This window comes from Bos grunniens, chromosome 29 (genome assembly GCF_055505025.1).
Source record: "Bos grunniens cultivar Pamir isolate PY7600 chromosome 29, Bosgru_T2T1.0, whole genome shotgun sequence".
Taxonomy (NCBI): domain Eukaryota; kingdom Metazoa; phylum Chordata; class Mammalia; order Artiodactyla; family Bovidae; genus Bos; species Bos grunniens.
The window spans coordinates 14,086,949-14,158,364 of NC_141193.1; the positions used below are offsets into that span (position 1 = coordinate 14,086,949).

General features: G+C 45.7%; 1 protein-coding gene, 1 long non-coding RNA gene and 1 pseudogene across 7 annotated transcripts in view; 1 reads left to right on the forward strand and 2 right to left on the reverse strand.

The window, feature by feature from the left end:
- Positions 1-21,516: 21,516 nt before the first annotated feature.
- On the reverse strand, positions 21,517-26,684 carry LOC147342168 (6-pyruvoyl tetrahydrobiopterin synthase pseudogene; annotated as a pseudogene). Its single transcript, XR_015157374.1, has one exon. The product of XR_015157374.1 is annotated as a 6-pyruvoyl tetrahydrobiopterin synthase pseudogene (transcript).
- Positions 26,685-37,302: 10,618 nt separating this feature from the next.
- LOC147342169 (uncharacterized) lies at positions 37,303-40,702 on the reverse strand. The gene is made up of 3 exons (XR_015157378.1): positions 40,567-40,702; positions 39,866-39,981; positions 37,303-39,172 (listed from the first exon to the last, which is right to left on the reverse strand). It is a non-coding gene; the product is annotated as an uncharacterized LOC147342169 (long non-coding RNA).
- Positions 40,703-45,372: 4,670 nt separating this feature from the next.
- Positions 45,373-71,416, forward strand: part of SNX19 (sorting nexin 19) — a 32,712-nt gene continuing 6,668 nt past the window's right edge. For 2 of the 5 annotated variants that reach the window (XM_086383107.1, XM_086383106.1), the window contains exons 1-8: positions 45,373-47,520; positions 49,573-49,711; positions 50,983-51,083; positions 51,186-51,305; positions 53,208-53,338; positions 54,499-54,595; positions 55,080-55,260; positions 57,958-58,087. In XM_086383107.1, coding sequence (XP_086239233.1) covers positions 45,847-47,520; positions 49,573-49,711; positions 50,983-51,083; positions 51,186-51,305; positions 53,208-53,338; positions 54,499-54,595; positions 55,080-55,260; positions 57,958-58,087 — 2,573 coding nt within the window. In that variant the 5' untranslated portion in view covers positions 45,373-45,846. Of the gene's footprint in view, positions 47,521-49,572; positions 49,712-50,982; positions 51,084-51,185; positions 51,306-53,207; positions 53,339-54,498; positions 54,596-55,079; positions 55,261-57,957; positions 58,088-58,423; positions 58,949-59,221; positions 59,909-71,416 lie in introns of those variants that run through there. The other 3 variants (XM_086383108.1, XM_086383109.1, XR_015157375.1) reach the window with 3 other exon arrangements.

Here is a 71,416-nt window from a genome sequence, read left to right on the forward strand (position 1 = left end):
GTCAGGCGCCAGCCTCCAAAAAGCATTGGAGGAAGTTGCATTCCTATAGGGCAAAGGTGAGGTGGGCTCAATCAAGAAAAGAATTAACTCAAGGGTCCAAGATTACAAACATTGAGGCAACTGATTACATTTCTATACACCCATTATATCAATCAGTACACCGCCAAGGACACAGTAGGTAAGGGATATGGAGACTTAGCAGCAAACATTGGCCCAACAAGTGAAAAACCCTTCACCAATACAATTTCTAATCAATCTTTTAACTACTCAAAGGAATCTATGTTTAGACAGTTTAGAACATCTCCTGCCTCTCACAGTTGGGAGGCTCTGAACAATCACATGTTGCTGGAAAAAACCTATTCAGGCAGGCTAGAGGACTTCCAAAGGAGTTTGTAGGTTGAAACACTGTCACACCCAGGAATTATTAACTGGAGCTGTAAGCTAAATCTTTTTTCAGAGAGAGGTAGTGGGGGACAGCCCCCCGGAAAGCCAGAGGTGTAGGTGAAAGCACAAAGCAGAAAGTAGGCAGACTCTGGTTTTGGAGGTAGATTGCTCGAGAATTTCCAGGGAGACTCCTGAGGCTTGATCCCGCCTTTGCGTATGTCAAGCCTCCTTCCTCAAGACCTTTGCCAGGGGCGGAGCTCGCTCCCCACAAGACCTGACCCTGTCCTGTGCGCTAGGACCTGGAGACCTGGGTAGAGACCTGGCCTGCCTCTGTCCTGGAAATCTCCATGCCTGTGTCTGAACGTCAGCGCTCAGATATCTGGGGTCTGGAGCTAAGGTGGCTGCTCTGGGCAGCGTGCTCTTCTCTGAGGGGATCCGTGGCCCTCCCGGGGTCGGGGCTGCGGTGGGCTCTGAGTCTCTTCCCCCTGCCAGGTTGCCCCTCCCTGGGGCATGGAGGCTCCTCAGGTGGGCTACTTGGCAATCATTCCAATTTTCTTTTTTTTTTCTGTTTCAAATCATTTTTTTTTAAATATAAATTTATTTATTTTAATTGGAGGTTAATCACTTTACAATATTGTATTGGTTTTGCCATACATCAACATGAATCCGCCACAGGTATACACATGTTCCCCATCCCGAACCCCCCTCCCTCCTCCCTTCCCGTACCATCCCTCTGGGTCATCCCAGTGCACCAGCCCCAAGCAACCAGTATCGTGCATCGAACTTGGACTGGAGATTCGTTTCATATATGATATTATACATGTTTCAATGCCATTCTCCCAAATCATCCCACCCTCTCCCTCTCCCACAGAGTCCAAAAGACTGTTCTATACATCTGTATCTCTTTTGCTGTCTCACATACAGGGTTATCATTACCATCTCTCTAAATTCCATATATATGCATTAGTATACCGTATTGGTGTTTTTCTTTCTGGCTTACTTCACTCTGTATAATAGGCTCCAGTTTCATCCACCTCATTAGAACTGATTCAAATGTATTCTTTTTAATGGCTAATACTCCATTGTGTATATGTACCACAGCTTTCTTATCCATTCATCTACTGATGGACATCTAGGTTGCTTCCATGTCCTGGCTATTATAAACAGTGCTGCGATGAACATTGGGTACACGTGTCTCTTTCCCTTCTGGTTTCCTCAGTGTGTATGCCCAGCAGTGGGATTGCTGGGTCATAAGGCAGTTCTATTTCCAATTTTTTAAGGAATCTCCACACTGTTCCCATAGTGGCTGTACTAGTTTGCATTCCCACCAACAGTGTAAGAGGGTTCCCTTTTCTCCACACCCTCTCCAGCATTTATTGCTTGTAGACTTCTGGATCACAGCCATTCTGACTGGAGTGAAATGGTACCTCATTGTGGTTTTGATTTGCATTTCTCTGATAATGAGTGATGTTGAGCATCTTTTCATGTATTTGTTAGCCATCTGTATGTCTTCTTTGGAGAAATGTCTATTTAGTTCTTTGGCTCATTTTTTGATTGGGTCATTTATTTTTCTGGAATTGAGCTGCAGGAGTTGCTTGTATATTTTTGAGATTAGTTATTTGTCAGTTGCTTCATTTGCTATTATTTTCTCCCATTCTGAAGGCTGTCTTTTCACCTTGCTTATAGTTTCCTTTGTTGTGCAGAAGCTTTTAAGTTTAATTAGGTCCCATTTGTTTATTTTTGCTTTTATTTCCAATATTCTGGGAGGTGGGTCATAGAGGATCCTGATGTGATTTATGTCGGAGAGTGTTTTGCCTATGTTCTCCTCTGGGAGTTTTATAGTTTCTGGTCTTACGTTTAGATCTTTAATCCATTTTGAGTTTATTTTTGTGTATGGTGTTAGAAAGTGTTCTGCTGCTGCTGCTGCTAAGTCGCTTCAGTTGTGTCCGACTCTGTGCGACCCCATAGACGGTGGCCCACCAGGCCCCCCCATCCCTGGGATTCTCCAGGCAAGAACACTGGAGTGGGTTGCCATTTCCTTCTCCAATGCATGAAAGGGAAAAGTGAAAGTGAAGTCGCTCAGTCGTGTCTGACTCTTCTCGATCCCATGGTCTGCAGCCTATCAAGCTCCTCCGTCCATGGGATTTTCCAGGCAAGAGTACTGGAGTGGGGTGCCATTGCCTTCTCCATGAAAGTGTTCTAGTTTCATTCTTTTACAAGTGGTTGACCAGTTTTCCCAGCACCACTTGTTAAAGAGATTGTCTTTAATCCATTGTGTTTTCTTGCCTCCTTTGTCAAAGATAATGTGTCCATAGGTGCGTGGATTTACCCCTGGGCTTTCTATTTTGTTCCATTGATCTATATTTCTGTCTTTGTGCCAGTACCATACTGTCTTGATGACTGTGGCTTTGTAGTAGGGCCTGAAGTCAGGCAGGTTGATTCCTCCAGTTCCATTCTTCTTTCTCAAGACTGCTTTGGCTATTCGAGGTTTTTTGTATTTCCATACAAATTGTGAATTTTCCAGCACATTCAGGTTGAGTAGGGAGGCAGGTTCACCTGCTGAGCTGATTCCAGGGATCGGGCAAGAAGTCAATGGGCAGCAGGTGAGTTGCCGCTGTGATCTCCTTCCGGTCGACTCTCCTCAGAAGAGAACAGGGTTGCCCCCTGTCCTTCAGCCCAGCTCTCCTGTTTCCTCATTACCTCAGCAGGACAGGAAAGACAGAGCCTGCCAGAACCAAGGTAGTGTGTTCAACTCTAGCACGAGCTTTCAAACCAGCAAAAGATCACACAGAACCAAGTGAAGACAGGAGGGGCCTGACTTCTCAGGGACCACTGTGGGGAGAGGAGAGGACCCTTCACTTCTTTCTTGGGTCCCAGGAGGCCCCAGGGGCCTGGCTGGTTTACACACTGGGGGCCCGCTGACCACAGCCATGGTGTCCTGACTGAGGGGACGTGTGACCCCAGGTGGGGGGTCTGGGGACTGTGTGAGTCTCACCCCCTCTGCATGGTCAGGATCGTGTGCGGGGAGACCCCACACACAAAGCTAAGAAAGAGGGAAGAGCACGTGAGAGCTTCACTTGTGTTTAGGAATGAATGCTTTAGTGTATTCACTTTACACAGGCCTGTACCTGTTTGCCTCTTTACCCCTGCGAGGTTCCCCCTCCCTGGGGCTCCTGGGGACTCCTCAGGTGGGCTACCTGGTAATTATTCCAGCATGAGCATGGGGAGAAGGGGGGCAGGCATCTGGTGGATTGACTGCAGGGCATGTGGATCAGGCAAAAGGCCAGTGGGATCAGGTGAGGTTGCTGCCATGACCTCCTTCAGGTCGACCGTCCTACTCAGCAGAGACCAGACCTGCCCCTCGTCTTCCAGCCCTGCGTCTGGTGTGTTTTCTCAGCTCCTCAGCGGGACAAGAAAGGACCGAGCCTGCCAGAACCAAAGTGGTGCCTTCAACATGATCATGACAGCCATAGAAACAGTTAATATCACAGAACCAAAGGGAAAGGGGAGGACTTCTGTGGGACAATGTGGGGAGAGGAGACCGACCCTACCCTTCTTTCTACCATCCCAGGAGGTTACGGGAACCCCCTCGTTTCCACCTTAGGGGTCCAACCAGCAGAGACCTGGTGTCCTAACCAAGGGTCGCGGGGCCCCAGGTGCAGGGACTGGGGAGGAGGTGTCGCCTTGGAGACTGAGGACGTGTGTCCCCGGTTCAGTCCTGGGGATTGTGTGGGTCTCACCCCACCCGCACGGGTCAGGATCCTGTACCTGGAGACCTGCTGTCTGCTCTTTACCTGCAGCGTGTCTCATCTCCTCCGAGATTCTCATCCTCTGAATTAAGAGTATTGCCCTGATTGACCTGTGGTCCCTTTTCTTCTCTTCCTCTTGTCACATTCATTTGAAGTCAGGCAGCTTCCAGTGGGTTCCTGCTCTGTGTTCTGCTGAGTGAGGACATCTTGGGGTGTCATTTACTATCGTAATGCATCACACATCTAATCACTGGGGCCACCCCTGTCTGGTTTCCCTACACCAAGCTGAGGTGATTTAATTTTTATTTTTTGTTGGAGCAGAGTTAATTTCCATTGTTTTGTTAGTTTTAGGTGTACAGGAACTCGATTTGATTTTACCTGGGGGTGTATCTATTCTTTCTCTGTTTTTTCCTTCATATAGGTTATTACAGCTTGTTCAGGAGAGTTCCCTGTTCTATTCTGTAGGTCCTAGCTGATTATCAATTTGATGTTAGTGTGTATGTTTTAATTCAAAACTCTTAATTTATCTCTCCCTTTTAACTTTTCTTTTGATAACCATATTTTGGTTTTCTCAGTGTGAGAGGCTTTTTCTGGTTTGTAAATTAGTTCATTGGTGTGAAATGATGATTCCACTTGTGTGTGATACTTATGATATTTACCATTTACTTTCCCACCAAGATTGTGCGAGGATTCCCTTTCCTGTACATCCTCTGCAGTATTTATTTTCTGTAGATCTTTTTCCATGATGATGGCCATTGGGACTAGTGTGAGGTGATACCTCATTATGGTTTGATTGGCATTGATTTGATCATTATCAATGTAGAGTATCTTTCCATGTGCTTTTATTATTTTACACCTTCTGAACACAATTTACCTCTTGAATCTGGCTTCTTGGAACTTGGCCCTTTTTGGAATTTGGAATTCTTTTCTGATGATTTGCCCCGGGACATTTCTTGAGGGCAGGTGTCATTACAGCCCTGTCGGACTTGTTACTATTAGAAGCCCTTCAGCACCTGTTTTAAGATATGTATATAAATATGACACAGCCAATTGCCCCCCTGCTCCCTCTCAACTTTCCTTTTTGGTAACCATGAGATTCTTTTCCAAGTCTGTGAGACCATTCTTCTTTTGTAATGACGTTCTTTGTATCCATTTTTAGATTCCACTAGAAAAGAGATCCTACGATGCTTTCCCTTTCTCACTTACTTCACTTAGTATGATCACATCTAGTTTCTTCCCAGGAACTGGATACGGCATGTTTTATTCTTGCTTATTTCTGAGTAATATTGTATTGTGTATAACTCCATCTTCTGTATCCATTCATCTGTCCTTGTACACTTAAGTTGCTTCCTTGTCTTGGCTATTGAACCTAGTGCTACCATGGATTGTTGGGGTGAAAATATCTTTTAAACGTTTGTTTTTTTTCTCGATCTATGCCTAGATATGTATGGGATTGCTGGGTCACTTGCTACTTCAATGCTCAGTTTTTTAAAGAACCTCCATAATGTCCTCCCTAGTGGATGTATCCATTTACATTCCCACCCACAGTGGGAGGGTTTTCTTCACTCCACACCTTCTGCAGAGTTTATTGCTGTGGATTTTTTGAGATGGTCATTCTGATCGATGTGAGATGATACCTCTTTGGACAACAGATTTGTCTTTCTCTAAGAATTAGTGATGCTAAGCACCGTTTCATGTGCTTTATGGCCATCTCCATGCCTTCTTTGGAGAAAGTGCATATAGATCCTTGGCTGATTTTTTACTGGATTGTTTGTTTTTTGATACTGTTCTGTGGGAGTTGTTCGTATGTGGTGGAGACACATCCCCGTGGGTATCTTCATTTGCAAGCATTTCTTCCATTCTGAGGATTGTCTTTTTCTTTCATTGCACATATCCTTTGTTGTGCAAATACTTTAAACGTTTATTAAGTCCCATTTGTTTATTTCTGTTTTATTTATCCTGATTCTAAGAAATGGATCAAAAAAGAACTTACTGCATTTTATGTCAATGTGTATTCTGCTTTTTTCCTTAAGAGTTTCGTTGCATCTGTCCGTTTATTTAGGCCCTAATCTGTCTGCAGTTTGTCTTGTGTGCGGCGTCAGGAGTGCTCTGATTTTATCCTCGTTTTCTTCTGCCCAGGGTCCTCCACAGTGGCTGCCCCACTTTGCATTCCCAGCATCAGTGTAGGAGGACTCTCTTCTCTTTAATGCCTTTTTCAATAGGCATGAAGCTATGATTTGATCCACAAATTTCCGAACACTGACACCCTCTGCAGCATTTATTGTTTGTAGAGTATCTGCCTGTGGCCATTCTGACCAGTGTGAGGTGATAACGCATTTTCTCTCATATTTAGCAATGTTGACATCTTTTCATGTGATTTTTTGAAACTGTGTGAGTTAAACTTATGTACTGAAAACGGCTTCTTGAAATCCTGCCCTATTTTGAATATCTTTCCAATGACCTCCCCTAAGACATTTCTTGAGGGCAGATCTTTTTTACTTACAGCCCTGCAGGCCCTGTTAATGTAAGTGCCCATTAGCAATGGCTTCAAAGTTGTTGTTACGGGAAATGGGCACAGGGCATCATGTCTTTATGCCCAACCCTGCTTACTGGGGGAACCAGAGCCTTAGGGAAAGGCCTGTTCCTGGATTGTCAGAGTGGAAAGTGCCAGGAGAAACAACCAAGGCTTGTGTCCCATTCCTTCTTCCTTCCCCCATCCCCTGGACAAATACCAGTTCCTGCAACACCACTCTGTGGAGGGTACTTTCATCCATAGGTGGGGCGACCCCAAGGAAGAGGCTAGAGGTGGGAACCCCAACACCAGGAGACATGGAGCCCACGGGATTTTCAAAGCTCTTCCAGCCCAGAGGCTCCACATCCTTTGGGTGCAGTAGGCGTAGTTTCACAGCAGGAAGATCCCGTGGATCTGGAGGTAGTGGGCCCCTGCAGAGGGGAGCAGGCACGCCAGGTCCACGGGGCAGAGCTCATTGGCTGGTACATCCTCCCCAGCTCCCTCAGCCCCATGACTGTCCATCCTTGGGAACCAAGCCTGCCCAGTCTTCAGGGATGTGCCAGCAGCCCAGGGCACCAAGGCCCGAGGGGAATAGAGTTGGCATTCTCTTTTTGTGATTTGTATTTCATATTGGTGTATAAGTGACTTGCAATGTTGTAGGATGTGGTTTTTTTTGGGGTGGGGGGGATCTTTGTTTTGGGTGTACAGCAACATGATTCCCTTTGCATAAATGTGGACATGTCCTTTTTTGGGTTCCCTTATAGCTTATTATGCAGTGTTGATTAAGGGTCCTCACTGACTATTTTATAAAGAGTAGTGTGTGTATGTTCATTTACACCTGCTCATTTCTCACCCCACCACCTTTCCTTGTTGGTAACCGTAAGGTGCTTTGCTATGTCCTGCTGCTGCTGCGGCTAAGTCGCTTCAGTCATGTCCGACTCTGTGTGACCCCATAGGCGGCAGCCCACCAGGCTGCGCCGTCCCTGGGATTCTCCAGGCAAAAACACTAGAGTGGGCTGCCATTTCCTTCTCCAATGCATGAAAGTGAAAAGTGAAAGTGAAGTCGCTCAGTTGTGTCTGACTCCTAGCGACCCCATGGACTGCAGCCTACCAGGCTCCTCCGTCCATGGGATTTTCCAGGCAAGAGGCCCTTTCTATTTGGTAAAGAAGTTCATTTGTATCCATTTTTAGACTCCACCTCTAAGTGATACCATATGATAGTTGCCCTGCTTCCTCTGACTTCGCTTTTTATGATCCTCTCTACTTCCTTGTTGCTGGACATGGCATCATGTCATCCTTTTTATGGCTGAGTGATATTGTCTTGTGTGTGTACCCGATCTTCTGTATCCATTCATCTGTCCTTCTCTGATTAGCCTGCTTTCTTGTCTTGGCTAGTAGAACCAAGATCGACAGTTACCCATGCTTTTAAATTTTAGGTTTTCTCTGGATTTATTCCCAGGTATTGGATTGCTGGGTCCTAAGGTCCTTCTGTGTTATTTTTCAAATGAACATCCATACTCTTCGCCCTATTGGACGTACTGTGTGATTGTGAAGAACGCTGCAGGAGGGCTCCCTTCTCTCCACACCCTCTCTAGCACTGATTGTTTGTAGAGTGTTTGGCCATGGCCATTCTGACCAGTGTGATGTGATATTTTGCTGTAGCTTGGATTTGCATTTCTCTGTTTAGTGATGTTGACATTTTTTCATGTGACTTTTTAAAAGACTGTGAATTAAACTTACATCTTGAAATTGGCTTAATGCCTGCCATCCTTTGGATTCTTTTTTGATGACAACCCCTAGGACATTTTTCAAGGGCAGCTGTTTTTTACTCACAGTCCCTGGATCCTTGTGAATGTTAAATGCCCAGTGGCAAGGCTCTTCCTGGTGTTATTACAGAAAATGGCCACAAGGGGGCAGCACTTCTTCCTGCCGCATGCTTTTTCTTTTTTCTTCCCGTAAATTCCTTGTTATTTTCTGTTGGAATAGGGTCGACTTCTGATGTTGTTTGTTTCAGGTGTGCAGGAACTAGATTCAGTTATACCTAGATGTTTATTCTCTTTAGGGTTCTTTTTTACATATAGGTGATTACAGTATATTCGGTAAACTTCCCTCTGCTGTTCAGCAGGTACTTTTTAATCCTCTATTTGGTATACACATAAATGTGTTTATGTTACTTCCAATCTCTTAAGTTTATTCTGCTGTATCTGGAGGTGGGGTCTCTCCAGAGGGAAACAGGAACTCCAGGTTCATTTTGGGGACGCACCCCCTTCTACGTGCTCCCAGCTCGCTCTGCCCCAGGACCCTCCAGCCTTGGCACGCAAACCAGTCGGGCTGCAGGGATGTGACACCGCAAGTCACTATGCCCTGAGGGGAATAGAGTAGGAATATCCTTTCTGTTTTATCTGTTTTCATCCCATCATTTGAACTGGAGCATACAGGTGAATTACAATCTCATGAGTGTTTTGTTTTTCCTTTTCCTTCTACAACACATTGTTTCACTTCTGCATAGTTGTATATGTGATTTGTTGGGTTTTTTCTTTATAGGTTAATACAGAGTGTGGAGTGTGTTTCCTTCTGTTACATGGTGGGTCCTGGTCACTTGTTTTATCAATAGTAGTGTGCATATATTAGTCTGCAGCAGCTCATTTCTCCATGCCCCACATCTTTATATCTTAGTGACCAGAAGTTTCTTTTCTAAATCTGTGTCTCCAAGCAGTAAGTTCTCTTGCATCCATCCTTAGATTACACCTAGAAGTGATATAATATGGTATTAGTCTCTCCCTGTCTCTCTTACTTCACTTGGAATGATCATCTCTACTTTCTTTCCTGACGCTGGGCTTGGCACTTTTTCCTACTTCTTTATGGTTGAGATGTATCGCATTGTATACACGTACCCTACCCCATTGTGTATCCCTTCACCTGTGCTTCTACAGTTAACTTGCTTTTCTGTCTTGGCTGTTGTACATAGTGGAGCCAAAATTGCAGGGTTGTCCATCTCAATTTTGGTTGTCTCAGCCTGGCTGCCTTGACCCCAGATGAGTCCAGGCATGAGACCCAAGCCTGCTCAGGCTCCCGGAATGGGAGAGCAGCCCAAGTCAGGGAGGTGGGAGGGGGTAAGCTAGGCATTGCTTTTTATTTCTTTTCTCTAGTCTCATGCCTGTGCTACGTTGGAGTATAGTCAATTTGCAGTTTTTTGCTTATATTCAGGGTACAACCACGTGATTCACTAATGATATATAAATAAAGCTTATCTGGTTTTTGGGGAGGTTTTTTTCCCCATAGAGGTTATTGCAGAAGGTTGAGCAAAGTACCCTGTGTTGAATATCAGGTTCTTCCTGAGAATCTATTAGAGATACAGATTTCTGTGTATATGTGGTGGGAAGGAAGGAAATAATGATTTTGGATTATCTATTACAGATAGAGATTTTTCTGTATATGTTAGAGGTACAAATTTCTGTGTCTATTTGGAAGGAAGAAAGGACAGATAGAATCCTTCTCAATTTGCTATTACAGATATGGATTTCTTGGTGTGTGTTAACCCTGACCTACTAATTCATCCTTGTTCTTTCACATTTTCTTGGAACCTTCTGTTTCTGTTTGAATTCTGACAGTCACCTTTGTGGTGTATATTTGTTCCTTTGTTACTCTTTTCTTATTTTGCCTAGAAGGGATATCATATGCTTTTTTTCTTTCTCTGGCTGAGTTCACCTAGGCTGTATTCCTTCAAGGTCCATCCTTGTGATCGTTACCGGCATAACTTCATCATTTCAGTGGCCGTTTTTCATGGCTGAGTAATACTCCATTGTATATATGCACCACATCTTCTTTAACTTTTAATCTGTCCAGAGATACCTTGCAGGTCCTGTGTCTCGGCTATAATAAGTCGTGCTGCAGTGAATGGGGGGGCGGGGGCGGTGCACGTGTCTTTCTGAATGGTGGTTTTCTCGGGATATAGGCCCAGGTGTGGGTATGTCAGATCACGGGCTGCCCTCTCTTGAAATCTTATTTTTCTGGCATGTGGACAAACAAGCTTTCTAGTGCTGTTGCTAATGTCCACTCCAAGACCATGTTAGGGGGGTTCACTCTTCTACCCGTTTCCCGCATTTATTGTTTGTAGAATTGTGAGTTGGCCATTCTGAGGGGAGATTGATCTCTTGCTGTCATTTTGATTAGCACTTACCCTGTCATATTTAGGGATATAGAACATCTTGTTCTCTGGCCATTTGGGGATTTTTATTCTTTTTTTCTTTACCTTAAAGGATATATGGAAAATTTACCTTGTAATTGGCCTCTTCAAAGCCAGTTGTGACTGCAATCCATTTCCGCAGTACTCACCCAGGTCCTTTCCTGAGGGCAGCTGTCGTTAACAGCCCCACAGGCCTTGTGACTTGGAGGTGCCAGTAAGTGCAGGTGCTAAAGTTGTAGTTACAGGAAATGTCCACAAGGCGGCAGCACTTCTTCATGCCCATCTCTGCTTCCACCTGGAACCAGAGCCTTAGGGAAAGTCAGCTTCCTGGGCTGTGAATTGCTGTGGAATGTGCTGAGCAAACTCCCAAGGGCGTGTGTCTCACTATTTCTTCCCCTGAAACTTCACCTCTCCCCTCCAGAATCTTGCGCACCTGGGACACTCCTCCCTGCTGAGGTGCTTAGGAGGCTGCACTCTCAGGAAGGAAGCTTCAGCTGGGGACCCCAGCCCCGTGGATCTGGATACTTGGTGACTTTACCCTGGTCCTCGTGGCCAGACGGTCGTGTCACCGTCATTAGGGTGCACGGGGCAAACCAGAAGGTCAGGTGTGAGAGGGGTCTCAGTCCAGGGCAAAGTGTCGGGCTGTGCCAACACTGCGAGTCCGGCCTTGGGACTCGGATCTACTCTGGATCCAGGGATCGGATAGCATCTCAAGTCAGGGAGGCTGGAGGGAGTAAACCGGGCATTACTTCCTTTTAGTTTCCTCTAATCTCATGCCGATGCTTTGCTGACGTGTAGACCAGTGTGTTTTGTGCTTGTCCTCAGCGTGCAACGGACTGATTCAGTTCTGAAATATACGTCCACAGATCTGTATTCTTTTGCCACAGAGGTTATGGAACAGATGGAGTAAGTTCTCTGTGGTGAACATCAAGTCCCTGGGAAGCAACAGTTAGAGAAGCAAATCTTTTGTACAGGTGCAAGGAAAGAAGGAAGGAGATAGTCCTGTGGGTCATCTGTAACAGCGATAGATTTCCTTGTATAAGTTAGAGATAAATAATCCTGTGTAAATGTGCACGAAAGAAAGGAAGGAAGGAGAAAATCCTTGTGGATGATCTAACAGAGATACAGACTTCAGTGCATATGTCGAGGAAAGAAGGAAATAACCGCTGTGGCTTCTCTGTTACTCACAGACTTCTGTGCACAGATTCGTTCTGACTTAAATTCATGCCTGGTTGTTCCTTTTTATCTTAAGTTTGATCTGTGTTTGAATCTAGAGTCTCTAGAGATTCCCAGGTGGCTCAGTGGTAACAGTTCCGCCTACCAGTGCAGGAGACGTGGGTTTGATCCCTGGGTCAGGACAATCCCCTGGAGGAGGAAATGGCAACCCACTCCAGTATCTGTGCCTGGAGAACCCATGGACAGAGGAGCCTGGCAGGCTATGTAGTCCATGAGGTCACAAAGAGTCGGACATGACCGAGCAGTTAAAAAAAAAAAGAAGAAAAAAAAACCCTCAGAGTCTCTCTTTGTGTTTTAAATTACTGCCATTGTGTCTCTTTGTTTCTTAATGTTGCCTAAAAGGGACATCGATGAAGGGAAGGTTTCAGTGAAAGGCACCTTGCCAGTCTGTGTTGAACCCATCCCTGCCCAGCCCTGGGAATCAGGCCTACTCCGGTTCCAGTGATCGGGTGGCATCGAAAGTCAGGGAGGGTGGAGAGAATACACAGGCATTACTTTTCTTCCCGCTCTGTTCTTTTATCTCATGCTGATGCCCCACTGAAGTATAGTAAATTTGCAGATTTTTTATGTCCTCAGTACAACAGACTGATTCAGTTATTATATATAAAGCATATTTGTACCTTTGGTTTTTTTGCCTTAGAAGTGATTAAACAAGGTGGAGTAAACTTCTCTGTGCCAAGCATCAGGTTCCTGTGGAGTAACTGTTAGAGATCCAGTGTTTTTGAATCGTGGAAGGAACAAAGGATGGTCTTTGTGGATTATGGATTACAGAGACAGAGTTCTATGTGTTTGTTAGTGATAAATATCTGTGTCTATGTGCATGGAAGGAGGAAAGAAGGAAGGAGATAATTCTTTTTTTTTTTATTTTTAGGAAGGAGATAATTCTTGTGGATTCAGTTCAGTCGCTCAGTCATGTCCGATTCTTTGCGACTCCATGAACTGCAGCACGCCAGGCCTCCCTGTCCTTAACCAACAGCCGGAGCTTGTTCAAACTCATGTCCATCAAGCTGGACACAGATACAGAGTTCTTTGTATACATTAGGGCCAACTCCTAATGCATCTGTGGCTATTCCCCACCCTATTTTTTTTTAATTCTTGTTTTGTGTGACAGGGAGTTGGTGATGGACAGGGAAGCCTGGCGTGCTGCAGTCCATGGGGTTGCAGGGTCGGACACGGCCAAGTGACTGAACTGAACTGAACTTTGTGTTTTAACCTAAGAGCCTAATTTTGTGGTTTTAATTACTTCCCATGCATCTCTTTAAAATAATGCCTAAAAGAGACATCATCTGCTTTTTCTTCCTCTGTTGCTGAGTTCACATTTTGTATAATCCTCCAAGGTCCAATCTTTTGGGAACCAGTGTCATAATTTCATAAATTCAGTGGTGATTTTCCATGTCTGAGTAATAGCCCATTGTATATATGTACCACATTTCTTGAACACTTAGACCTCTTGGTGAACCTTTTCTTGGGTCTGTGTTCTGGTTTTTGCAAGTAGCGGTGTAGTGAGTGTTGGGGTGCATGTGTCCTTTACAATGATGGTTTTTTGTAGCAGTAGCCCAGGTGTTGTATTAAAAACCTAGGCTTGGATCTCTTGAAATTTTTCCTGTCCAGTGGAGGCTGTTCTTTCAGGGGCTTTTGCTAATGTACGTTCCCCCAGCACTTTCAGGGGTGTTGGATCATCTCCCAGTTCTCTCTCCCTCATTACAGTTTGCAGAAGTCTAGATGGCCTTTTTGTCAGATGGCATGTGATTTCTTGTCGATTTGATGGGTATTCCTCCTGTAACAATTAGTGATGCTGAGCATCTTGTCCTGTGACTATTTGGGGTTGTTTGTTTACTTTTTTTTTCCGTTAAAGGGTGTGGGGAAAATTTATCTTTACAATTGGCTTCCTGAAAGTCTGTTGTGTTTGGAATCGATTTCTGCAGCATTCACCCAGGTCCTTTTCTGAGGGCAGCTGTCATTAACAGCCCCACAGGCCTTGTGACTTGGAGGTGCAAGTAAGAGCAGGTGCTAAAGTTGTAGTTACAGGAAATGTCCACAAGGCGGCAGCACTTCTTCGTGCCCATCTCTGCTTCCACCTGGAACCAGAGCCTTAGGGAAAGTCAGCTTCCTGGGCTGTGAATTAGTGTGGAATGTGCTGAGCAAACTCCCAAGGCCTTGTGTCTCACTACTTCTCCCCCCCGCCCCGCAGCTTCACTTCTCCCCTCCAGAATCATGCATACCTGGGACACCGCTCCTTACTGAGGTGCTTAGGAGGCTGCACTCTCAGGAAGGAAGCTTCAGCTGGGGACCCCAGCCCTATGGATCTGGATACTTGGTGACTTTACCCTGGTCCTCGTGGCCAGACGGTCGTGTCACCATTGATTGGGCTCCCAGGGAAAATTGGTGCAAGTTTAAAAGGGGTCTCAATACAGAGCACCTTGCCAGGCTGTTTCTACCCCTCCCCAATCCAGCCTTGGAACTCAAACCTACTCTGGTTCCAGGGATCAGACAGCATCCCAGGTCAGGGAGGTCAGAGGTAATAAACTAGGCATAAGGTTTCTTTCCTTTTGTTTTTCTTTAATCTCATGCCGATGCTATGTTGATGTATGGTCCGGTGTGTTTTGTGCTTGTCCTCAGTATACAATGGTCTGATTCAGTTATGAAGTATGTACCCGCAGATTTCTATTCCTTTTTATTCTTTTAACATAGAGGTTATTGAACAAGGCAGAGTGACGTTCTCTATGGTGAACATCAAGTCCATGGGAAGGAGAAAATCCTTGTGAATGATCTAATACAGATACAGATTTCAGTGCATATTTAGAAGGAAGGAAGGAAATAATCTATGTGGTTTATTTATTATACATACACACTTCTATGTATAGATTAGTACCAACTTGTAATTTATAGCCTGTTTTTTGTGCTTGTATTTGAGTTGTGTTTGAATCTCAGAGTCTCTAGTGATTCCTGGGTGGCTCAGTAGTAAAGAAACCGCCTAACAATGCAGGAGACATGGGTTCAATCCCTGGGTCAGAAAGACGCCCTGGAGGAGCAAATGGCAACCCTCTCCAGTACATGCCTGGAAAATCCCATGGACAGAGGGCCCTGGCCGACTAAGTCCGTGGGGTCACAAAGGGTCGGACATGACTGAGCACACGTGCAGTAAAAAAACACCTCCGAGTCTTTGTGTTTTAAATTACTGCCCATGTATCTCTTAGTTTTTTAAATTTTTCCTAAAAGGGACAGTGATAAAGGTCTCAATGAAGGGCACCTTGCCAGGCTGTGTCGAACCCACCCCAGTTCAGCCCTGGGAATCAAGCCTTTTCAGAGTTCAGTGATCAGATGGCATCGCAGGTTAAGGTGGTTGGAGAGAATAAACTAGGCATTATTTTTTCCCCTTTCTTTTCTTTAAGCTCATGCCAGTGCTATGCTGAAGTATAGTCAATTTTCAGATTTTGCTCGTCCTCAGAATACAGTGGACTGATTCAGTTAATATTTATACATGAAGCATATTTGTACCCTTTAATTCTTTTGCTTTATAAGTGACTGCACAGGTGGAGTAAAGTTCTTGGTGCTGAACTTCAGGTTCCTGTGGAGTAACTATTAGAGATACTGAATTTTTGTGTACATCGAAGGGACAAAGGCAGGAGATAGTCCCTGTGGATTACAGATTACAGCAACAGATTTCAGTGTATTTTTTAGAGACAAATATTTATGTGTCTATTTACATGGAAGGAAGGAAGGAGATAATCCTTGTGGATTACATAACACAGTTACAGGGTTCTGTGTATGTATTAGGATAGATTTCTAATCCACCCCTGGCCCTTTGCCGCCTCCTTGTAGTTAGAGGAAATGTCCACAAGGGGGCAGCACTTTTTCATGCCATCTCTCATTCCAACATAACCAGAGTCTAAGAGAAAGTCATCTTCCTGGGCTGTGAATTAGTGTGGAATGTGCCTGATCAAACGCCCAAGTGCTTGTTTCTCATTCTTTCTTTCCCCTGAAACTCAATGAAATATGTTTGCACGGACGGAAGAAAGAAAGGAAGGAAGGCAGGCAGGCAGGCGGAAGATAAACCTTTCAGGTTACATAAAACAGATACAGAGTTCTGTTTATACATTACAACGATTCCTAAAGATCCTTGGTCATTTCTCCTTTTTAATAAAAAAAATTATTTGTTTGTGTTTGACTCTCAGAGTCCCTGTTTATACTTTGATTACTTCCAGTGCATCTCTTCTTTACATATTGACTTGAAAGGACAGCATCTGCTTTTTCCTCCTCTGTTGCTGATTTCACTAAGGGTGTAATCTTCCAAGGTCCAATCTTGTGGGGTTGAGTCTCATGATTGTTTAATTTCAGTGTCAATGTTTCATGTCTCAGTATGCATTTGTATATTTTTTAATGAATTAATCTGTTAATGAATGCTCTCTTGAGTCTGTCTCTTGGCAATTGGAAGTAGCACTGAAGTGAGCGTTGGGTGCATGTGTCAATTTCAGAAATAGTTTTTCATAGAATTGGCCCAGGTGTGGATCTGAAAATCCCAGGTTTACCTCTCTTGAAATTTTCTTTCAGGCATATGAAGACTGCCCTTTCTAGGGGTTATGGCCAGTGTCCATAAGACACCGGGATTCTTGGCCCCGGGAGGAGAATTCAATCCGGGGCCAGAGACGAGGTTTGATTGCTCAGAGCTTTTGTGTAATAAAGTTTTATTAAAGTATAAAGGAGATAGAGAAAGCTTCTGACATCGGCATCAGAAGGGGGCAGAAAGAGTACCCACTTGCTAGTGTTAACAATGAAGTTATATACTCTCCAATTAATCCAAAGAATGTCTGGAGGTTGTAAAGACCTCACCAGACCTACTCCCATAATTTACATTTTAAGATAACAGAATTAGCCAGAAGATTTAATCCAAAGATTGTCCTCAGGCAGGATACATCCTTGTAAAGACCAGGTCTACTCCCATAATTTACATTTTAGGATAACAGACTTAGCCAGAAGGTTTAATTCAGAGACTGTCCTCAATCCAGAGACTGTCCTCAGGCAAGATACATTACTGTTATATAATCCTAAGGAATGTGGAGAAGGAAAAAAAGTTTGTCCTTTCTTCCTCCTTGAGAATTCCAGACCCCTCTCTCCTTGGGGACCCCTAGACTCCTTATCAACCTACCTAGGAAATGACTCTCTCATGTTGAAGGGTATTTGATTTGCACTTCCAGGCTTGTCCTCAGTGTGCAACAGGCCGATTCAGTTATGACTATACACAGAGCGTATCTGTACTCTTCTTTTCACGCAGAAGTTATTGAACAAGGTGGAGTCAGTTCTCTGTGGTGAACCTCGCATTCCTGTGGATTAACTATTAAAAATGCAGAATGTATACATGCAAGGAGCAAAGGAGAGGAGATACTCCTCATGGATTACCTATTACAGGGACAGACTTCTGTGTATCTGTTAGAGATCAATAGTTCTGTGTTTATTTGCATGCAAGGAAGGAAGAAAGGAAGGCAGGCAGGAGATGAGCCTTGTGGATTCCATAACAAATACACAGCTCTTGTATATGTTAGGACCGACCCTAATCCATCCCTGGCCGCTTCGCCCCCGTCTCGCCCCAGTTTGTTTGTTTTTCCTAATTCTTGTTTTCTGTCTGAATCTCAGTCTCTGTTTCGTGGTTTTAATTACTTCCCGTGTATCTGTTTTTTAAATATGACCTAGGAGGAACATCATCTGGGCTTTCTTCCTCTGAGACTCACCTCACTTCGCGTACAGTCCTTCACGGTCTGTTCTCGGGGGGACCAGTGTCATCATTTCATCATTTCAGTGGTGGTTGTTCATGTCTGAGGAATAGCCCGTTGTATGTATGTACCACATTTCTTTAAGATTCAATCTGTTGAGGGATATTTTTTTGGTTCTGTGTCATGACTGGCAGAAGTGGCACTGCAGTGAATGTTGGGGTGCATGTGTCATTTTGAATGATAGTTTTTCATGATATAACCCAGGTAAAAGTGTGAAAGTCCTAGGCTTAGCTCTCTTGAAATTTTCTTTCTGGCCAGGGAAGGCGCCCCTTTCTAGGGTTTATGGCCAGTATCCATTCCTGCGGAACACGTAGGGGGCTTGCATAGTGTCCCGGCTCTCTCCCCCGTTTACTGATTGCAGGCAGTCAGGATGGCCGTTCTGTCGGATTGGGTTTGATTTTTTTCTGTTTGTTTTCATTGCCATTCCTCTTGTCATAATTAGGGATGCTGAGCATCTCATCCCGTGGCTGTTTGGGTGTTTCTTAAATAGTTTTTCCTTTTTTTTTTTTTTTCCCTTAAAGTGTGTGAATAAAGTTGACGTGCTGCAGTTGGCTTCTTGAGAGTCTGTTGTGTTTGAAATTTACTTTGGCAAACCCTCCGCTTGACCTTTCCTGATGTCATTTGTCCTTAACAGCACCTCAGGCCTTGTGAATTGGAGGTGCTGGCTTCCCTAGTGGCTCATACAGTAAAGCGTCTGTCTGCAATGCAGGAGACCCGGGTTTGATCTCTGGGTTGGGAATATCCCCTGGAGAAGGAAATGGCAGCCCACTCCAGTATTCTTGCCTGAAAAATCCCACGGACCGCGGAACCTGGCACGCTACCCTCCATGGGGTCGCAAAGAGTCGGACACGACTGAGCGCCAGCGGTCAAGTTGTAGTTACAGATAATGCCCACAAGGGGGCAGCACTTCTTCACGCCCAGCTCTGTTCCCGTCTGCAACCAGAGCCTTTGGAAAGTCATCTTCCTAGGCTGTGAATTCCAGTGGAATGAGCAAACCCCCACGGAGAAGGTAGTGGCAACCCACTCCAGTACTCTTGCCTGGAAAATCCCATGGATGGAGGGGCCTGGTAGGGTGCAGTCCATGGGGTCGCTAGGAGTCGGACACGACTGAGAGACTTCACTTTCACTTTTCACTTTCATGCATTGAAGGAAATGGCAACCCACTCCAGTGTTCTTGCCTGGAGAATCCCAGGGACGGAGAGCCTGGTGGGCTGCCGTCTATGGGGTCGCACAGAGTCGGATACGACTGAAGCGACTTAGCAGCAGCAGCAGCAGAGCAAACCCCCAAGGGCTTATGTCGCACTACCTCTTCCTCTTAAGGCTTCACCCTCCCCTCTGGACTTCAGGGACCTGCAGCCCTGCTCCATGCTGAGGTTCCTAAGAGGCCACACTCTCAGGAAGGAGGCTTCAGCTGGGTACCCCATTAACAGGGACCTAGATACTTGGTGACTTTAACTTGGTCCCGGAAGCCAGAAGGTCGGGCCACCATCATTGGGCTGCTCTAGGGATTCGGGCCCCAGCTAGAGCCAACCAGACGGTACAGGCTGAAGAGACAGCTCAGTGAAGAGCACCCTCCAGGCTGTGTCCATCCCAGCCCAGCCCTGTCTCTCAAGCCCACTCAGTTTCCAGGGTTGGAACATCAGCCCAAGTTAAGGAGGTGGTGGAGCATAAACTAGTAATTCCTTTTCTTTTCTTTTCTTCAGTCTCCTGGGATGCTGTGCTGGCGTATTGTCGAATTTCAGTTTTGTGCTTGGTGTCAGCGTACAGCCACTTGATTGGTAACATCAGATCCTAGGGTTATCTATCTCAAGGCAGCCTCTCCACCCCACCCTAGTCCTTCTTTCTTTATTTACTGTTTATCTTTCTTTCCCAGGTATGCATATCAATCCTTACCAAATTTTAGTGGAGCTATTTGTTATAATTTGAGTGCAGATCAGTTGTCTGATATGTGTTTTGAAAATAGTCTCTTGCAGTTTCTGGTTCATTTTTTAAATTTTTCTTAAAAGATGTTTCATAGAGTGAAGATTTTAATATTAAAAGTAATTTTATAATTTTAATTTTCTGAGGAAGGTTTTAGTTGTATGAAAGTAAGTGAATGTTATTGATTGTATAAAAGTTATTAATTTTATGAGTTATTCAATTTATGGAAGTTTTAATTTTAGAGAAATTTTCCATTTTATGTAAGTTACTAATTTTATGGAATTTATGAATTTTATTGGTGAAATATCTATGTAGAAATAATTATGTAGGACATTTTTAATTCTTTGTTGTTGTTCAGAGGCTAACTCATGTCTGATTCTTTGTGACCCCATGGACTGCAGCATGCCAGGCCTCCCAGTCCTTCACTGTCTCCTGGAATTTGCTCAAACTCATGTCCACTGAGTCACTGATGCCATCCAACCATCTCATCCTCTGTTGCCCCCTTCTACTCCTGCTCTCAGTCTTTCCCAGCATCAGGGTCTTTTCCAGTGAGTCGGCTCTGTGCATCCGGTGCCCAGAGTGTTGGAGCTTCACCTTAGCATCAGTCCTTCCAGTGAATGTTCAGGGTTGATTTCCTTTAGGATGGACTGGTTGAATCTCTTTGCTGTCCAAGGGACTTTCAAGAGTCTTGTCCAACACCACAGTTCAGAAGCATCAATTCTTCGTTGCTCAGTTTTCTTTATAATTCAGCTCTCACATCCATACATGACTACTGGAAAAACCATAGCTTTGACTATGCAGATCTTTGTTGGCAAAGTAATGTCTCTGCTTTTTAATATGCTATCTAGGTTAGTCATAACTTTCCTTCCAAGGAGTAAGCGTCTTTTAATTTCATGGCTACAGTCACCATCTGCAGTGATTTTGGAGCCCCCAAAAATAAAATCTGTCACTGTTTCCATTGTTTCCTCATCTATTTCCCATGAAGTGATAGGACTGGATGCCATGATCTTCATTTTTTGAATGTTGAGTTTTAAGCAAACTTTTTCACTCTCCTCTTTCACTTTCATGAAGAGGCTCTTTAGTTCCTCTTCACTTTCTGCCATAAGGGTGGTGTCATCCATGTATCTAAGGTTATTGATATTTCTCCCAGCAATCTTGATTCCAGCTTATGCTTCATCCAGCCTAGCATTTTGCATGATGTACACTGCATATAAGTTAAATAAGAAGGATGACAATATATTGCCTTGACATATTCCTTTCCCAATTTGGAACCAGTCTGTTGTTCCATGTCTGGTTCTAACTGTTGCTTCTTGACCTTCTCAGGAGGCAGTAAAGTGGTCTGGTATTCCCATCTCTTGAAGAATTTTCTACAGTTTGTTGTGATCCACACAGTCAAAGGTTGTGTAGTTCTAAGTGTCCAAAACGCGCTCTTCAGTTTTAAAGACACATATATCTATTCACATTTGGACTTTCCCTGTATTATTTGCGATATTGTCAGTAGAAATCTTTTGGTATACCTAGGTCCTTAATGATTTTCATCCTTATATGGAATGAATATATTTGTTGCATCTAAGGCTTTGAATTTATTCTTGTACTACTCTATCTTCTTTACTAACAGTAAGTTTGCTTTTTAAGTCTCCAAACCAATTCTCTGTTAGTTTGTTGGTGTGTATATTTAGATTCTAACTGTAAGTGATATGAGATTTTACTTTCTCTGACTGACTTCTTCACTTAGTTAGATTACCCCTAGTTTTGTCTGTGTTCTTCAAATTTCATTATTTCATTCTTTCTTGGCTGAGTCATATTGCATTGTGTACCTGTGTCACATATTCATCATTCACTTCTCTCAAAATCCAACTGCATACTCCATTTGTTGGATATTGTAAATCTAGTCCAGTGCAACTTGACGGCATGGATTTTTTGAACATTTTGCTTTCCCCTCAAGCACTCTGTTGTGGTTCTATGGGATTTTCCGATGGGCCTGTTTTATCTCCTGCAGCCAGTCCTATGCTTCTCTCTATAGTGACCTTTATCATTTATATGCGACGAGGACCTTTGTGTTAGTTGCTCTGTTATGTCCGATTCTTTGCAACTTCATGGATGGTAGCCTGCCAGCCTCCTCTGTCCATGGGATCCTCCAGGCAAGAACACTGGGGTGGGTAGCTATTACTGATCTGATCGAGCCTGGTCTCCAGCATTGCTCTACAGGACACCATTTCTCCATGCCTTTTCCACCATTGATTCTTTGTAGATTTTTCATGACGGCCTTTCAGGTTGACGGGGAATGATCCCTCCTTGTAGTTAGGACTTGCGTGTCTGTCATAAGTCACCAGGTTCAGCAGCTTTTCATGGACTATTTTTTTAAACAGCGTATGAGTTGAAGTTACTTTAGAAATTTTCTTCTTGATTGCTTGCCCAGTTTTTATTATTTTCGATTGGTTTCCCCTAAAAATGTTTCAAGTGCAAGTATCAGTTAATGCGCAGTGGTCCTTGTGAACCATGAACAATAGTTAATGTTGTTTTTTCGGGAAGGACCCCTGGTGGCAGAATTTCTTCTTGCCCTACACTTGTTACTATGGTAACTGGAGACTTAGGCTTCATCCTGGTTCCTGGTTGAAAATCCATTTGGAATGTGACAGCTTGTGTGTCTTTACTTCATCTTTTTTTTTTAAGTAGAGGTAATGTGTATTTTTATTCCAGTAAATTTGACTTACATTGTTATTTTTCCTCTAAAGTTTTGAAATTTTGTTCTTTTATCCCCATGCATGTGTCTATTCATGCACATACAGGTTATTTCACAGTGCTTAATACACCTCCCTTGGTAATGTAGGTCCATGTAGGTTATGTATTTTACATGTTTCTTTGGTATAAGTTGATCTCAGCCTCCTAATTTAACCCTTCCACCACCATTTTTTTTTGGGGGGGGTTAATTATGATTTCCTAAGATGTGTGGTTATATGAAATATAAATGAACTTATTGCGAACGATTTCTCAATCCTACGTGCGAGTGATATCATATGATATTTTTATTTTCCTAGTGAATGACTTCTCTTAACTAAGATTATCTCTCAGCTAGCCTATGTTTCTGCAAATGACATTATTTCCATTTTTTCACGCTTGAGTCATGCTCCACGGTGGAGATGTGTGTCCATTCGCCTGTGCCCGTGCGGTTCTTTCATTTCCGGTCTCTCTGATCATGTGCCTGTTGCAGTGCACTCCTTGGTGCACGTGTTTTTCAGATTCAGGCTCTCTCGGTGTCTGTTCACAGGAGTGGGACTGTAGTGTGTTAATGCACTTTCATTTTTACCTTAAAAGTGCACTTCCATGTTGGTTTTCCTAAGGCTATTACCAATGACATCCCACCAGCATGAAAAATGGGCTCCTCTTATCTTAACCCCACTGCAGCGTTTCTTGAAGGTAGACATTTTGATAGTGGCCTTTTTGCCTTCAATAAGGCGGTACGTCATTGTCATTTAGATTTTCAGTGACTCATGATTTGCCTTATTGGTTAACTTTTCACGTGCTATATTTTAAACATTATAAATTTATTTACCTTTTTATATTTTCTTGTGATAATTTTCCCTATTACGTTTTTTATATTATATTCCTTTTTTTTTTTTTTCTGAGTGTAGGTAGAATTTAAGTTCCCTAAAGGAGAGGAAAGCCTGGCGTGCTGCAGTCCGTGGGATCACAAGAGAGTCAGACAGGACTTAGTGACTGAACAAAAAAGCAATTATTTATAGGTTACTCTGTGGCGGCAGGATTCCCACATGTCCAACTGATGTTACTGATGCTTTGAGAGCCTGAGTGAAATTTTTGGTTTGGGATTGTAAATTAGAATGGAGTATACCAGAACAGACACCCAAAGGCTTGTGTCTCCTTCCCATATTTTTTCATTAAACACAATTTTATTTCTCATTGTAAGTAAGTTAAGTGTTAGCTGCTCAGTCGTGTCCGATCCTTTGCGATCCCATGGACTGTAGCCTGCCAGGTTCCTCTATTCATGGAATTTTCCAGGCAAGAATACTGGAGTGGGTTGCCATTTCCTTCTCCCAGGATCTTCCCGACTCAGGGATTGAACCTGGATTTCCTGCACTGCAGGCAGATTTTTACCATTTGAGCCACCAACATATATATATATATATATATATATATATATATATATGTTCATGTAGGTTGCAGGTATACAAAATCTGCTTTTTAATTTTAAATATATATGTATATATTTACATTGGATTTCTTTCCTGTCTAATTCATTACACAATGTTGATAGAACTCCCTTAGTATACCTAGGCCTTTGTGTAATATCTGTCTCATATGGAATGATTATATTAGTTACGTCTAACCTTTTGAATATATATCTCTTGCCCCTTCATTTTCCTTCTGTAAGCATAAGTGTGTCTTAGTTAATTCGTTGCTGTGTCATTTTACATTCCACCTATACGTGATACCATTTATCCTATGATTATTGTATTTTTTTCATTCTGATCTCTACATAGTTTGATTATCGCGTTTGTATATGTCCCTGAAAATTGCGTTGTTTCCTTTTCTTTTCCTGGCTGAACCACATCGCGGCGTGTCCATGTGTCATTTCCTTACGCATTCATCTCTCCGTAAATGTTTCGAATGCTTCCATTTGTTACATACGGCAAGCTGTAGGCCCGGGCGCACTGGCTGCACGAGCCTTTTCCAAATCTTGATTTTCCTTAATTACTCTATGACATGGTTCTGCAGGATTTAGTGTTAGGTCTATTTTCTCCTCATAAAGCAGTTCCGTACCCCTCTCTGCCGTGACTCTTACCATTCACGTGCCACTAGGCCGTAACACGGTTCCCTTTTCTCCGTCTTTTCTGCCATTACCCTTTCTGAATTTTCCCGATGCCTCTTCACACAGGTCCAGAGTGACCTCCTATTGTTGTTTTGATTTTGTGTCTGTCCTAATTCACCACATTCAGCAAGTTTTACCTAGGCTCTTTATTAAATGCTGTGAGTACAATTTGCTGTAGATATTTTCTTCTTGATAGTCTGTCCTGTTTTTTACTAGTTTTGATTCGTTTCCCATGAAAATGTTTTAACTGCAGGTATCTTTTAGAATCCAGCTATTTGTGGGCTCTGTATGACTATGAGGTGCCCATGAACAATAGATTTAAGGTTGTTGTTTAGGAAATAGCACAGGGCAGTGGAATTACTTTACGACCTTGTCTGGGTGCTACAGTAACCAGTTTTAGGGGTAGTCCTGCTTCCTGATCACAAATTAGAATGGAATGTGAGATTATTAGCCACCAAAGCTCGGGCCTGATTATTTCTTCTTTTCCTAAATAATGTGTTTTTGATTGGAGTAAAGTTGACTTCCAACGCTGTGTTTGCTCTAGTGGTACAGAATCTTGTTTACTTATAGCCAGGCGTGTATCTTCTCATGCTTTTTTTTTTTACAACTAGGTTATTACAGAGTGTTTAGTACAACTCTTGTAGTAATGTCAGCCTATGTTGATAATATGTTTTACATTAATCATTGGTATAATTTTATTACAGTCTCCTAATTTTATCCTTCAACCTGCCTTTTCTTTTTGGTTATTATAACTTTGTTTACTCGGACAATATGGTCATTTCATATGTGAGTGAGTTCATTGAGAACAATTGCTCATTTCCACACACAATGGCTATGATAGGATATTACTTTTCTTGTTCCAATTTACTTCAGTTGCTGTGATTATCTCTAGACTGATCCATATCATTGCAAATGACACTTGTTCATTTCTGTCCTGGCAGAGTCGTATTCTGTAGTGCACATTATGACTTGTTCTTTATCCATTCATGATTTTGTCTCCTTCCTTGTCTTGGCTAACAGACATCCTGTTCCAGTGTACTTTTGGGTGCTTTAGTTATTTAAATTATGATGCCTCTGCATTTATTCTTAGGAATGGACTGCCAGATCATGTGGCAGCTCTATTTTTGACTTTAAAAAAGTCACTTCCCTATTAGTTTGTGTAATGACAGTGACCAGTTACATCCCATGAGTAAAAAAAAAAAAAAAGTTCCCCTTTTTAAACCTGACATCAGCATTTCTTGAATGTAGACTTCTTGATAGTGATCTTTTTGACTTCTCTGAAGTGATACTTTGTCGTCATTTTAATTTTCATATCTCTCTGATTTACCACATTAAGTAATTTTAGTGTACTCTTTCTTTAAGCATTGTAAATTTATTTACTTTTTTTTCTTTTGCTTCCAAATGATTCTACACCAGAACGCTTTGCTGAAGTGATTTTAATCTACAGATGAAAGACTTTAAATGATACTCAGAATACATTACAAACTTGGTTTTAAATTAGATTTGAGTCTAGAACAGGACTCAGTCACAATGATTCAACACAATGTGGAAGTACAGCAGTAAGGTGATGTCTTCTTAATTGCTCAAGGGGATAAAGATCTTCTTCAAATATGGATCGAAACTAATCTCTAAGAGTTGTTCTCCTTTATAGACTACAATATTATTGTCGGTTTCATATACTTTTACTTTATAAAGAACTCCCACAGGAAGAAATTTCTGGAGGTTTTCCCAGATATAAACGGCTACATTTTCTGTTGTGCTTACAATGTCTGCAAAATACGGCACACCTAGATCCAGATTCTTATGATCAAGGGGCTTCATAATCGCCTCCTCTATATACTCTTTGAGGTCAGTCAAATTCATGACCATTCCTGTAACAGGATCAACCTCTCCATGTACTGTCACCACAACTTTGTAATTGTGCCCATGGCCATTTGGGTTGTTGCACTTCCCAAATAATTTCAAGTTTTCTTCATTACTAAGAGATTTGCTGTGGAGGCGGTGGCTCGCGCTGAAGGAGACGAGGCGGGACACTCGCGCCCACCAGCCAGGGCCCGACCCTGCCCCGTTCATGGCTCTACCTATTTACCTTTTGATATTTTGTTCTTTGCCCTGTTTCATGTTTTTTATTAGTTTCCCCTGATTTTTTTTTTTTTTTTGATGGCCGTTAACATTTAGAGCCCATCAAATTTTGCTAATCTTAACTGCCCATAAGGAAGAGTTTTTAGGTGGCTGTTGGAGAGAATGGTCAAGGGCAACAGAGGTTCCTCTTGTCCAACTGTGGTTACTGAGGCAATGAGAGCCTTATCAAAGTACTAAATTGGGGTTTTACATTAGAGGGGAGTCGATCATAACAAACACAAAGTTGTGTGTTTCTGTCTTTTAATAAATATACCTGAAGTCCTTATTGTAATTATCATTAAATATACTTTCTCATTCTCCAATGCAAGGTTCTTTGAATTATAGTTGTTCAAAATGTGGCCTTTAATTTTGAATATACATATATCTATTCACATTCATACTTTCCCCCATATTGGTTATTAGAGATTGTTGATGGAACTCCCTGGATACCCTCAAAAGTGAAAGTCAAAGTGGAGTTGCTCAGTCGTGTCTGACTCTCTGCAAACCCATGGACTGTAGCCCACCAGGCTCCTCCATCCATGGGATTCTCCAGGCAAGAGACTGGAGTGGGGTGCCACTTGCTTCTTCCAGGGGATCTTCCTGACCCAGTGATCGAACCGGGTCTCCTGCATTGCAGGCAGATGCTTTACCATCTGAGCCACCAAGGAAGCCCTTGGTATACCTGCTGCTGCTGCTGCTAAGTTGCTTCAGTCGTGTCCGACTCTGTGCGACCCCATAGATGGCAGCCCATGAGGCTCCCCTGTCCCTGGGATTCTCCAGGCAAGAACACTGGAGTGGGTTGCCATTTCCTTCTCTAGGAGATCTTCCCGACCCAGGGATTGAACCTGCATCTCCTGTGTCTCCTGCGTTGCAGGAGGATTCTTTACCAGCTGAGCCATCAAGGAAGCCCTTGGTTATCCTTTTTTATTATTTTCCATTTGTTTCCCTTAATTTTTTTTTTAAGTGCAGGCATCAGTAAGAGCCCAGCAGTTCTTATGAATATGAGCTGACCATGAGCAATAGATTAAATGGTGCTTTTTTTGAAATGTCCACAGGGTAGCAGAATTTCTTCTTTCCCTACTCTTGTTAACTGTGTTAATGGGAGTCTTAGACTTAGTCCTGGTTCCTGCAACAGATGAGTTTGGAATGTGAGAGTAGAAGCACAGAAAGCTTGTGTCCCCTTCTCCTCCTGCCTTCCGTGTTTCCCAGCATTGGGGTCTTTTCTAATGAGTCAGTTCTTCACATCAGGTGGCCAAAGTATTGGAGTTTCAGCTTCAGCATCCGTCCTTCCCATGAATATTCAGGACTGATTTCCTTTAGGATGGACTGGTTGAATCTCCTTTCAGTCCAAGGGACTCTTAAGAGTCTTCTCCAACACCACAGTTCAAAAGCATCAATTCTTTGGCGCTCAGCTTTCTTTATAGTCTAGCTCTCACATCCATACATGACCACTGGAAAAACCATAGCCTTGACTGGATGGACCTCTGTTGGCAAAGTAATGTCTCTGCTTTTTAATATGCATTGCTTTAATAAGCAGTGTAGAAAAAAAGTTTGTCCTTTGCTTCTCCTTGAGAGCCCCGGACCCCTTTCTCCTTCTCAAGGGCCCCGGATTCCTTATCAACCTTTTAATATGAGTCTCATTATTTCATCTTTTTTTTAAAGAGTTAATCTCTATCTTTTTTATTAAATTTGATTACAATGTTGTTTTTTCCTCTAAATATCCCAAACTTTGTTCACACCTTACCATGCGTGTATGTATTCATTATTGGTATTTTTTTCACAAATAGATTATTTCAGAGTGTTTAATATTCCTCCCTTGGTAATGAAGGTCCGTGTTATATATTTTATATCCTTTGTTGTATACATGAATCCCCATCTCCTACTATAAATTTAAACCCACCATTTCTTTTTGTAATTACAAATTCCTTTCCTACGATGTCTGGTTATTTCAAAAGTAAATGTGCTTCCTGGGAGCCATTGCTCAGTCCCACCTGCGAGTGACAGAGTCGGCATTCCTATCTTCTCTCCGCCTGGTCTTCCACCGTGTCATCTCTGGGTCTGTGCTCCTCACTTTCGCAGCAGAGTCATAGTCCATCGTGTAGGTGTCTGCCTTACTCCTCGTCTCTCCACCTCTGCACGTGTGTTTTCTTTCATGTCTGATGTACATGTACAACCTGCGGCAGCGCCCTTTTGGGTGCATTTATTTATCAAAACCTGTTTCCCTCTGCACCTGTCTGTGTGAGTTAGACCGTCAGATCATAGTGCCCTGTGTTTTCACAGTTACTACACACTTCCACACTGGCCTTTATAATGGATTTGCCAGTTACATCCCACAAGCATCCTAAAGGGACCACTTTAACTATCCCCACTGGATCATTTCCTCGGTGTAGATTTATAGATCCTGGCCTTCTGATTTCTCTGTCTTGATCTTGTTGTTTTTTGATTTTAGTGTCTCTGACGAATCGCATTATGGTGAACTTTTCTATGTGTTATTTTTTTAAACAATGCAGTTGTATTTACTTTTTTATATTTTCTCTGATAGTTTCCCTATTTAAAATTTTTTATTCATTATCCCTTGTATATATTTTTAAGGGTGGGGACATTAGGGCATGAAAAATCTTGTGAATATTAATTGCTCATTACCCGTAATTGTCAGGTTGCAACAGCGGGAAGTGCCACTAGATGGCAGAAGTTCCTCGTGTTAACTGTGGCCACACAGGCTATGAGAGCCTAAGGCAAAGTCCTGATTTGGGCTTATAAATCAGCGTGGAGCACACCAGAGCAATTGCTGAAAACTTGTCTTACTTTTTTTTTTTCAAATTAAATATGCCTTTAGTTACAATTGAAGGCTCCCCTCATAGCTCAGTTGGTAAAGAATCCACCTGCAGTGCGGGAGACCTGGGTTCAATCCCTGGGTTGGGAAGCTCCCCTGGAGAAGGGAAAGGCTATCCACTCCAGTATTCTGGCCTGGAGAATTCCATGGACTGTATAGTCCATGGGGTCTAAGGGAAAGTCCTGATTTGGGGTTAAAATTCAGAGTGGAGCATACCAGAACAATTTCTGAAAACATGTGTCTCCTTTTTTTTTTTTTTAAATTAAATATGCCTTTAGTTATAATTGAAGTAACACTGACAGACAAGGTGATATGGTTTATAGTGTATGTGTTTATTTAATTTTAAATATACATATATAGATTCACATTCAGGTATTTTAATGTAATTTATTACTACAGAATACAGATAGATTATAGATAGTATACCTAGGTGTTATAGGACACTGGACGCAAAGGAGCTGAGAGACTACAAGAGGCTTCATAACATATGCAACTGGAGAGTCACCAAGAGGCTCACAGACCCAGGAGCTGAGTGTCTGCACAGGGCCTCATAGCTACACATAAGGTGAGCGTCTGCCTAGGGGCTTCCTTGGAACACCAGCTGAATGAAAGCCTAGAGGCCCCACAGGCGCACAAAAGATGTCTTACTAGAAGCTGTATAGCTATAAACGAGCTCAGCTTCTGCCTAAAGGCCTCCTAGTAAGACAGGAGCTGAGCATCTGCCTAGAGGACTCAGTTATACAGGAGCTGAGCATTTACTTAGAGGCTCGTAGTTACACACGAGCTGAGCATCTGCCTAGAGCCCTCATGGTCCCACAGAAGCTGAGCATCTGCCTTGAGGACGCCTGACAGACATGAGGTGCACACCTGTCTAGAGGCCTCATAGGAACACAGATGAGCATCTCCCTAGAGGCCTCTGAGTTGTACACCAGCTGAGAATCTGCCCTCAGGCCTCATAGTTATACAGGAGCTGAGCATCTTCCTTGAAGCTCCAGACAGGCACATGAGAGCGTCTGCCTAGAGGCCTCTTTTTATTCACGAGTGAGAGTCTGTCTGAGGCCTCTAGACAGACGTGAGCTGAGCATCAGCCTAAAGCCCTCATAGAAACACAGGAGCTGAGTGTCTGATCTGAGTCCTCATAGTTACACACAAGCTGAGCATCTACTAGAGACCTGATAGTTATACACATGCTGAATGTCTGTCTAGAAGGCTCATTGGCTCACAGGATCTAAGAGTCTGCCTAGAGGCCTCACAGGAACACAGGAGATGAGCTTCTGTGTAGAGGCCTCATAATTACACAGGAGATGAGCGACTCCTTGAGGCCTCTAGACAGAAACAAGCTGAGCGTCTGCACAGAGGCTCTAGGCTTCATAGATCCTCAGTAGCTGAGCGTCTGCCTAGAGGCCTCATAACTGTACACGAGCTGAGTGTCTGCATTGAATAAATATGATTGTATAAATCATATTTATACATGATTATGTGTCTTGAAGCCTCTAGACAGATACTAGTGAGTGTCTGCACAGAGGCCTCATAGACCCAAAAGAGCTGAGTGTCTGCCTGGAAGCCTCACAGTTACACACCAGCTGAGGCTCTTCCTTGGGGCTCATAGTTACACACCAGCTGAGCGTCTTCACAGAGGCCTCATAGTTATACAGGAGCTGAGCACCAGCCTGAGTCCTCATAGTTGTACACAAGCTGAGCATCTGCCGAGAGGTCTCCTAGTTATACACCATCTTAGCATCTTCTCTGTGGCCTCGTATTTATACACGAGCTGAGGATATGCCTAGTGGCCTCATAGTAATACATGAGCTGAAATTCTGCCTAGAAGCCTCATTGGACACATGATCTGAGGGTGTGCCTAGAGGCCTCAAACTTACACATGAGCTGACAGTCTAAATAAAGCATCATTGTTGTCCACGAGCTGAGAGTCTACCTACAGACCTCATAGTTACAAATGAGCTGAACCTCTAAGCAGAGGCCTCATATTTGTTCACAAAGCGAGCATATGCCTGGAAGCTTCAAGGTACAACATGAGCAGTTCTAAATCCCAAGAAAACCACCATTCATAAAGAGACATGCACCCCACTGTTCACTGTAGCACAGCTTCCAATAGGCAAGGCAGGAACCACAAAATTTCCACCTACGGCTAAAGCTTAAACAAGATGTGGTACATATATACAGTGGACTATTACTCAGCCATAAAAAGCATTACTGAAAGTATGGTACTTTCCACTCTTCCCTACAAGGTTGGACCTTGAAGGATCATATGCCAAGTGAAATGTGCTAGACAAAGAAAGAAACTAGCAGATAAAGAACATTCCTGGAAAAATTTAAATGAGATAAAAGGAGCTGAGAAATCAAAGAATTATATATATATAAAAAAAGTAAAAGGCCAGTATGATATGCAGGAGGTTGGGACTAACATATACAAACAAATTCATTACTCCAACATATACACCAAGATCTATATATGTATGGATAATCCACAAGAATAATCTCATTTCCTCCTTCCTTCCACATTCACATAAAATCTGTATCTCTGATAGATACTGCAGAAGATTCTGATGTTCAGCACAGGGAATTTTTCTTGACCTTCTGCAATAAGCTGTATGGAAAAAGATTCCAAAAAGGAAAGATATCCTGTGTGTATATGTCATAACTGATTCAAGCAGCCGTATACTGACGAAAAGTACAAAACTGCAAATCAACTGTATCTAGCATAGCATCTAAATGAGAGAAAATAAAAAGAAATACAAGAAATATCTATTTCATTCCCTGTGACCTCCCTGACTTGGGCTGCTAACCCGTCCCTGGAGCCTGAGGAGGCTTTGTTCCCATGGCTGGACTGTGTTTGGTCATGATGCTAGAAATCTGAAAGTAGAAGTGTTTGTTAGACTCTTTGCAACTCTGAGGACTGCAGTCCGCCAGGCTCCTCTCTCCATGGAATTCTCTAGGCATGAATAATGGATTAAGTAGCCATTCCCTTCTCCAGGGGTTCTTCCCAACCAACATATTGAACCCTGGTATCCTACATTACAGACAGGTTCATTAACATCTGAGCTACCAGGGAAGCCCCCACCAGGGGTGTGGTCGTGATACTGGGAGGGGGGCCCTTAGGTTAGAGCCCTAGCACACCTGCACCGTCCAGCTGGCTCAGTCTGTGACCACACTCCCTCGTGTGACCAAAGGATGGGGGCACATCCTTTGACTTCGAGGACTTCAGAAAACACACCTCGTTGCCAGGGGTCCTGCTGATGGGGTCCCCAGTTCAAGTCTCCACCCTGAGAGGGCAGCCTCCTAGGCAACTCAGCGGGGTTGCATCCCAGGACATGAGTTTCAGCATGTTCATGGTGAACACGGTTCAGCCTTCTGCAATAACCTCTATGGCAAAGAATCCCCCCAAAGAAGAGAGATGCTGTATGGACATGTCATAATGGAATCAGGCGACTGGATGCTGACAAGCACAAAATTGGAGATTCAAGAAAAGTAAAAGAAAAGGAACACCTATTTTGTTCCCTCCAGTCTCCCTGACTTGGGCTGCTAACCCATCCCTGGAGCCCAAGCAGGCTCGGGTCCCGTGGCTGCACGGGATGCAGCAGACAAAGTGGAACAGGCGCCCGTAAGCGAGCCTCCTCTTCAACCTGTCCTGTCTGGTTTGCTTGGCTGGGAACAAAGTCCCTAGTGTACCCAGCCCTCTGACCTCCAGGCCCTTGGTAAAATTCACCTAGCCTCTAGGTCACCTGCTGCTAGGGTTCCCATGTCAAGCCTCCTTCCTGAGAGTGCAGCCTCCTAGGCCCGCTCAGCACGGCTTGTGGTTCAGGTTGGGAGCGGCCCGGAGCGGGTGGTGGTGAAGCTTCAGGGGGAAGAAGCAGTGAGACACAAACCCTTGAGTGTTTCCTCAGGCACATTCCACTCAAATTCACAGCTTGGCAATCCAATCTCCCCCAAGGATCTCACAGCCCCGGGAACGAGAGGTGGGCCTGAAGAAGGACTGTCACGCTGTGCACATTTCCTGGAACTATAACTTGACTACCAGTGCTGACTCACACCTCCGACTCACAAGTCCTGGGGGGCTCTTAATGACAACTGCCCGCAGGAAACACCCCGGGGCTGGTATTTCAAACACAAATGCCAAACACAGCCAACGTTCAAGAAGCCATCTACAACAGGTAAATTGTCCTCGTACCCTTTAATGAAAAAGAAAAAAACAATAACACCAAATGGCCATGGGACAAGAAGCTCAGCATCCTTAAATAGTACAGGAAAATAGAAACATGACAACCAAGGTCAAACCATACCGCTCAGAATGGCCATTACCAAACGTCTACTAGCAATACATGTAGGAGAGAGCTGGGAGGGGTGGGAACCCCCCTACACAGTCGGTGGAAATGGACATTGGCAAGAGTCACTCGAAAGGACACTCTGAATGCTGGGGCCGGGGGGGAACAACTCTCAAGTGACCAGAGCTAGGATCTGACATTCTCACACCTGGGCCTTTAGCCCAAGGAAACCAGTCTTCAAAAAGACAAAGGCACCCCAGCATTCACAGTAGCACTACTTACAGTAGCCAAGACACAGAACCATAGAATTGCCACCGACAGCTGAGAGCTTACACAAGATGTGCTGTATATGTACATGTGTGTGTGTGTGTGTGTGTACACACTCAGCCATGAAAAAGCACCACTGAAATGATGAAATTATTCCACTGGTCCCCAGAAGGGTGGACCTTGGAGGTTCATACCCTAAGCGAAATCAGCCAGATGCACAAAACCGCAGATGATGAACCTTTGAGGCAGAATAAAAAGAAAGAGAGAGAAAAAGAGAACTAATTTACAACACAAAAGGATCCTCTGAGGAGAATTAACCCAGTTCAGTTCAGTCGCTCAGTTGTGTCCAACTCTTTGCGACCCCATGGACTGCAGCAAGCCAGGCCTCCCGTCCATCACCAATTCAATTAACCCAAGCAAGGAATTAAAGAAAATAAAAAACAGTACTGGGTCAGGATGAATTAGGAGATTGGAACCAACAAATACACGGAAAGCCCTTACTCCAGCCTATACACAGAAGTCTGTCTATAATAATCCACAAGGATTTCCTCTTTCCTTCCTTTGACATTCTCACAAAAGTGATATCTCTGATAGATACGGCACAAGGATCTGATGTTCAGCACAGGGAATTTTTCTCTACCTCTACAATCACCTCTGTGGAATAAGAACCCAAAAAAGAACAGCTGTGCTGCATGTATATGTCACAACTGAATCAAGCATCTGTACACTGAAGACAAGCTCAAACTGCAGATCAACTCTACTCAAACATAGGACTGGCATGAGATTCAAGAAAACGAAAAGAAATAACAGCAATATCTATTTCATTCCTTCCTGCCTCCCTGGCTTGGGCTGCTACCCCTTCCCTGGAACCTGAGCAGGCTTGGTTCCCGTGACTGGGATGGGGGCGTGGCACCGGAGAGGGGGCCCTTAATTTAGAGCCCGAGTACACCTGCACTGTCTGGTTGGCTCAGTCTGGACCACACGCCCTCGTGCACCCAAAGGATGGGGGCACACCCTCTGCCTTCGAGGACCTTTGAACGCTCACCTAGTCGCCAGGGGTCCTGGTGATGGGGTCCCCAATTCCAAGTCTCCATCCTGAGAGTGCAGCCTCCTAGGCACCTCAGCAGGGGTTGTGGCCCAGGCTGGAATGAGTCTGGAGAGGAGGGAAGAAACTTTAGGGAGAAGAAGCAGTGACACACAAGCCCTGGAGTGTTGCTCAGGCCCATTCCACTAGAATTGCCAGCCCAGGAAGCTGACTCTCCTTAAGGCTCTATTTGGCAGGAGGCCCAGAGTTGAGAATGAAGAAGTGCTGCCGCTGTGTGGACATTTCCTGTAACTACAGCTTGATCACCTGGGCTGAGGGACACCTTTCAATTCACAAGGCCTGTGGGCCTGCTCTTTTCCAGTAGTCATGTATGGATGTGAGAGTTGGACTATAAAGAAAGCTGAGCGCCAAAGAATCGACGCTTTTGAACTTTGGTGTTGGAGAAGACTCCTGAGAGTCGCTTGAACTTCAAGGACATCCAACCAGTCCATCCTAAAGGAAATCAGTCCTGACTATTCATTGGAAGGACTGATGTTGAAGCTGAAACTCCAATACTTTGCCCACCTGATGCAAAGAACTGACTCATTTGAAAAGACCCTAATGCTGGGAAAGATTGAAGGCAGGAGGGGACAACAGAGGATGAGATGGTTGGATGGCATCACCAACTCAATGGACATGAGTTTGAACAAGCTCTGGGAGATGGTGAAGGACAGGGGGCCTGGCGTGCTGCAGTCCATGGGGTCGCAAAGAGTCGGACACGACTTAGCAACTGAACAACTACAAACAGTATGTGCTGGAGAGGGTGTGCAGACAAGGGAAGCGTCCTCCACGGATGTTTGGGATGAACGTTGGTAACAGCCACTGTGGAGGACACTGGGAGGGTTCCTTCAACCATGAAAACGAAACTAGAAAGCGTCCTAACACCATGCACAAAATAAACTTCAAATTATAAATATCGAAATGTAATGATGGGTATTATGGAAATCTTGAGAAAAATATAAACAGAACCCAATTTGACATAAAATGTAGCATGTTTGTTGAGGATCTGCCTCCTAGGATAATGAAAATAAACCACAAATCAGAAAATGGGACCTCTTTAACCACAAAACCATTTGCATTCCAAAGGAAACTCTAAACAAGAGACAATCTTCAGAAAAGGAAGAAAGATTTGCAAAGGAAGATACCCACAAGGGATTCATCTCTAAAACATACAGCCAGCTCGTGCAACTCAATAGCAAAAATAAATACAACCCAAGAACAAAATGGACCAAAGATTGAAATGGATATTTCTCTGAGGAAGGCCTGCAGATTGCACTTAGGCACGTGAAAAGATGCTCAGCATCACTAAGTGTTAGAAAGACGCAAATCAAATGAGTCCAATGAGGCAATCACTCACATTGGTCGGAATGGCCATCTCAAAACATCTTTAAGAATAAATGCTAGGACTTCCCTGGTGGTGCAGTGGTTAAGAATCTGTCTGCAAATGCAAGAGTCACAATTTCAGTCCCTGGTCTGGGAAGATTCCACATCTGTGGGACAACCAAGCCCTTGAACCACAACCACTGAGTCTTTGTGCCAGAACTACTGAAGCCTGGCACTCGAGAGCCTGTGTTCTGCAACCAGAAGCCACCACAGTGAGAAGCCTGTGCAGTGAAACTAGAGAGCAGCCTCTGCTTGCCGCAGATAGAGAAAGTCTGCACTCAGCAACCAAGCCCCAGTGCAACCAAAGACAAATGAATAAATAAAATTATTTAAGAAAGAATAAATGCTGGAGAGGGTATGGAGACAAGGGAACCCTCCTGAACTGTTGGGCACAATCCACATATGAACATCCAGCAGGGAGAACAGTATGGAGGTTCATTTAAAAAATACCATAGAAATACTTTAGGACTCAGCAATCCCACGCCTAGGCATAAACCTGGAGAAAATAAAAAATTTAAAAGACACAGGAACCCCAGAAATCTCAGCCCCACAAGTTGTACAATAGACAAGGCTGGGAAGCAAGCTAACTAGAAATCACAGCTGAATGGATACATGATAGGATACATGTACACAATGCAATATTTCTCAACCACAAAGAAGCAGGAAATACTGCCAAGTCCAGCTTCAGGGAAGAAGCTTGAGATGATCATTCCAAGTGAAGTAAGGAAGACAGGGACAGACACGTGTCATATGATATCACTTCTAGGTGTAATCGAAAAATGCATACAAATGAACTTCTTTACAAAGGAGAAACAGCTTCACAGACTTAGAAAAAGAAACTTACAGTTACCAAAACAGAAATGTGGAGGGTGTGCAGGGAGTAAATAGCTGGTTCAGAACAATAATACACCTTAAAACAGGAGCTGCTGCTGTTGTTTAGTCACTCAGTCCTGTCTGACTCTTGCAGCCCCATGGACTATAGCCGCTCAGGCTCCTCTGTCCATGGGATTTCCCAGGCAAGCCTATTGGAGTGGGTTACCATTTCCTACTCCAGGGGATCCTCCCGACCCAGCGGTTGAACCCGTATCTCCTGCTACTCTCCTGCATTGCAGGCAGATTCTTTACCATTGAGCCAGCAGGGAAGCCATTAAACAGATGCTGAAGGGCTCCTAATGGTCACAAGTCCAACGGGGTTTTAAATGACACCTGCCCTCAAGAAATGTCCTGGGATAAATCATCAGAAAAGAATTCCAAACAGGGCCACGTTTCAGGAAGCTAGTTTCAAGAGGCAAATTGTACTCACAAGGCATAAAATATTAAAAGCACATGGAAAGATACTCCACATCAATAATTATTAAGTCAATGCCAATCAAAACTACAATTGGTATCACCTCACAATGGCCATCATCAAAAAGATCTTCAAAGAATAAATACCGCATAGGATGTACAGAAAGTGGAATCCTCCTACAACCTTGGTGGGAACGCAAATGGTGAAGCCACTGTGGAAAACAGCATGGAGGTTCCTCAAAACGCTAAACACGGAGATATCATATGATCCTGCAATCCCATTCCTCTGCTTAGGTCCAGAGGAAAATCACCTTTGAAAGTGACACATGCATCTTGATTTTCAGGACAGCACTATTTACAATAGTCAAGACACAGAGTCCACTGAAATGTCCACTGACAGAAAATGAAGACTAGGTGGTACATCTATACCCTGGAATACTACTCAGCCAGAGAACAGATAATCATACTGACAGCAGCGTGGATGAACCAAGAAATTATTCTATGCGAGGTAAGTCAGAGAGACAGACAATACCCTAAGATATCACGTAGAGGTGGAATCTGTAAATTCATACCAATGAACGAATGTGCAACAGAAACAGACTCACAGCCTGAGAAAACCAGATTAGGATTATATCATCAAAAGAGAGCTTGAAGGGAGGGATGAATTAAGAGTTTGGGATTAAAATATACATACTCAGTTCAGTTCAGTTCAGTCAGGTCCGACTCTTTACGTCCCCATGAATCGCAGCACGCCAGGCCTCCCTGTCCATCACCAACTCCCGGAGTTCACTCAGACTCACGTCCATTGAGTCAGTGATGCCATCCAGCCATCTCATCCTCTGTCGTCCCCTTCTCCTCCTGCCCCCAATCCCTCCCAGCATCAGAGTCTTTTTCCAATGAGTCAACTCTTCGCATGACGTGGCCAAAGTACTGGAGTTTCAGCTTCAGCATCATTCCCTCCAAAGAAATCCCAGGGTTGATCTCCTTCAGAATGGACTGGTTGGATTCCTTGCAGTCCAACGGACTCTCAAGAGTCTTCTCCAACACCACACTTCAAAAGCATCAATTCTTCGGCACTCAGTCTTCTTCACAGTCCAACTCTCACATCCATACATGACCACAGGAAAAACCATAGCCTTGACTAGATGGACCTTTGTTGGCAAAGTAACGTCTCTGCTTTTGAATATGCTATCTAGGTTGGTCATAACTTTCCTTCCAAGGAGTAAGCGTCTTTTAATTTCATGGCTGTAGTCACCATCTGCATATATCAAGTCGATAATGAAAAAGGACCTACTGGATAGAACAGGGAACTCTCCTGAACAAACTGTAATAACCTACATGAAAAAACAGAAGAACAGATATATGTCTATGTATAACTGAATCAAATTCATGTACACCTAAAACTACACATCAGAAATCAAACTTTATTCCAATATAAAATAACAATTCAATTATAAATTAAATTACCTGGGCTCGGTCTAGGGGAAACCAGACTGTGGTGACCCCTATGAATTGGATCTGTGATGTGCTGTGATATTAATATGACCCATGCGAAGCTGCCTGACCTCATGTGAATGCAACAAGATGAAGAGAAGAAAAAGTATCACAGGTAAATCAGGGCAACACCCTCAATTCAGAGGATGGGAATCTCAGAGGGGACAATTCACACTGCAGGTAAAGAGCAGATGGGGGGTCTCCAGGTACAGGATCCTGACCCGTGTGGGTGGGGTGAACCCACACAATCCCCAGGACTGAACCGGGGACACACGTCCTCAGTCTCCAAGGTGACACCTCCTCCCCAGTCCCTGCACCTGGGGCCCCTCGACCCTTGGTTAAAACACCAGGTCTCTGCTGGTTGGACCCCTAAGGCAGAAACCAGTGGGTTCCCGTAACCTCCTGAAACGGTAGAAAGAAGGGTAGGGTCGGTCTCCTCTCCCCACATTGTCCCACAGAAGTCCTCCCCTTTCCCTTTGGTTCTGTGATATTAACTGTTTCTATGGCTGTCATGATCATGTTGAGTGCACCACCTTGGTTCTGGCAGGCTCGGTCCTTTCTTGTCCCGCTGAGGAGCTGAGAAAACACACCAGACGCAGGGCTGGAAGACGAGGGGCCGGTCTGGTCTCTGCTGAGTAGGACGGTCGACCTGAAGGAGGTCACAGCAGCAACCTCACCTGATCCCACTGGCTTTTTGCCTGATCCACATGCCCTGCAGTCAATCCACCAGATGCCTGCCCCCCTTCTCCCCATGCTCATGCTGGAATAATTACCAGGTAGCCCACCTGAGGAGTCCCCAGGAGCCCCAGGGAGGGGGAACCTCGCAGGGGTAAAGAGGCAAACAGGTACAGGCCTGTGTAAAGTGAATACACTAAAGCATTCATTCCTAAACACAAGTGAAGCTCTCACGTGCTCTTCCCTCTTTCTTAGCTTTGTGTGTGGGGTCTCCCCGCACACGATCCTGACCATGCAGAGGGGGTGAGACTCACACAGTCCCCAGACCCCCCACCTGGGGTCACACGTCCCCTCAGTCAGGACACCATGGCTGTGGTCAGCGGGCCCCCAGTGTGTAAACCAGCCAGGCCCCTGGGGCCTCCTGGGACCCAAGAAAGAAGTGAAGGGTCCTCTCCTCTCCCCACAGTGGTCCCTGAGAAGTCAGGCCCCTCCTGTCTTCACTTGGTTCTGTGTGATCTTTTGCTGGTTTGAAAGCTCGTGCTAGAGTTGAACACACTACCTTGGTTCTGGCGGGCTCTGTCTTTCCTGTCCTGCTGAGATGATGAGGAAACAGGAGAGCTGGGCTGAAGGACAGGGGGCAACCCTGTTCTCTTCTGAGGAGAGTCGACCGGAAGGAGATCACAGCGGCAACTCACCTGCTGCCCATTGACTTCTTGCCCGATCCCTGGAATCAGCTCAGCAGGTGAACCTGCCTCCCTACTCAACCTGAATGTGCTGGAAAATTGGAATAATTACCAGGTAGCCCACCTGAGGCGCCTCCATGCCCCAGGGCGGGGGAACCTGGCAGGTAGAGAGACTCAGAGCCCACTGAAGCCCCGACCCCGGGAGGGCCACGGAACCCCCTCAGAGAAGAGCACGTTGCCCAGAGAAGCCACCTCAGCTCCAGACCCCAGACATCTGAGCGCTGACATTCAGACGCAGGCGCGGAGTTTTCCAGGACAGAGGCAGGCCAGGTCCTACCCAGGTCTCTAGTCCTAGTGTAGACCGAACAGGGTCAGGTCTAAATGTTCTCATTGTAGAAGCACATGGTCACATGTAAACATCGTCAGTGTAGACAGGACTTGGAGAGGTCTAAATGTCTCATGTAGACAGACCTTGGTCAGGCTTAGACCATCTTAAAGCTGCTCTCCCCAGAGGCGCAGGTCACACACAGGCAGGGTGTCTCACTGTTGGAAGAGGCTCACCCTCGTGTGGACTAGGATGTGGGTTTCTTGAATAAGAAATCATTGCTGGGCTCCACACTTCACCCACATCAGGAAACTGAAGGAATCTGTGTCATTAAGCATTTCAACTGGCAAAACAAAAATGTTACCATTTCTGTAGCCACGTGATGGTCAGGATCCAGGGGAGAGCCAGGAATTTCTTAGAGTGCAGCCCAGTGTCCTGTAAAGACAGACAGGAAGTGGCCCGATTCCAGCATCCAAGGCTTAACAGCAGGAGACTACCACACTGGAAGACTTCTGGAAAAGTATGTTCTTTATCAGAGAAAAATGTATTGTTGAGATTACAAGCATATTATTATTTGTGAACCTAAACTATTCTTAAAACCTTGGCACCCTGATCTTTGTGGTTCCCGTTGGTTCCTTTGTATTCAGATTTTCTAGGTAGAAACAAGCCATCATTTCTAATTAGTTTCTTCTAATTCTGTATTTCTTATTATATGTATGAAAGGTCACACTTGAGAAAAAATTCCTGCAAACAATTAGTGACTCATGGAGCCCATTAACTGCACACACTTTGTCTTCTAAGTTTCATTTTTCTCCCTGAAGAAACCTGAAAAAATAGTCCCCCTGATGTTTTTGCCTCTCTGTTTAAACTGAGCTAAAATAAAAATGATATTCATAGCAACAGATAAGAGTTTTTGAGGTTTGATATGTTATACCAGGGTAACAGGGGCTGGAGAAGATGGAACCCATCTATGCTGTTGGTAGGCAGACAGCATCCTTAAAGTTTTGGGGTGTTGGTTCAAGTATGTGCCAGAATATTGTACAGACCCAAATTAAAACTGTTATAAAGTTTTCATTGGCAGGGTCGCCACCTTTGGGCATGAGGGTGTCCTGCAGTCCTGTGGCAGTTCCCCACAACAGCAACTTTTAAGGTTTTCCTTCTAGTACTTAATAGTCACAAAAATTGCTGGGCTCCTCATGACACTCACTCTCATGAAATCTCCAGAGATAAAGAATGAAAATGCAAAGTAGGTCAAACTATCAGAAGAAAATAGCATGAGGTAAATACAATCTATAATTTTTTTTTAAGAAAGTGTAAGAAAAGGTTCTTTTGAGAACCTCTTCTCTTTCAATTGAGAAAAGGTTCTCAATTAGGTGAATAATTAGACACAAGACAATCAAAATGACAATCTATCACCATAGAGAAGTCCAAAGACCACTCTAAAAAAAGTCTAGAGACAAAAATGCTACAGTGGGGTGAAGAAAAAAGACTCTTATATAGTGCTGGTGAAATTTTATTGGTGATTGTTGCTAGTGAGGACGTATCTAGCTGTGCATTTTAATGGTTGAAACAGATGAACCATATGATCTGGCAGTCCAACTTCTGGGAGCACATGTGGAGAAAATCAGATTTTGGAAAACTCATGCACACAATTATGCACCACAGCAATTGACAAAATAGCCCCGATATGGAAATAAGCAAATGTACATGGACAGGTGAATGGATAAAGAAAAAGTAATACATTCATACAACGAAATATGACTCTGACTTTAAACAAATAATGTCAACTGCAGGGACACAGATAAATCAAGAGGTAAAGTTAGACGGAGAGAGAAAATTATTACATGATTTTTTTTCATATGTATTTTCAGGTATATGTATTTTTCAGGTACAGGTAAGAAAGAGTACTCATCATGTGTGTGCGTCCTAAGGGCTTCAGTACTATGGACTGGAGCCTGCCCGGCTTCTCTGTTCACGGGATTCTCCAGGCAAGAAGACTGGAATGGGTTGCCACGCCCTTCTCCAGGGGATCTTCCTGACCCAGGGGATTGAGCCTGCGTCTCCTGCATCTCTTCCATTGGCAGGCGGGTCTTTACCACCAGCACCACCTGGGAAGCCCTATGCAGAGTACATCATGTGAAACGCCGGGCTGGATGAATCACAAACTGGAATCAAGATTGCCAGGAGAAATATCAATAACCTCAGACATGCAGATGACACCACCCTTATGGCAAAAAGTGAAGAGGAACTAAGCCTCTTGATGAAGGTGAAAGAGGAGAGAGGAAAAGCTGGCTTAAAACTCAACATTCAAAAAACTAAGATCATGGCATCTGGTCCCATCAATTCATAGCAAACAGATGGGGAAACGATGACAGATTTTATTTTCTTGGGTTCCAAAATCATTGCAGATGGTGACTGCTGCCATTAAATTAAAAGACGCTTGCTCTTTAGAAGAAAAGCCATGACAAACCTAGACATATTAAAAAACAGAGACATTGCTGACAAAGGTCCATCTAGTCAAAGATGGTTTTTCCAGTACTCATGTATGGATGTGAGAGCTGGACCATAAAGAAGGCCGAGTGCTGAAGAATTGATGCTTTTGAACTGTGGTATTGAAGAAGACTCTTGAGAGTCCCTTGGCCTGAAAGGAGGTCAAACTGCTGCTGCTACTGCTGCTAAGTCACTTCAGTTGTGTCCGACTCTGTGTGACCCCATGGACGGCAGCCTACCAGGCTCCCCCGTCCCTGGGACTCTCCAGGCAAGAACACTGGAGTGGGTTGCCATTTCCTTCTCCAATGCATGAAAGTGAAAAGTGAAAGTGAAGTCGCTCAGTCATGTCCGACCCTCAGCGACCCCATGGACTGCAGCCTACCAGGCTCCTCCATCCATGGGATTTTCCAGGCAAGAGTACTGGAGTGGGGTGCCATTGCCTTCTCCGGGAGATCAAACTAGTCAATCCTAAAGGAAATCAGTCCTGAATATTCATTGGAAGAACTAATGCTGAAACTGAAGCTTCAATACTTTGGTCACCTGATACGAAGAGCTGACTCATTAGAAAAGACCTTGATGCTGGACAAGATTGAAGGCAGGAGGAGAAGGGGATGACAGAGGACGAGATGGTTGCATAGCATCACCGACTCAATGGACAGGAGTTTGAGCAAGCTCTGGGAGATGGTGAAGGACAGGGAAGCCTGGGGTGCTGCAGTCTATGGGGTCGCAGAGAATTGGACAGGACTGTTGTTCAGTTGCTGAATAACAATTCAGGACTGAACAACACCCTTGAAGAGGCAGCAGAAAGGATCCCTTCTCTGTGAGGTTCCCCTTCACTGCTACAAACCACAGTATAATAATTTGCAACCCTCATGCGTATAATAATTTGCATTTCACCATATCCCATACTGAATTGTGTCATTAAATATTCACTTGGGACCCAAGAACTCATCTCCCCAGTTATCTGCAAGGTTTTTGAGGACCCTTTACCACTTCTATTCCTCCACACCACCTATCACAGGGACTGAACAAAGATAATCAAACGATTTGATTGCTCGGGGTAAAGCTACTGACGAATAACCCAAAGCACAAAAATGATTTTGTTATATAGTATTATGGCACCCCACTCCAGTACTCTTGCCTGGAAAATCCCATGGACAGAGGAGCCTGGTAGGCTGCGGTTCATGGGGTCGCTGAGTTGGACACGACTGAGTGACTTCACTTTCACTTTTCACTTTCATGCACTGGAGAAGGAAATGGCAACCCACTCCAGTTTTCTTACCTGGAGAATCCCAGGGATGGGGAAGCCTGGTGGGCTGCCGTCTATGGGGTCGGGCAGAGTCGGACACGACTGAAGCGACTTAGAAGAAGAAGAAATTATGAAATTTTAGGAATACATCTATCTCTGTATTAATGTTTTATGCCTTGTATTCTGCAATTCCTGAGCTCAAGTTTGGTTAGCTGAGCACTGGGAATGAGAGAGGGGCGTTTTGGAATGTGGGGTGAATGTTAAAGTGTATCAGGCCATCGAAAAAAATGCCCATTTGAAATTAAAACAAACTGGATTACTGAGTTTGCCTAAACGGTAGAAGGTGTTTGCAGAGTTCATTTAAACACTGCAGCTCGCACCGAGTCTCGGAGGGGCATTACCTGCAAGACTGCTCCCAGATCCGCACCGCTAGGCACCTGTTTGGCGAGCTAGTGGTCGGCAAGATCTCAGGGCCCATATCTGTTCGCGCTGTGCAGTCACCGCTCCTCCTCACCACCAGGCGGCGCCGTGCAGCGCCGAGCAGAGCCGGGGAACGGATCGCACGGCGCTCTCCCCGCGCGCCCCGCTCCGACTGACGTCGACCCGGAAGTAGTCGCCGGCGCCCGGCCGGCCGGCAGCCTTAACAGCAGCAGGGTTGCGGAGGTTAGGTGCCCAGCTTCCCCAGCAAGGCGAGGGCCCCTCCGAGGCGGCGAAGGAGACACCACCGCTTTCACTGGAGCCGAGGCTCAGGCGGGCGGTGCGCGAGCCGGTTGCGGGCACCTCGATGGTGGACTCAATAAATATTCGGTGGGCCCACGGCCCTGCCGGGTCTCTGAAGCCGCAGGTCGCCGACCCCGCACCATGAAGGACGCAGGGTCTTCCTCGAGGGCAGCGTCCCGGCCGGACGGGGCTGCGGCGAGCCTCCGAGCTGGCCCTGTCGCCCGGCCTTGCCTGTAGGACATCAGGGCCCGCGACCCGGCCCAGGCCTGACCGGCACCCGGCTCTTGTGTCCGCGGCACATTCGGCGCCCCCCTCCCTGGCTTTGACGTGAGGGAGGGAGGCTCTGGTCCCGGGAGCCCTCGCCCGCCCGCCATGAAGACAGAGACGGAGATCCTGGCGCCGGAGCGCCCGGCCGGGCCCGGCGTCAGTCACCTGCTGAGTAGCCGGAAGCTAGTGGCCCTGGGGGCCGTACTCGGCTGGCTCCTGGTCATCCACCTCCTGGTCAACGTGTGGCTTCTGTGCCTTCTGTCTGCGTTGCTGCTGGTGCTGGGAGGATGGCTGGGCTCTGACGCCATCGTGGGGGCTTCAGGGCGGCTGCACCTGGAGCGCTTCATCCCAATGGCCGTCTGCCCCCCAAACCCGGAGGCTGAGAGGCAGCTGGAGCTGGAGATCGACCGCACCATCCGGATGATCATGCGGGACTTCGTGTCGTCCTGGTACCGCACGGTGAGCCAGGAGCCAGCCTTCGAGGAGGAGATGGAGGCAGCCATGCGAGGGCTGGTCCAGGAGCTCCGGAGGAGGATGGCCAGGGTGGACAGCCATGCTCTTGCCCAGAGGGTTCTGACTCTCTGCGGTTGTCACCTGCAGAGCTATATTCAGGCGAAGGAGGCCGCAGGGAAACAGAGTGGCCCAGGGGAGCCCTCCCAGCTCTGGGAGGCTTACTGCCGGGCCAGCGCTCCACACCCTGCAGTGCAGAGCCCCAGCGCTGAGGTCACCTACACACGTGGCATCGTGAATGTGTTGCTTCAAGGACTAGTGCCAAAGCCACACTTGGAGACCCGGACTGGCAGGCACATAGTGGTGGAACTCATCACTTGCAATGTCATCTTACCACTGATCAGCAAGCTCTCGGATCCCGACTGGATCCACCTTGTACTCGTGGGCATCTTCTCCAAGGCCAGAACTAACCCAGCAGGAGTGGCTAATCCACTCTGCCCAGCCAGTGCCCTGGAACAGCCCTCAGTGCCCACATCTCTGCCGCTGATTGTTGAGGTCCAGGGTCTCACAGAAGCCCCTTCTCCAGCAGCAGCCCCAGTGCTCCTAAGCTGTAGTGAACCAGACGGGCCTTCACACCCCTCCCCAGACATTGAAGAAGGCCATGAAGCGCTGGAGGGAGATCTAGGGGGAGTGCTGGAGGAGAGAAAAGTCGAAAACAGCTCTTCTCATTTCCTGCAGCCTCTGTTCTTGTCTGAAGATGCAGAGCTGGAGTCCCCGTTGTCTGAACTGAGCAAAGAAACCATCATGCTCATGACCCCAGGCCCCTTCCTCTCTGCCAGTATTCAGGATGCCCTGTGTGCCCTCGGGGGCTCCCAGCCTCTGGAGCCTAAGGATGGCAAGGGACCCGAAGGAATAGAAGGAGCAGAAGCTGAGGAGGGTCCAGGAACAGAAACAGAGCCGGGCCTGCTTGCCTCCATGCTGAATTCCTGCCCAGAGATCCAGATTGACACAGCGGACAAGGAGGGAGAGCAGGGAAATGACGCCTGTCTCACAACTTTGCTGCCCAGTCCAGAGAGGATATGCCCCCCACGTCCCTCGTGTTTAGAGAAGGATCTCACCAATGGTGGGAGCTCCCTGGACTCCAGTCTGCCACAGGTCCTGCTCTCCTCCTCTCCACCTGGACCCCTCAGCTCAGCCACCTTCAACTTCGAGTCCCTGGGCAGTCCAGACGGCCCCGTGGTCATTCAGAACCTTCGCATCACTGGCACCATTACTGCTCGAGAGCACAGTGGCACCGGTTTCCACCCATACACGCTCTACACGGTGAAGGTAACACAGTGCACGGTCACCACTCTGGTCTGGGAATGGATTTGGAAAGCAGTCAGTGAAGCCAGTGTTTGCAAGGAGGAAGTCTGCTCTTACTTAGTTTGCTCTGGTTAATTCAACCAGTAACCATATGGAGGGTCTGAAGCTCATGAGTGAAGCAGAGTAGGCTTCCATGACACTCACAGACCGTCCTAGAATCTCAGGGCTGTCACTGTGCTGGGAATCCTATTTTTCCAGTGGATACAGCCCAGAAATCCTTTCCAGACTTCTTCCTTGCTAATTTCTTTTTTAAGTACTAATATCCTTTATACTTTGTTTTAGAAAGGAAGGTTGTTTACCTATATATACCTCAAAAGGTGGCGAGTCCCTCTCCCTGGAGGTGTTTAAGTGTGGTAGTAGGAACTGCTTGGCAGAAGCGATAAGAAGGGGGTTCTTGTATCAGGTGGCTGGTTTGATTCAAGCAGCAGCTCCCTAAAGCTGATTTTGATAGAGTGAAAGTCGCTCAGTTGTGTCCGACTCTTTGTGACCCCATACACTATACAGCCCATGGAATTCTCCAGGCCAGAATACCGGAGTGGGTAGCCTTTCCCTTCTCCAGGGGATCTTCCCAACCCAGGGATTGAACCCAGGTCTCCCACATTGCAGGCAGATTCTTTACCAGCTGAGCCACAAAGGAAGCCCAAGAATACTGGAATGGGTAGCCTGTCCTTTCCAGCGGATCTTTCCGCCCCAGGATGGAACTGGGGTTTCTTGCATTGCAGGCGGATTCTTTACCAGCCGAGCTATTGGGTTTTGATATAGGCTACCTCCAAGTTTCCCAGAAAGTTGTATTTTTAAAAAATAAGTAATCCTGGGACCCATTCTTGGGAAATTCTCATTCAGAATCCATTAGCACCTGTCAGAATCCATATTCTGACAGCAGGTTCTGCAGCCCAAGAGATTCTGAGGCCTAGCCAAGTTTGGAGACGTATCATATAGTGTCCCTCACGGAGCAGAATAGCCACAGAGAGCATCCTAGCTCCCAGGGGCTCTGGATGCGAGAGCCCTCACCTAAATTCCACATGCATCTCTTATCTAGGCCTTTCCTTCTCAGTACTGGCCTGAGGGACTGCTTTGCTCATTCCAACTCATAATGAACACCTCTGTCTGCCTCTGGACAAGCTTTCGACACCAGCCTCAGTCTCACCACTCTTGCATTGCTTGCCCACAGAATACCTTAACCAGACAGGAACACTGACCTACTCCTGATGAGAACAAGCATGTGTATTGTTCTCCCACAGCGTTCTTTGTATCTTACACAGTCTCCCTCTGTAGGTTTGAAGTTGCAGCTTTCATGCCATTCGGGGTGTTCTCTCTGGGGGAACATTCAGCACTGCTGTCTTTTCCCACATGCCAGCCCTCCTCACATATGAAGACAGCCGACTGTGACCCCATAAAACATCTCCAGTCTTCACATGTCTTCTCATCATACAGACAGATGATCTGTCCTTGGAAAGAAAGGTTCAGTGTTGGTCCAAGAATAATAATTAATCAGCCCCAAGCAGAACAAAAACATATGTTCCTTTAGTGTAGTCCAGGCAAACAAATGATTGTTGTTCCTCAGCTGTTTTCGATTATTTGTTCTTCCCTCAAGTAATATAGATAATCACTGGTTTGAGGATAATGACAAGATGGTTATCTCCCTATAACATCCAGCCTCATAATTTAGGGGTAAGAGAGCCGGTATCATTATCAGTGTCATACCTTCTGTTTTATCCTCTGTCTTTGGGATTTGAAAGTGGTTATGAGTAAACAGGGTTTGCAGGGAGAACTTTGAAATGGAAGGAGTGAAAGGCAGTGGAACTTCGTTTCTCACCACCTGGGCCGCCTCTGTTGGGAAAGGCATCGCATTGCATACAGCAGCCCCCCTGGGATTTGAGCTGTTCGTTAGAGCTTAGGGCGGCAGTGGGGCCTGAGAGGCTAGGGACAGAACAGGAGCAGCGTGCTCCCTTGACCCTGCTCTGCGCTTACTGTGTGCCAGTGAGCTGGTGCAGCCAACAGACGTTTTCTCGACAGTATGAGACGGCCCTCGACGGCGAGAGCAGCGGCGGCCTGCAGCAGGTGGCCTACCACACCGTGAACCGCCGCTACCGCGAGTTCCTGAACCTGCAGACCCGTCTGGAGGAGAAATCGGATCTCCGAAAGTTCATCAAAAGTCAGGAGTTCCCCAGCCCCGGAATGCCTGCTTGCCTTTCGCATCCAGCCACCCTGATCTGAAAGGCTGGAGGCCTGTTGTCTGTGAAGAGGGTGGAAAGGGAGAACGCGGCCTTGAGGGTCCCGTGCTCCCTCTGTTTGCTCTTAGGTGTTTGGGGTTTTGGTGCTGGGCAGCACTCATGACATGCTTTCCGGGGTACTGCTTTGCCTCTGAATGCTTTGTTCTGGGGCCCCATCTAGTTTAAGCTTAAAAAAGAAACTTCCGTATTTCCACCTGTGCCTCTGAGGAGTTAAACAGGTTCATAGACTGGTTGCTGTTAAATATTAAACTGTTACCCAGAAATCCTTGCTGCCTTTCCTTTAACAAAAGGCTTCTTGGTGTGCCGTTTGGTTCTCATAAGGCACAGGAACAATAAGAAGACATAAAATTTAATTCATACCATAAAAGCTGTTGAGCAGCTACTCTGTTTTTTAAGAAAATGCCAGGTGAAAGTGAAAGTTGCTCAGTCATGTCTGACCCTGACTATACAGTCCATGGAATTCTCCAGGCCAGAATACTAGAGTGGGTAACCGTGTCCTCCTCCAGGGGATCTTCTCAACCCAGGGATCAAACCCAGGTCTCCCACATTGCAGGCGGATTATTTACCAGCTCAGCAACCAGGGAAGCCCATGATCACTCAAATAAACATTTTTAATAAGTTGTGGCATAAATCGTGGATTTCAGTTATAGGTTTTCTTCCTTAATAGCAATAGTTAATACTGAAAATATATGCCCAGTTCTCTACTAAGCTCATTTAGTTCTCATAAAAGTCTACAAGATAGATACTATCATTATCCTCATTCTACAGAAAAAAGCAAAGATTAAGCAGGTTGCCTAAGGCCATTATTATAGCAGAGATTGGAGCCAAATTTAAAGTTGGGCAGTTAGACTTCAGGGCTGTTATACATCCTACTCTAGTGACCTCTTATACCTTAATATTATCATGAATAATGAAAGTAGGCCGTCTGTATTATGTCCTTGGGTTATATCTCTAACTCCTGAAATAAACTCCTGTGGAGGGAAGGCCCCAGGGAAGGGACTCTGAAGGGATGAGGCCCAGGCCTTGGTACCCAGCTCCCACCCCAACCTCAGGTCACTTCTCAGCTCAGTTTGCAGGTGAGGAGAAAAATCCCCAGGAAATACATTTGGCATTTCTGTGTCTTATATATGTGATGGGTAATAAATGGAATAGTTCTTAGTAAATGTTAATCAATTAACTTTTTTTTTTAAAGATGTGAAGGGCCCTAAAAAGCTCTTTCCAGATCTTCCATTTGGAAACATGGACAGTGACAGGGTGGAAGCCCGCAAGAGCCTCTTGGAATCGTTTCTAAAGGTCAGCATCCTCTGCTGTCACTGTAGCCACCAGACACCCAGGCCAAGGTGGGAGACCTGGGGACTGGAGTTTCTCTCTGAAGTCCTTCTTGTGTCTTTTCAGCAACTCTGTGCCATTCCTGAGATCGCGAACAGTGAGGAGATGCAGGAGTTCCTTGCTCTCAACACAGATGCTCGTATTGCCTTTGTCAAGAAGCCGTTTGTGGTCTCCAGAATAGACAAGGTATGAGCGGGACTGGGTTGCTCAGCCTTAGTTTCTTGCAGGGAAGGGGGAGGCATGTTTGAAAGGCAGGGGAGCCGGGGGAAGGGAGAGCAGCACAGAGGAGTAAGTGGAAGATGGACTGGGGTTTTCAAGACCTGTTACCAGTACTGCTGAGGCCATCATTGCTGAATGACAGGAGTGTCAGTACTCCTGACGCTGTAAGCGTGCACAGGTCTCCTGATGGTATCATGACGCTGTGATTTTAGGGGAAGGGTACAAGGGTCGGTCCACATCTCCATGGACAGGTGGGAGCAGGAAGGCCTCTTCTGGTGATGAAGGTCATTCCCAGCGTTGGTCACTCAGGATGGAGCCCTTAGGCAGGACACTGAGCTGGATTTAGATTTGTGTAGTGATTCTCTGCTGGAGAACAAGGTTCCAGATGGTATCTTGGAACCTTTGGAGACAGTAGCAGAGCATTTGAGCACCACGCTGGAGCCTGTGAGCAGTGGTTTCTCACTGATTCTCACATCTCCAGGACAGAAGTCTGAGGTTTGTCCTGATCAAAAATGCATGTGTTGTAAGAGGTTAGAAAGCGCTGACTCTTTGGCAGAAGAGGGGGTCTCCCTCTTCCAATCTAGACTTTAGGGGATAAAATGATAAAGTGGGACTTCAAGTGAGGGATGTTCGGAGACATTCACTGCTATGAGGAGAAGACTGCAAACTAGGAAGGGGTAAATGCGGTGAAACCGCGGAGTTCTTTGCAGGTTTGCTCACCCATGCTGATGTGTTCTTTCACTGATTTTTTTTTTTTAACCTTCACTGATTTTTTTCAACACCTGCCCCCCTGGGTGCCCACTCAAAGCCATGCGCTGTACTCATTGCTCATGACATAAGAGTGAGCACATACGGACTCTCCCGGCAGACTACCATTCTGTGAATCTGGAGAGGGAACTGTATTTTCTCAGCTACGTTCTCCACATCCATGCAGTTCACTATGTTCTTTCCCTGAGTTGCTGTCCCCTGGTCTCTACTGTGGTCCTCCTTGACCGTGTCAGTCTTGCCTTGGCTGTGCCAGCTGTGCTCCCCAAGGAGGACTAACACAGGATAAGACAAAGCCAGCAGCAGTGTTGATTAATAGCGAGAGTTACTAAAGGAACAGTCAATGTTTCCTTCCATCTCGTTGATATTTTAGGGTTTCATTTGTTTGTTCTCTTTAGCAGAAATCTGTATGTTATTTTCTCATTCTGAGAAATAGGGATAGCTCTTACTCTTCAGCAAAGATTGTTTTATTTCATCCGTATAAATAGAGAAGTTTGTATGAATTCCAGATCCTTAACTTTAACCTGAGTGGTTTTTGCCATTCTTTCTGTAGTTAAAGAAGAGGAATTGTTTGAACTAACTGTAAAACCAGTTTTTGTTGTTGTTGTTTTTTACAGTGAATTGCTCTGCACATTTTTATATCATAAATGTTTTTAGACTATTCCTTATTTTGATAATCTTTTTCACTCTTCCTTTTCTTTGTATATTCTTACGTGTATCACTTCCTGTTTGTCACATCTTGGTGAAAGTATTACCAATTTGAAAACTAAAAATCATTCTTCTGTATGAAAAGAAAGAAATTGAAAGTGAAAAGCATTTCACCAGCCCGCAGAACTCCCATATTTTTATTTGTCATGTTGTTTTGGCTTCTTTTCCCATGGAACCCATCGTCTGTCTTAACTCTGTGAGGAAGAAGATTTTCATGGCTGTGGAGGAAAGGGGAGAGAGTTGCCATTGAGTCATTAGCTGGTATCTGACCGTGTGGATGGATAGGGCTCTGCTAGACAGGTCAGCCGGCTTTTCGTCCAGGATGCAGAAAGCACCTTGAGACAGTTGCTGCTGCTCGGTGGTGCCTGTCTAACCCGCCGTCTATGACCCCTGCAGATGGTGGTGAGTGCTATCGTGGACACGTTGAAGACCGCGTTCCCTCGCTCTGAGCCCCAGAGCCCTACAGAGGAGCTGAGTGAGGCCGAGACAGAAAATAAGCCCCAGACAGAAGGCAAGAAGGCTTCCAAGTAAGATACCCTTCCCAATTCTCAGGGGATCCCCAGTTTTCAGTCAAAGCCCATCCCTGCTCTTAGGTCCTAGAATAGAGGGGAGGGGTCATCTGTGCCTGTTTTTATGCAGTCAGACTGTGTACCAAGCCCAAGGTCCTGCAGAGGTAGCCTGGCTTCATGTTGGTCTTGCCCTGGGAAGCCAGGGCCCAAACTGACCAGGGAATTTTAACTAGAAGGAAAACTCTAGAATATGGACGTTCTTTTTTTTTTCCCCCTTGGGAAATTGAAACATTTCTTTTAAGAATTAAGGCTTATCATTGATCTCTGTTTGTCATGGTTTCTGGCTCAGGAGTCCGGTACACTAGCAGTAAACAGGAATGGGCTAGAAGGGACCCCTTCAGGGGGTCAGTGGTTATTGCTGCTGCTCCAGCCTGCACTGGCGGCTCTCACAGCCAGCAGGTGGGGAGGAAGGGCACCACACTTACCTTCTTGGACGCTTGTTGTATGTATCTGGGCCATTACAGAGAGAGAGACAGTGCTGGTGGGAGGGAGGGGGTTGGAGAATGTTTATGTGTGTGTCTCACTGTCTTTTTCTCTGTGTTCATGTCTTATGGGCTGGCAAGAACCCTCGCAATTCTTAGCCTTTTTTTTTCCCCCCTCACTGGGCCCATATTTTGAAGGGTAACCATGTTGCCTGTGCTTATAAGAACCCTATTTCTTGAAACATTGAGGTTAGGCCTTGTGATTCCCTTTCTGGTTTTATCTGGAACACAAGGGGAATAGTGGATGTGCAAAAAGGTGTGAAGAGCAAGGGCAACCTTGGTCTGTGGCACTTGTCTATTTAACTTTCAACAAATTTTTAACAAGTGCACAGTATGTGTTAGCCACTCTTCTAGCCTGTGGGATACAACTGTGATGGGCAAGTCCTTATTTTACATTAGCAAAAGCCCTTTCACAGGTGCATTGTAAGCATAGCTCAGTGCAAGAGCTGCAGTGTGTGTAAGAATATTGTTTGGGGGATTTCAGAGTGAGGCATCTCTTGGCAACTCTGACCACCGTAAGCTTCCAAGAATAAGTGTGGACATGCCTGTTTTGAGGTATTAATACTTGGTCAGCCCTTCGTATGGGGATCAAGACCATGAATTACACACTATTTCTGCTCTTCGTTTCTGTGCCAGATCCAGATTGAGGTTCTCATCCAGTAAAATTGCTCCAGCACTGAATATAACTGAGGCACACGAGAAGGTTCTCTACTGTCTCCAGGACAGCGGTGTGGTGAGAATCCCTAGAGAATTCTTGGGATCATCAGTTAGGAGGTCAATCCTGCCATTATAGGCAGTTGGGATGTTCTCCAGAATCAGAAAGGTCTTTGGTGCCTTCCTAAAGGACTCAACCGACATCTGGGTCTCTGGTTTTTATTCTAGGAGTATTTTCTCAGACTGGTTTGGAATTCCTATGAGTTCTGGGCTGGCCAGTTGGCTTCTCAAGGGTGGTGGGCTTCTCAAGGGTAGTAGCCTTGGGATAATAGGTGATAGAATGAGAAAGCCAGCTCCTAGAAGGAAACACGATTTTTGTAGCAAACGAGACTACAGAGGCATTGTTCTCCTTGCAGTTTAGGTTAAAACAAGCACCTTTTCCTTAAGTGGTCACAGGGTCAGTGGGGTCCTCTCCTCGAGACACGTGCAGGGAAGCAACGGGAGCCATAGGTGCCCCCACTCCCTGCACCCTGCCTGTGATACAGCCCCTGCTCTCTCCTCAGGAGTCAGAGACCCTCTCCGTGTCTGGGATGGAATCCTTTATTGAAAAACAGGCAAAGTTACTAGAAGTGCAGCCAGCAGATGCTCCCGGAAGAGATTCTGAACAGACTGCTGAGGGGTGTGTGGACGGTCATGTGTCAGATGCTGCTGCTCCAGCCCAAGGCCTCAGCAGCAGTGATCCAGGTGAGTGACAGCGGAGAGCCTAGTGTGTCCACTGGATTGTGACCGTTGGGTGGCTCTGTCAGGTGCCAGGGTACAGAATGGCACAGTCCCAGGGCTGAGTGGATCAGAAGAACTCGGGGCATAAGCAGGGCGTCCAGTCCAGCAAGATAAGGTCCATGCTTCTATTAATAGTAGTGTGATTATTTCAGTTGTTCCTAATGTACATTGGCATTATCTTTGGATTGCTCCCTTCGTTTAGAAACTGTCTTCTCTGGTGTCTGTGGTGCCACTTTCTGGTCTTCCTGTCTCTCTTGTGGTCCCTCCTCTGTCCCTTCTGTTGGCTCCTCAGCCGTCCAGAGCTTCATTCTGTCCCTACTCTGCGCACTTGTCCTGTGAGCTCCTCTGTTGATCGGTGTCAACCCTAACGTGTGCTGGTGATGCCTTAGTCCTGGAGGTGTGTTTCCACTTGGCTCCCGAAAGTCTCCACCTCGGTGTACTGTATGCTCAGTCTCTCAGTCGTGTCCGACTCTTTGCAACACCATAGACTGTAGCCTGCCAGGCTCCTCTGTCCATGGGATTTCCCAGTCAGGAATACTGGAATGGGCTTGCCATTTCCTACTCCAGGGGAATCTTCCTGACCCAGGGATTGAACCCACATCTCGTGTGTCTCCTGCATTGGCAGTTGGATTCTTTACCACTACTGCCTCCTGGGAAGCCCAGATGTACTGCAGGGCAGCTGAAATACAGCATGCACAAAATGGAATTTCTCTTTTCCTCTGGATCTTTTCCTTCGGTTGTGTTTACTGCCGTGGCCAACAATGCCGCCTGGTTACCAGGGTGGAGCAGAGGGAGACGAGGTAAGGCCGCTGCTCTGTCTTCAGGAGCTTGAGGCAGGGCAGTTGTGCTTCCTGGAGGTGCGGTGTTCTCTGCAGAGGGAGAATTAGGAGGCCTGGATACTGGTAGATTTGCTGTGCCAGAACTTATAAGAACAAAGTCTTTCAAATCCTGCCAAACAAAGGCTTCCCTTGCAAATAAAAGATCACAAAATCCTGGGCCCAGAAGAGGAAAAAAGGCTGACTTCACTATTGTTCAGGCACCCACAGTCAGTCCGCACTGTGGACCTCAGTTCAATTCTATGAAAAATGGAGTTTACAACCCCAGCTGTTCACACACTTCTCTCTGGTTAAGTAAATGTGTTATGAGAGCAAAAGCGTCAAGAGAACTATGAGAAATTATAGATAAGATGGGATGGGTAAGATAATATAATTCCAGCCAAAATCAAATCTTTAAATGTTGTGCATTATCTCTCTAAAGAGATCATTTATTCCTGTGCCATTGTTTGAGCCCTGAGAGACTCCACGTGCTCGCACGATAGATAATTTACCACTTGCACCGAGAGGACCTGGGCCCTTGTTGCTTTCACTCATTGTCACTGCTATGCTCCTTGTCACCACATGGTGGCAGCTCTGCATGTGTGCATGCTAAGTCTCTTCAGTGGTGTCCGACTCTGCAGCCGCATGGACTGCAGCCCGCCAGGCTCCTCTGGCCATGGGATTCTCCAAGCAAGAATACTGGAGTGGGTTGCTCTAGCATGGACTGCAACTCTAGGTAAATGCTAAACCTGCGAAGAAAAGAGAATTGAAGAGGGAGATTGAGGAATGCTATTTTTCCAAGAAACTGAATATCACATTTTGAGCAAATAACCAGAAAGCAGACACATCAGCTCCTATGCCCCCTTGAATGACAGAAAGAAAAGGAGAATATATACTAGATGGGATTAAGAAGAAAGTAAGCTTCAGTTCCAGCACATTTATCCAAGTTTGACGTCGTTCACGTTCTGTAAGAACCCTTAAGTGAGCTGTGCTTGGGCACGCTTGCACAGAGAAAACCCACTGGTCCTAGACTAATACAGTTACTGTTGATGATTAATTATAACTTTAATCACAGCTGTAGTACCAGATAGAAGAGGATTTTTTCAGGAACATTCTGTAGTTCTGGGGCAGTCTCCTGGAAGGCAAGTCAGAGGCAATGGGGGACCCCATGAACAGAGTTAGAGAACAGACGCTTCCACCCATAAAATACATCTGTTTTAAAAAGTTCTGCTTAGTGTGAGTATGAGCGTGTTTGTGACCCTTTCCGTCTTTGAAACAGGAAAGAAGTGAGTAATCATCATGGCCTTTTACCAAAAGTACAGTGTTCTTCCCAGAACCACATGTTATCTCAAAATCAAACTGAGATCTCCTGGATCCTAACCCTCAGCTCTGAGGGAGCTGAGTTGCTTTCAGAGCCACTTGCTTACGGAAAACAAGTCCCACATCTGCTGGCCCGCACATTTCCCTGCTGCCTGCGGAGGCGAGTGGATGGAAGGGAAAGGGACCGGGCTTTGCCAGTTGCAGTTAGTCACCAGTTGTGAGCACTTACTTGGAGCAAAATGTGTTCAGCTGCCTAGGGGAAATACAGAAGAACCAGAAGGAAAGTAGGCAAAATAGTTATCTATAATAAAAAATTACTCAGTGACTTAGGAACATAAATTGTAAAGAAAGACAGAACCTGCCACTGAACTTTGTAGAGATGCAGTAAACATCTCTTGACTTGAATACAGATAGATTACACAAATGTGAGATGCTTGACATAAAGGTAGAGCAGACCCAGGGCCCTGAAACGTGTCCTCGAGTGCGGGTCTCTTCCGGGTTACTCCAGATGGCCTTTCATCCCCAGGAACAGAGACCGAGTTGGCTGACACAGCCCTGGACCTGCTTGTCTTGCTGCTCATGGAACAGTGGCGATGGCTGTGTACAGAGAGTGTGCAGAAAGTTCTTCATCTTGTCTTTGGGACCCTAATCCAGAGGTAAGCCTGCTGGGTGCCCCTTCAGGTTAGAGTCTCAGGTTAGACGGAGGTTGGAGGTGGTTCCTGATTTCTGCCCTAGAGAGGGAAAGCGTAGAGTCCAGGAGACCTGCAGCCAAAAGAGAAGAGAGAACCTGTGTCCAGGGCTGCGGGGTGACGAGCTGCAGAGCATCACGTGGTTGTCTGAGGTGTGCACAGGCCTGCTCCTGCAGGACCCCTGGCATCACCCCTGAATTCAGGCGCTGAGCTGAGCTCCTCCTCCGCTAGGGTCCGTTCTCCTCCAGTTTACCCCCAGGCCCTGTACCTCTCACTTTAGTGGACGTGTCTCTTCACCAACAGTGTACAGTCACCGTGACTACCAACAACGAGGAAGAAAAGAGAAAACTATCGTGTGCTCTCCTAGTAAAGACTAGTTTCTCCAGGAGGGGCGGACATGGTCACAGCTGAAGAAGCACTGACGCATGGTGGTGGGGAATAGGATACTGAGATTTAAAACTTGGGTTGTATAATTCCAGCACCAGTTGAATTTCCTGAAAAACTGGTACGCAGATGGAGTTTCTAGTGCTGGCTTTCTAACCATGAAACTGATGCAAGCTTTGCTCAGCTGCAGGAGTCCAGGAACCCTGCCTCTGAACCAGGCAGATACACACAACGCTTGAGCTGTGGCCGCTCATGCTTTGACCTCTCCCGTGTGAGACATCCTGGCAGATCCCAAAGTCAGGAGCCAAATCCTGAACCCTTCTGTTAGCGTGTGACTCATGCTAATAGGTCACTCTGAAATTAACAGTTTTATTAAAAAAAAAAGAATTATGTATCTATTCTACAATAAGTAGGAAATCTATTAACATTAACTTTCCTACTGGGCAACTGTCTTGGTCATTTTCCTTTATTCACTGAGAAAATATTAAGGTCTGGTCGTTAGTGAACAAAACAGACACGGTCCCTCCTTTCACGTATTTTATGGTTTAATGAGGGTGAGAACGGAGGGCCTTATCCATGTTCACCAAGTGAGTGCTTGGTGGAGGCGCAAGCCCCCCCGGGTGTTCCACAGCTGCATGCTTATCCACCGCAGCATACTGCTGCTCCGCTGTGTGTCGTCGCTCTGAGCTCTGGAACCATCGTGGTGTCTGTCTGCAGGTGTCTGGGTGCATAGAAAGTGTTCCAGTAAATGTTGGGTCTTCGTACTTGCGCTTCAGAAGAAGGGAAGGATAAGAAGTGGATTCTGTGTCTGATTCCTCCAGCTTGTGGCCCCAAGTTCCCTCCCAGTTCAGGGTGCCCCACCCAGGTCAGTCTTCAGCTGCAGCTTCCGCTACTCCTATCACTCTCTGCTCTCTGAACCACACGGAACCCGTCCTGCTCAGCAATACGACCTTGTGAGGCCTTCCCAGGTGATTTTGTGCCCATGACCAGAGCGTCCGTGTGTCTGACAGCAGGAGGCAGCCCCCAGGCCCCCTGCAGTACAGGTTCTGTCCCGGGGCGGCAGTGTTCTCCAGGCACTCCTGCTTCCCCGCGTGCAGAGCTTCTGGAGTCAGGGCTGCCCTTCCTCACGAGAAGAGCCTGCAGTCAGGCTCAGTTCCTCCCCTGTCCACCCCCGTGCCCCTTGCACGGGAACCACACCTCGGGTTAGCTGGGGGGATGGCTGGCTGGTGAATGTGGCTTATGCCCTAAACATCAGAGAGAGAGCTTGTGCCTGAATCCCCCTTGAGCTGCTTCTCTTTCCACTTAAAAAAAAAAAAATGGATGACACCTTTTGTTGTTGTTAAAAGGGAAAAAATTTTGAATGTGTTAGTGAATTTGAATGAAGGCAAAGTGAGGATTGCAAAAGAACAGAGTTTTGTGTCTAGTTACTTCCAGACAGCTCTCCATGACTGTGGTCTGTTAACCTCTGTTCGCCCTAGATGTTTTCAGGTGATGGCATTTTGTACTTGTTGACTTGCCTCATATCTCTTCCTGTCAGAACTTTATTCTTAAGACCATTTAGTTTTGTATGAGCTGCAGCAGAAATAGGAACCCAGCTGTTGACACCTTCCTCGCCCTGGGCCTCTACAAACTAGAGTTAAATGAAGAGCCTCATCTTCCTCTGTTCACAGTCTTTCATCTTCTCGATAAAGCATTATTCCCAGCTTTTTAATGGTACACTTGACCTTCTTCTCAAGTATCTTGTGCTGGGTCACATTGTTCTCGAAGCTTCCTTAAGACAGCAGTCAGGAGGTCATGGAGAAGGAATCTCTCCCAGCGCCCCCTCCAGAGACTCAGAGGACCTGATGCCTGTGGCCCATGGTCTCTACCAGCAAGCTCTGAGTGCCGGCTCCCCAAGGAAGAGACAGGGCTTATTTCAGGTTCAGAGTGTAGACGTTGATGGTCTTACTAGCTTCAGGATCCACCATCCAGCCAACATCTGTAGAGAGCTGACTTTGTGCAGACACTGTGCCAACATCATTTAATCCCCTCAGAAGCCCTGTGAAAGAGGCCTTATAATCCCTACTTTAAAGGTGAGGCAGCTAAGGCTTGCAAAGAATCATGATTGTTCAGTCAAGATCACAGAGCTAGTAAGTATGTACAGGCTGTTCAAACCCAGGTTTGTCTGATGTTCAGCTGCAGGATCAGACGTTTGCCCTGTGACTTGAAAAGATAAAAGCCAGCCCCCAAGTCTTTGACTCAGAGCAGTCCATATTCCCCAGGAGGAGACTGCCAGTCAGCTTGTACGATGAAAACTGCATTTGAATGTGCACCCACTCACATACGACACAGAATCCCCTGCGGCACACCAAAGCCAGTCTGTGTCACTTGTCCCCTGGACAGCTTGCGTTTTTATTTTTAAAGAGGCCGGCGCAGCGCTGCATTCCTGGGCTCTCTTTGCTTTGGTAAGCACATACTCTGGAATGTGATACCTCCCCAAAGCTGCAGCACCCCTTCCACCTGTCCTCACTACCCTCAGAGAGGTGTGGTTGGTCCCCGCCGGGTCAGGGTGGACCTCTCCCAGGCTGTCCCCAGGACTGAGGCCCAGGAGGCAGCATAGTTGCTCACTCTCTGAAACCGCACGCCGATGAGCTGCATCCTTTTGCAGAGCACCTGGATTCTCTAAGTTCTAAAGCGAAGGAGAGTCGATGTTGATGCCACGAGTACCTGCCACAACTTTTCTGGTTGACCTGGACGCACTGCCATCATGGATGGCGTCTAAAGTTAGACGCTTCTCCTTTTAAAAATGTCATCATTGTCCAACCTCCAGCATTATCATCTCCAACAAGACAAGTTCATTTCTTCTGCTTCCAGCTTTCTGTATTCTCCTTGATCCCTCTAAAGACCCATATACGTAACTGCCTAGGATGCCAGGGACTGCTCCCAGGTCCAAAGCATGCATACTGTCACTTTTTCCCTCTCTTGCACATATTTAGTCTTCACGCCACCCTCCCCCCACACCCCCGCCCAATCCCTCTGTCCCTGGCCTGCGAGGGAAAAGAGTAAATTCAACCTCATGACCCCTCCTTCCAAGCCAAGGTTGGAAGAGTTTGAGCCAACTGCGTAAATCTCCCTTGATTGTTGATACTGTGGAGAGAGTGGGGGAAGGGAGCTGGGGAGAAGTTAGATGCCCAAAAAAGGCATTGTTAAGTCAAAGGCAAGTCTGCACGCATGCGCGCCTGACCTCGTGTGTCAGCTTCTGTGCTGGGAACATCCAATTATGTAAGAGGGAGTGCTCCTTATTTGGAGTTAGAGTCAAAAGGAGGGGAGAAGGGTGGGGGAGCAGTCTAAGCCAAGGCGTGAATCCAGCTTTTGCAGACCACTCATTCAGAAAGCAGGAGAAGCTGACAGTGTCTCTGAGTGCATCTGACTCAGGTTTAGGGACTGGAACACTCAGACGCTGGGTGGGAGGGAGGGAGAGAGAGGAGAGACAACTGTGCTCCATTGACGGGAGAAGGTGTGGGGCAGGAGCATCCAGCCACGGTCAAGGGTGAGATTATTCTGGAGTCCTGATGTAGAGCGAAGGAATGAGAAGAAGCTGGCCCAGATCCCCGCCTGGGTGCCCAGAGCAAAGCCATGATAAAAATACAAGCCAGGCTAGCAGGAGAGTACACGAGGGCCACCTCCCGTGGCCCTGCCCTCCCCATGGCCCCAGAGATGGCAGCAGACACATTCCTGGTGTCTGTGTCTGCGTCAGGGTTTCTTAAAGAGTGTGACTGAATGAGTGAGTGAGCGAATGAGCATGTGTGTGTATTGAGGGCACGTGGGAACAGCAGTGTGGCAGAAGGGTGGGAAGAAAAGAAAGTTGTGTGACCTGTGGATGTAGGCGAGTAGAAAAGTACAGGAAGTCAGGAAGTAGATAGAGAAGAAGAAGAAAAAGAATATGTCGGGTTATGTTGTGGAGCATGCTGTGGGTCCCGGAGAAAATTCAGTGGCAAGCTCCGAACCCTGCACCAGGGCATGGAATTCTCTTCTGAGGGGAGAGGTCTCTACGAGTCATCTCCCAGGGAGGGTCAGGAGAAGGCGTATGGGTGGCGTATGCGCCCGTTGGAGAGGGCGGTGCTGGCAGCGGCAGTTACAAGTTGGATGACCAAGAATTCTCTTGTCATCCATTCTCTCTGGTCACTCCACAACTTCAAGTGTTCTCTGAGTGTAATCTGTTCAGGGGCCTGTTTCCCGGTGGGCCTCTCTAAATAGCAGATAGATAAACGGTCTTCCTGACGTTGATTATGTCTAACGGGCAGCTCCAGGCCCACCACTGAAAGGGCATGAGCAGCTGCAACCAAAAAGAAACTGACATTGACTAAATACTACATCAGGTAAGCAGGCGTGGATTTTATATACTAAGGAGCAATTCAGTTCTCTGAGGTAGACGTGTATTTTTTAAGTGAGCAAAGTGTTATTTAGATTAAGTAACCTTCTCAGAATTATAATAAGGGCCACACCCAGGATTCCACCCAAGTCACCCTGGCCTTCAAGCCCATCCCCTTCCCGCCACCGCCTGCGGCCTCCCCACTGAGCAAGCTTCCCCGTGAGGCAGTGGCCACAGGACTGACCTCACCTGAAAGTGCCATGTCCTACTTCTGTCCAAGAGACACACGTATTTGATGGTAGCATATAAATTCATTTCCATCCGTGTTTTATTCTTAAACACTCCTGGATCAGAAATTATGTAGTCTCCCTTTAGTATCTCTGTTCTACGTCCTATTCCCAGTCAGAAAAAGGTTATCATAGTTCTGATTCAGAGTTTCTCAAGACACAGATGCTGGGTTTTTTCCTTTGCTCCATAAATTTCTCTTTCAGTTCAGCTCTGGTGCCTTGTGTTGCCTTACACCTGACCTCTTTCTGTGCACAGCTTCTATTGAAAAATGCGTTTGTTTGCAAGAGCTACAAAATGATCTCAAACCAAGTCTAGTTTTCCTGTCTGATCACATCCTTGCCCCTTCTAGTTCCAGCGCTGGCCTGGCTTTTAGGGGCTGACGTCTGTGTTCTGCAGCAGTGGCTTTGCTCAGGTTGTATCCTGCTTCCTTAGGGAGAGGAACACTACTTGTCCCCCGCCTTTTCCACTAGACCTTGAAAAAGGGGAGCTCTGACTTCGTAGACTGGATCAGGATAGGCTTCATTGTCTCCAGTTATATGAGCGCCCTCCCTGCCGTATTTCTTAGGCGTCTCTTATTCTACCCATCATAGGACCAAAGCACCCAGCCTTTCCTGTTGTGTGCTGAGAGCTTCTGCCTGAATCCGTCCTTACGGTTGTAACAGCTCAGTGTGCATTTGCACTTCCGTGTGTGGGATACGCTCTTACAGTCTCGTACACTCACAGGTGCAGACTTGGCAGCAGTTAAAACCAGAGCATCATGACATATGTAAGCATCAAAACCTTTTTTCCAAGTCAAATTATTGCCATCTCTTGCCTATCTATAACTACAAAGAGGAGCCTGACACAGGTTTTAGGACAGGTTCAGACTGCAAGCATCTGGTGGGCAGGCACTCGTCTCTCTCACCATCCTGCTGTAGGCATTTAGCTGTGTACATGGAGGGTGCTTCGTAAGTTTTTGTCAAATGAATGAACATCACTTGCCCTTCTGGTTGAATCGGTCTCTCTTCTCATCACTAGTGAGAATCTTGGGAGTTCCCCAGCACTGCTGGGATGAGAAACACAGATGTAAGAGAAACCCCCTTGCCTGCCTCCCCCACAGCTCTTTAGTTGGGCAGCTGCTCCCCATCCCCCAGAGTCATGGCTGGGCCTCGGGCTATCTCCCACCCCAGCGGCCTTCTCTTTCTTCTCCAGAGGAACGAAGTGCCCTCTGCCATCGTGGGCCTCCTGCCTAAGCTTGGACCTTCTGGAAGCTTCTCCTGCTGCTTTGCCTTCTCAGCCTCTGTCCTTCCATGTGTGAAACTAAGGATATGGGCTTTGAAGTCACACAGATCTGAATTCACATCTTCCCTTGAGGCTTGCTGTCTCTGACTCACCTTTGCTTCAGTTACTCTGAGTGGGAGTAACAGTGCCTTGCTCGTGAACTGATGAAGACTTTCGTTGCATGCCTGCCATCCGGTGGCATCAGTAAATGTGAGTTCTTGTCCGTCTCTACAAGCCCCACGTCCTGTTTCCTTGGGGACTCTTGTTCCCTAGGGCGGTCACACATTTGCTGTAGGATAGAGAATCTGTTTACATTGCGATGGTTTTTTGGTGAGGTGTTTGTAGTGAGCTCGCTTTGTGATCTCTTAGGAGCAAACACCTTGTGAGACACATGGCCTTTTCTGCATCCTTCAAATTAGGGTGTCTTCCTCCGTTTTAGCTGTCTATGAACTCTGTCCTGTTCTCACATTCCTACTTAACATCTCCCCAAGTCGTATCCAGTGTTTCAGAACCAGGGAACTACCTTTTAACCCAGGTACTCCCAACACTTTACTTTCTAGGAAACTAACTTTATTTAGTTCTTGTTGTGGTGACCTCTTTATGAATAATTTTTGAAAAGTCTTTGTGAGATTTGATACTATGTCGACTTGCTGACTGCTAGCTCTTCAGGCCTTTTCTCCATCAAGGTCCTTTCAGCCTAAGAAAATAAATAACCCATAAAAATCCATTAGAAATACTGAACAGTGTAAGGTCAAAGAACACAGTATAGACCATAAACACAGTTTTAAAAAGTCATAAGGATTCTTGAGGGTAATTGTTAGGTAGGGTTTAGAGAGGAAAGTTTTTAATAAAGTTAGACCTTGCAAGACAAATCCCTTAGAATGGTTTAGGGTAAAGAATGTTCCAGACACTGGAACATTTTTAAAGAGGGAAACGGACATTATTTCTACTTTTAATAGTTGCCTTTAAACATGTTTTGCGTATTTTCAGCCAGCCCCTTTCTGAGTGTGTGTGTGTATGTGTGTGTGTGAGTGTGAGTGTAGAGAGTATGGAAAGCCTGCTGGACTCCTACTGCTTGGGGCAGTTAGGTATGAATTCTCCATCTGGACTCCAGGTGGCACCACAGGATAAACAATCCCTGTTTGCAAGGCTTGGAGGGAGCTGCAGTTGTAGTCGTCACCCTGGTAGGGGTAGTGATGCAGCGTTTGCTGTCTCGCCCCATGGCCCGGAGGTGGCTTATGCGCCCTTTCCTTTGTGCCCCTGACTCTGTCAGCCAGCTGCTTTCTTCCTTCACCCCCGCCCCTTCAGGTGGTTCAGTTCTGACACATCCCTGAGCCCGCCAGGAGAGTCAGTCTTACAGAGGGGAAACTAAAGCATGAAATGCAGAGCTCACGCCTTAGCCCCTTCGTTTAGTTCCCTAGACCTGGTAGAGCTTTGTAAGAGGATCCAGAGAACCCTTTCTCTGACACACGCACAAACACATAAGCACTTTCACGTTTTCTCCTTTGATCTCAGCAGCTTTGTACAGAAGGCAGGGCCAGAGTCAGTCCGTTAAGAAGAATTCAGAGCTCGGTTCTTTCCGCTTCTCTGTGGCCCAGCCAGCCTCCAGCCTGCGCGGCTCTGCAGTGTTGCTGTCACTGGCTGCAGCGCACTGCGGGAAGCTTCGTGGCTCTTCTGGCCACTGGGCTTTGCTTCCCCGGAAGGGTATGGATCAGTTTTATGTGTGGTATTGGGGTGGAAACTCTGATGGCCTCTTCCAGACAGGAGACTCTGGACTAGGAGAGATTCCAAGAAACATGGAGGGAGTAACTTACTGTGCAGAACGTGTCATGCTGTTGCTCTTACTGGGGCCACATGAAAAATAGGCAGGTATCAAAAATGTGTGGCTGATTTTTCTGTTAGCCCTGATCTCAGAGCTGGTTTATGGTGCATTGATGACAGCCTAGTGTGAGGCTGAGAACAGTTGTCCTGAAGGCCTTCAGAGGGACATAGGTTTGTGTAATCACCTTTGAAACTGGAATCCTGAGTGTCATGATGCTCGGTCTAGAACAGATTTCTAAAGATCTCCATATGCGATCAGACTCTCTTTATCCCATGAACACAGAGCCCCCAAGTGACTCCTTGTTCCATATTTTTTGAAAGGTAGCGAGATCTTTGCTGTTGGCCATTTTTTACCCAAATATCCTGCTACGTTATTCTCACTAGCTTCAAGTGATGAGTTGGATTCAGATCAATGCTGTTCCATCCATCGGGGGCACTTCCCAAAATACACACATGACTCACAGTCCTCAACAAAACCCTTTTGCTTCCGTTTGACTTTCCGCCTCTTCTCTCCTCTGGGCCTATTTGCCAGGAAAACTGACAAAAACCTAGACTGCTGGCAGCTGCCTGTCTTTTCTAGGATTTATGGAGCGTGGCTGACCCCCTTCTTTGCCCTCCACCTCTCTTTTCTTGCAGTGAGTGCAGAACCAGGTGTGATTGTGTGGGTTCTTCATGGTGAGTTCTGAGTTCTAGCACAGCTGACTTATTACCCAGTATTCTTCATTTAATATCCACCCTACAGCTGCTGTATTGGCACACAGCTTAATTTTAATATTAGCCTGAATAGAAAGTTCTTAGGAAGATAAATCTGCCAAACATTTATGTAGATGCATATAAAATGCCAAATACAAAGGATTTCTAAATTGTCTACCTTTATTATTGTCCTCCATCAGCACAAATAACTAAGAGCTCCATATTGTTTTGCTGCTTTGAGTACTGGGACGTTTGCCTTCTGCACAGCTTAGTGTGAGCTGTGTGCCTTGCATTAAGGCCAGTGTTTGTCCCACTTACAGCAGTGATTCACTTAGTAACTAATACTTATTGATCACCTACTATGTGCTAGACGCTGAGTTAAATGATCAAAATTTAAAAGACCCCTGGTTCCTACCCTAGGAAGTTTAATATCCAGTCAGAGATGCAATCTTATATATAAGGAGTTACAGTTTAAAGTTATGACTTTAAAAACAGCTCTTCATGATTAAGAGAAGGGACTAAGTAAATTATGAGAAATCCAGGGAGGGTTTATAGAGGAGATGACCTCTGAGATAGGATTTAAAGGATGAAGGGAAAGTGAGAGCTGGCGTTGGAGAACAGAGCGTTGAAGGCAGAGCAGTGAAGCAAGACAGCGCATGTGTGGAACTCAGAGAAGTCTGGGGCGGTTGGGATGTACGATGTGTAGCCACATAGCCAGAGATTCCACTGCAGAGCTCAGTAGGCACTGACCCATACAGAGCCCTGTTGCTATTCAGAGAGCATAGGATTCACCTTTATTCATTAGCAAAACATGTACAGAATTAAACACAAGATGACATGATCAACTTAGTAACTTAGAAAAATCATTTACATAGTGCTTGTCGAGGATTAATTGAAGAAAGCAATGTTCAAACCGGGGAGACAAATTGGGAAAGGGGTGATGAGGACCTAAGCAAAGATCGGTGCTGCAGAGATCATAAAGGGTGATGAATTCATGGGGTCCTGAGTACTGAGGAGGTCGGCTGGACCGGTTTTAGTAACTGTTTCAGTAATTAGGTGATGTTGCAGGGGGCAGGTGGGCTAGGGTTGGAGAAGAGGCAAAATCAAGAATGACTCTGGTTCTCCCTTGTGGATTGAGAAGCAATGCTAGCAGATGGCATAGTAGCCTTCCAAATAATGTATCTGACTTGTGATTCTGAAAGTTCCTTGTTGCTTATTAAGTCAGTGGATTATTACCTACTTTTGTGTGATGCTAGATGATGACACATGAGGAAGCATGGACTGTATCTCTAATAAGTTTCAGATTTCGAATAGAAAACTTAAGGACCTCAAGGCCTAGATTTCTATCCTTTCTTCTACCTGTAAGCTGTGTCTTTGGAAGAAAGAGGAAGGTATGGATTGAACAGTTAACTGTGTAGCTGGAACAGAGGGAAGGTTTGTAAACTTCCTTACTCTGGCACATGATGCCCACGTGGTAGACTCCTAACTGCAACTGCAGTGAGAACATAACTCGAGGACCACAGGAAGGGCTTACTTGGCAGGACATCCATCGACTGAGTGAAGAAGAAAAAGCTGCAAAGAAAACTGAGGTAAAACTAAAACTGAATAGAATGGGAAATAGCTCACAGAAAGGAAAGTAGACGGAAGTGAACTAGAATTCACAGAAGAACATAACAGAGAATCCGTCTTATATACCACAGTAACAAAGGGACTTAAAGTTTATCATGGAGCATTTTGGAATAAGGTTGATTCATTCAGTATATGTTTGATTATGTGAACTGTCCTAGTCCAGTAAATGCTGAGGAAGACACCAAAATGAACTGAGATCCCTGCCATCAAAACTTCACAATCTTGTTCTTTTAAAACTTTTAAGAAGCTCAACCGATATGTATTGAGTAAATGGAATAAACAGATTAAACACATGACTCCAACAAGGAAGGAGAAGAATCAGCATCAGATGAAATCAGAGTCGTTAACTGGGATCAGATTATAGATGAAAAAACAGAGAAAAGGGACACGCAGTGAGAAATGCAAACAGTAGAAATTAGAACTGGTGAGAACGGTGTCCACTAAACTTGAACTCAGAAGGAGCTGACATTGTGGATAAACGTTAGGGGGAAAGCTTTTTTTAAAAAAAAGTTTAAAACAGGAACAACTAAGATAAGTTGTTTGGAATAGATCTTGTACTATTAACTGGCTACCTTGAGAAATTATTTATTCATATATTCAGCAGCAAATTGATGTACTCTTTGCCTGGGGTATTTCTGTTTTTGTTTTGTTATGTTTTTTTACGTAAAGGAAAGGGTCTAATAAAAAGAAGTGAGCAAGCATGATTAAACTAGAATTGAAGTCCAAAATAGGAATGGAAATAACAAGAGAGCATTCATCTGCTTTAAAATTCAGGTACCTGACCAGGTGAATTCTGTTCCATGGAACTGAAAGAATTTGCATTTATCATTGAAGATCTAAGATCATGAAGAAAATTTCTATATAGGGATGTGTTGCTCGGAGATGGACAAGTGACTAGCCTTTTAAAAAATGGATACAGGCTTCTGACCCTGACTTTTACCTCTGGAAACTTCTTAAGTGGATTATTAAATAGATGTCTTGTGAACTCTCAGGAAGAGAAACACGGGCCCCAGAACCCAGTGTGCATTCAGTGGGAATGCTAACCTTGTTAGCAAGGTTTTTTTTTCTGTCTTAGCAGGATTGGTTGGAGAAGGCAATGGCACCCCACTCCAGTACTCCTGCCTGGAAAATCCCATGGACGGAGGAGCCTGGAAGGCTGCAGTCCATGGGGTCGCTGAGGGTCGGACACGACTGAGCGACTTCACTTTCACTTTTCACTTTCATGCATTGGAGAAGGAAATGGCAACCCACTCCAGTGTTCTTGCCTGGAGAATCCCAGGGACGGGGGAGCCTGGTGGGCTTCTGTCTATGGGGTCACACAGAGTCGGACACGACTGAAATGACTTAGCAGCAGCAGCAGCAGCAGGATTGGTAGGCCATTAAATGATAGGAATGCATAGGTTGTTGTATTGTCTGTGGATTTCAACAGGATTGTGCCATATTTCCCTAATATCCATATGGACATACATGGTCTGGACTGCAGGACTTTTAAGTGGTCCATGGCTATCTGAGGATTTTTAGCCCAGGTAGCTAATAACTTGATAGCCTAGAGGGCACTTTCTAGTGAAAGCATAGAACTTATCCTTTTTGTCAGTGAATTTGCAAGTAACTCTGATCTTAGAGATATAATTAATACTCTGGGTGACAGAAGTCAAGATTCAGAAGACTTTAGAAGAGTTAGTTCAGTTCAGTCACTCAGTCGTGTCCAACTCTTTGCAACCCCGTGGAGTGCAGCATGCCAGACTTCCCTGTCCATCACCAACTCCCAGAGCTTGCTCAAACTCATGTCCATCAAGTCACTGATGCCATCCAACCATCTCATCCTCTGTCATCACCTTCTCCTCTTGCCTTCAGTCTTAACCAGCATCAGGGTCTTTTCCAATGAGTCAGTTCTCCGCATCAGATGGCCAAAGTGTTGGAGTTTCAGCTTCACCGTCAGTCCTTCCAATGAATATTCAGGACTGATTTCCTTTAGAATTGACTGGTTTGATCTTGCAGAAGAGTTAGAATGGTCGTCTAAAGCAAACAAGATGGGATTTAACAAATAAATATTATAAAGCAGAATTTAGATTCTTCTTTTTTTTTTTAATTACACAAGTATAGTACAAAAGGACAAGCCTAGACTTAACAGGAGTCTGTGATTTCTGGTTAAAGCACATACGTGGACTCAGGGTTCTAGTTGGCTGCATACCCAGTGATGAGTCAGTGCTTTAGTGCGTGTGCCCCAAAAACCAGTACAGTCTTTGACTGTATTAATACAAGTATGGTATCTGGCTTGAGGAAGGCACCGTTCTCTGCCTTCTTTGCCGGTCAGGGCACATTGTGAGGTTGTGTCTGGTTCTGGGCACTGTCCGTTGTAAGAGAGGACAGCAGTGAAAACCCTAACCCTACCTGCCCTTCCCCCCACCACCATCAGCACTGCTCAGTCGTGTCTGACTCTTTGCAGCTCCATAGACTGTAGCCCACCAGGCTCCTCTCTCCATGGAATTTTCCAGGCGAGGATATTGGAGTGGGTTGCCATGCCCTTCTCCAGGGGATCTTCGTGACCCAGTGAACAAACCTGCATCTCTGGTGTCTCCTGCATTGGCAGGTGGATTCTTCACCACTGCACCACCTGGGAAGCCGTGCCCAACCCCCCACCCCTCCCACCCTCCGCCCCATGAAGCCATACTTATCCAGGGCCTTCCTCTCTGGGCCATGGAGGCAGTCTTAGAAAAGACATGAGGGGAATTTGGTTAATTGGCTTAGATGTGGTCCCTTAAAGCTTTCTCCCCTTATTCTTGAGATTTGATTTTGCTCTTTTGATGGAAAATGACCTTCTGCTAACCTTGAAGTGCCATCTTAAGCCCTAGTATTAAACTGTCTCATTT